General features: G+C 36.4%; 2 protein-coding genes and 2 long non-coding RNA genes across 4 annotated transcripts; 3 read left to right on the top strand and 1 right to left on the bottom strand.

Annotated features, from left to right (window-relative positions):
* Positions 1 to 18,091: 18,091 nt before the first annotated feature.
* On the top strand, positions 18,092 to 22,989 carry LOC127870385 (uncharacterized). Its single transcript, XR_008044786.1, has 3 exons — positions 18,092 to 18,189; positions 22,063 to 22,095; positions 22,829 to 22,989. It is a non-coding gene; the product is annotated as an uncharacterized LOC127870385 (long non-coding RNA).
* Positions 22,990 to 36,797: 13,808 nt separating this feature from the next.
* LOC127870383 (uncharacterized) lies at positions 36,798 to 49,195 on the bottom strand. Its single transcript, XM_052413001.1, has 9 exons — positions 49,134 to 49,195; positions 46,519 to 46,624; positions 45,460 to 45,501; positions 44,889 to 44,915; positions 43,987 to 44,138; positions 42,513 to 42,678; positions 40,194 to 40,343; positions 39,119 to 39,322; positions 36,798 to 37,912 (listed from the first exon to the last, which is right to left on the bottom strand). Exons 2-9 carry the CDS (start codon positions 46,562 to 46,564, stop codon positions 37,677 to 37,679), a joined length of 1,023 nt encoding a protein of 340 aa, XP_052268961.1. The 5' UTR covers positions 46,565 to 46,624; positions 49,134 to 49,195; the 3' UTR covers positions 36,798 to 37,676.
* Positions 49,196 to 50,413: 1,218 nt separating this feature from the next.
* LOC127868306 (uncharacterized) lies at positions 50,414 to 59,912 on the top strand. The gene is made up of 3 exons (XR_008044069.1): positions 50,414 to 50,863; positions 59,108 to 59,210; positions 59,854 to 59,912. It is a non-coding gene; the product is annotated as an uncharacterized LOC127868306 (long non-coding RNA).
* Positions 59,913 to 59,916: 4 nt separating this feature from the next.
* On the top strand, positions 59,917 to 66,612 carry LOC127869950 (uncharacterized protein PF3D7_1120600-like). The gene is made up of 6 exons (XM_052412608.1): positions 59,917 to 60,008; positions 60,245 to 60,440; positions 61,527 to 61,542; positions 62,798 to 64,164; positions 65,806 to 65,914; positions 66,392 to 66,612. Exons 2-6 carry the CDS (start codon positions 60,246 to 60,248, stop codon positions 66,610 to 66,612), a joined length of 1,908 nt encoding a protein of 635 aa, XP_052268568.1. The 5' UTR covers positions 59,917 to 60,008; position 60,245.
* Positions 66,613 to 69,901: the final 3,289 nt, after the last annotated feature.

Raw genomic sequence — 69,901 nt, 5'->3', positions numbered from 1 at the left:
GATACACATGCATGCCAAATATAAAGTTGCTATCTTTAATATTGCAAAAGTTATGGAAAATGTTTAAGTTTGTCGCAAACAAAGCAACAAAAAAACAGACAGGGCAGAAACAAAATGTCCCCCAGTATAGACCGTTCAAGAATCGATAAATTGACCGCCGCCATATTGTCAGTCACGTGACTGTCCGCCATTACACTACTGCCAACTTCTGCGAGTCAGCGATTCCAAAAGCCAAAGACGTAGCGAATACCCGCTTCGCCGATGTCGGATAAATAAATTACTTAATGAATTATTTTCAGACGATTATCACATTTTTTTTGTTAAATTGATTGTTTGAAGTTGAGATTGATTGTTACAAATAAAAAAAATAAAATGCTCTTGTGTGTTTGTTTTGTGTGTGTGTGTGCAAACAAGTGGTAATCATTGGCGAAAATTTGCCGGTTCAGTCGCTCATATTATTTTGATTAGACATTTTACTTATTACTTGTTACAAACAATTCACGCATGTATTTTTGTGTTGATTTTAATAGCCGCAACACCAAGCAGATTATACTTATTAAAGATTCTCGCGCAATTAATTAACGCTAATTGTTTGAAATGGGTAAAACTCGATACTCTAAAATCATAACATATTGTATTAAGTATGGTATTTTTAATACGCCTTCCATTATTTTGCTTGTTCTAACTGAAATCAGATATAAACAAATCGTTGTTTGGATTTAAATTTAATTTTGTGAGCTGGAATTATGTCTCGTACAAAAACCCGAACTTTTGGGAGAGTGATATTGATCTTGACGATCTTTTAGGAGATTATATGAAAGATGAAGAGAAAGTGAATATATCTAGTTGAGTAGATTTTCATCTTTGGAATAATTAAACAGCTATAAAGCTAAAAATCTTAAAAAATGTATTTTATAGGTTTTTGCAGTAACGCAAAACATATGGATAACGACGCTTGTTTAGTCAATTAATCAAAACGAAACTCTGGAAAAAAACACCTAAATAATATTTCAAAAATATATTATTTAGTGCCAAAATAATTTATTAATACATTTATTGGCATCTTAAAAAAACGCGTCATTAGCATCAAAGTAAAGATTATCTGAAGACTGAAAGGCTGACAATTTGACACAACAAAGAGCTCTATGCATAAGCCTTATTATTTTTTGCAGAAAAGCTTCAATAAATTACAATAGTAATATATCTAATTATAACAAGGGCTGTTTGTAAAACATGCATGCCCCCCATATGGGCTCTAAGTTGTAGTGACAGCCATTTTGTAAATATGTTTTTTGTCACTGTGACCTTGACCTATGACCTAGTGACCTGAAAATCAATAAGGGTCATCTGCGAGTCATGATCAATGTACCTATGAAGTTTCATGATTCTAGCCATAAGCTTTCCCGAGTTATCATCAGGAAACCATTTTACTATTTCGGGTCACTGTGACCTTGACCTATGACCTAGTGACCTGAAAATCAATAGGGATCATCTGCAAGTCATGATCAATGTACCTATCAAGTTTCATGATCCTAGGCATAAGCGTTCTTGAGTTATCATCCGGAAACCATTTTACTATTTCGGGTCACCGTGACTTTGACCTTTGACCTAGTGACCTGAAAATCAATAGGGGTCATCTGCTAGTCATGATCAATCTACCTATCAAGTTTCATGATCCTAGGCATAAGCGTTCTTGAATTATCATCCGGAAACCATTTTACTATTTCGGGTCACCGTGACCTTGACCTTCGACCTAGTGACCTGAAAATCAATAGGGGTCATCTGTGAGTCATGATCAATGTACCTATGAAGTTTCATGATCCTAGGCCTAAGCGTTCTTGAGTTATCGTCTGACAACCACCTGGTGGACGGACCGACCGACAGACCGACAGACCGACCGAAAGACCGACATGAGCAAAGCAATATACCCCCTCTTCTTCGAAGGGGGGCATAAAAATATAATTATGATTGGCATGAGTACGTTAGTGTGATAAACACGTGAGTGATAGAAAGTGTAAGGGGTGCATTGAAAATAAACGTACTACAAAGCCCTATTAAAAGCGAAGTGCATGACAGTATTTACATGTAATGTTAATTTGATGGGTTTTGTACAGAGAATGACACAACTTTACATGATGCAAATTGAACTGTGTATTCATGTATACTGAAAACTCGTTACTAGTGAGTATGAGTGGCAAATATCTAACATTTTAACACACATATATCAATATACATTTTTTTTAAACATTATTTACCCCCGTTGGTGTCAAATGTAATTTCTTGTTTTTTCTATGATGTCGTTCGTACATTGTCGTAACATTAAATCTTCATACGAAATGACGTAGTTTTAATTAACCGATACCCGCTAAATACGTAAAATGTTATGTTTTTAGGTAAATTTTATAATTATTAAATACTTTTTTTCATAAACTAAACCAGGAATTAAACGGGCTAGTATCTTAACGGTGTACAATTTCTGATATTCTTTATTGGACATAACTTTTAATTTGTATAATATTTAACATAATTATCTAATGTACGCAACTGCTAAGTATGTCGGAGGTAAAATATTAAACCGAATGACTGCTTAATACTACCAGAAAGAGAAGATATGGTGGCATCATCAATTGTGTTTAATGACCAGACTGTCATCGGCCACCCAGTGTAGTTTATGGAACAGAACAGAACAGAACAAATATTTTATTTCACTTAAGCATATAACTGCTCATCGTGATGATTCAGAATAATACATGCATGCGTGAGAATTGTTCGAAATCAATATATAAATAATCAAAGCACAAATAACTAATAACAGATTTGTATTATACAATACAAGTTTACCAAAATGTCAACTAATCATCCGATAGGTGAAAACAAGTATGTGTGAGAGTGTTTTGTGTTAATATAAACACTGCTATTATTTTGACATATAAACAACATGTGTACCGAAAACAGTGGTAACAGGCAACACAATATATGCATTCAGTTCATTATAAAATATACTCAAATGAGAAAATAGACGTTGAGTCAGGTAAAAATAAAATTATCTCTTTTTTTAAAGCATATTAAACAGTAAATAGCTAACTTCCTAAGCGTTCCTTTATTATTATTATTCAAAAGTGTCAATAATTTGTGCATACTTGGTCTAACTGAGAAGTATGATGATATATATTTGGTTCTTTCCTCTAAATAAAACGGACATTTAAGTATAAAGTGATATTCATCTTCTAAATCGTTTAGATTGCATAAAGCGCACTTTGTCTCGTTTCTGCTAATGCTATAATGTCTTCCTGTTTCAATTAACAAATTATGCGATGATAGGCGTATTTTAGCAATGATATTTCTATGTTTTTTATTGTCAATCACATCTAAATACAAAGACCTTTCAAATACAGGTTTAAGTTCTTTATACAGTATTAATGAAGTTGATGAATCAACATTAACTCTCCACTCAGATACATACTGGTCTCTGAGTCTAGTCTTTAACAAAGGAATACAGCTTTCAATAATAACTGACCCAGGAAACAACCATACATCTGTAAATCCTGTTTGGTTTAATATCTTGCGAACTTTAGAGGACCAATTAACAGTGTTATTTTGTGTTTCAATTTCTAATCTTTGCATATTGATGACAGTAGTAAGAATACAATTTCCTTGTTTCTTTTGATGCAGTTTTAAAAAATATTTAATAATTCTTAGGTATCTACCAATGTATAAAGGGAATCGACCAACTTCAGCATACAGTGACATCGAATTTGTTGACAGTTTTACATTTAACAGTCTTTTACAGAACTTTCTGTGAATACGTTCAATATTAGTTGCCGTAATAAATCCCCATACTTCGCAATTATAATTAAGGATTGACAAGACATATGCATCAAACAACTTGAACATAACATTAATTGGCACGTCCATATCTTTTGTAATGCAAAACAGGGAATTCATCGCCCTTGTAGCTTTGCCATATATTGTATTCGTGGCAGGTATAAATGAGCCCCCACTTGACATAACAATACCAAGGTAGTTAAAATTGCTAACTATTTCAATTTCCTTTTCTTTGTAGGTCCATTTGCATTTTTTGCTAAGCGCGCCCCCTTTTCGGAAAACCATTATTTTTGTTTTGTCAATATTAACAGTAAGATTCCATTTATCGCAATATGATTCTAAATTATTCAATGATTCTTGGAGTCCTTCTATAGTTTCTGAAAAAATGACAGCGTCATCCGCAAATAGAAGGAGGTAAATAGACAATTGATCTAACGTTATGCCGGCGTTTAGTCCGTTTTGTAAATTAAATTCTATATCATTAATAAATAATGAAAACATGATCGGCGATGTTATTTCTCCTTGTAATAAGCCGACTTTGCTACTGAAAAGGTCCGAAAGTGAGCCCATGTGTTTAACTTGAAGTTTGACCTCGCTATACATAGAGCGGATTAGTGATATAAGCTTGCCGTCGATTCCCGATAAAATCATTTTATGCCATAGCTGTCCGCGATTTATAAGGTCATATGCCTTCCGGTAATCGACGTAACAGCAGAAAAGTTTCTTTTTACTATGCAGTTGCTTTTCTATTAAATGATTAAGAATGAAAATCGCATCAACAGTACTGTAGTTGGGTTTGAACCCGAACTGAGCATCTGTAAGAATGTCATATGTTTCTGCCCACGATTTTAAGCGTTCGTTTATCACACCTGTAAACAGTTTCGCAAAACAGCTTATCAACGTGATGCCTCTAAAATTGTTTGGATCGGAACTATCGCCCCGTTTATATACTGGAATAATAACTCCCGTTGACCAGCTCTTTGGAAATTGTTTCGTACATGTATCTAAGATATAGTTAACTAGAAATGGCGCGGCAGAGGCCGACGCGTATCCCCACGCCGAATGTTTGACCTAGGTGTGCCCCAGGGTTGGTAATGGGGCCATGCATAGCTGAGATTGACCGTATTGTCATAAGAGAAGTTCATCATCAATTAGAAGTGAATTGGTGTAGAAATGAAAAAGTTATAGTAAAAGGCAATTTTGGGTGGGTGTGACATATGTGGGCAGGGCGCCCCAGGGTTGGTAATTGTGCCATGCATAGTTGAGATTGACCATATTGTCATAAGAGAAGTTCAGTATCAATTTGAAGTGAATCGGTGTAGAAAAGAAGAAATTATAGTAAAAGGCAATTTTGGGTGGGTGTGGTCTATGTGGGCGGGGCCCCAGGGTTGGTAATGGGGCCATGCATAGTTGAGATTGACCGTATTGTCATAAGAGAGGTTCAGTATCAATTTGAAGTGAATCGGTGTAGAAATGAAGAAATTATAGTAAAAGGCAATTTTGGGTGGGTGTGGTCTATGTGGGCGGGGCGCCCCAGGGTTGGTAATGGGGCCATGCATAGTTGAGATTGACTGTATAGTCATAAGAGAAGTTCAATATCAATTTGTAGTGAATCGGTGTAGAAATGAAGAAATTATAGTAAAGGCAATTTTGAGTGGGTGTGGTCTATGTGGGCGGGGCCCCAGGGTTGGTTATGGGGCCATGCATAGTTGAGATTGACCCTAATGTCATAAGAGAAGTTCAGTATCAATTTGAAGTGAATCCGTGTAGAAATGAAAAAAATATAGTAAATGGAATTTTTTGGTGGGTGTGGCCTATGTGGGCGGGCGCCCCATGGTTGGGATTGGGGCCATGCATAGTTGAGATTGACCCTAATGTCATAACAAAAGTTCAGTATCAATTTGAAGTGAATCCGTGTAGAAATGAAAAAATTATAGTAAATGGAAATTTTTGGTGGGTGTGGCCTATGTGGGCGGGGCGCCCCAGGGTTGGGAATGGGGCCATGCATGGTTGAGATTGACCGTATTGTTATAAGAGAGGTCCAGTATCAATTTGAAGTGAATCGGTGTAGAAATAAAGAAGTAAAATGTAAAATAACCTAAAAAAATGAGTGATAATTTCTGACGCGGCCCCACCCCAACCGCTATAACTTTTGACCCAGGGGTCAGATCAAAATTCCAAATAGTGCAGGGTCGCACATATGCTCATAGCTACCATGTGTGTAAGTTTCAAGGTTCTAGTGCTTTTGGTGTAGGAGGAGATAGTGGCCAGGACGGACGGACAGACAGACGGACGGACGGACGGACGGACGGACGGCGGAGATAACCACAATATGCCCACCTTTTTTTCAAAAAGCGTGGGGATAAAAAGTATTTCTAATGGTTTGACTATAATTTGCACTGTTTCTTTAAAGTATTCATAAATTATATTATCGTTTGAGCCTGTCTTATTATTATTTAAACGCCTTGTAGCTTTTATTATTTCTTCTGCGGAAATGGGTTTGTCTAGATCCGGGTAGGAGCTGACTGGATTTTCTATGTTATCAAACTGCCGTAAATAACTGTCACTTTCGTCGTTGTTTGCGTTGACGTCAGCCTCAGAAGCTAGAGTATTGAAATATTCGTAAAATTCTTGCAGCGATATATTATCTGCTTTCGGTGATACCGTTTTTTGTTTAAATAGTTTCCAGAATTCTCGAGGCTTTTTGCGACTCATATTATTTAATTTCATACCCTGTTCTCTGTTAAACTTAGATTTCATTTTCCGACATAAATATTTATATTCTTTTCTTGCTGCTAGCATTGTTGCTCGTGTATGTATATTCTTAATTAAATTATACTGGTAAACTGTTTGAATATATTCAGTCCGTTTTGCTTTGCATTCTTCGTTAAACCAGCGTTGTTTATTTGTGTCAGCAGAGGCGAATCTATTATGATCGTTAATACCATAATTGCTTTCTACATGTTTAAAATATTTTTCACCTCGTTTATTTAGAAAATCAGTAAACTCCGAGACTAATAAATCCGGATCGCATCGCGAGTGAACACCTGATTGTAAATTGTGTTCTAGTTCTTGAGCACCGTTTAATATGTCGTGCACGAAATTATCACTGTACTCTGGTTTCCATTTAACGTATACGCGCTGATTATTTTTACCGTTAGTAACCGGGTTGTTCGTGCTTAGAGCAAATGTCACTGGGGCATGATTTGAGAATTCCGTGAAATCGTGTACATTAAAATCGGTCAAATCGTGGAAGTTTTTGACTGATGTTAACAAATAATCTACTGTACTTTCCCCATTATGGGTAAAACAAGTTAATTTGCCAACTTCTTTATCGCGAAATGGCCTACCGTTTACAATTCTTATATTAGTAGATTTACATACGTCTAACAAATAATCCCCAAACCTATTTGTACCAGAGTCACGGGCTGCCCTCTGAAGTGGACTATCTATTTCAAATAAATCAAAATCACCTAAGCTTCTATCATTATCAATAAAATCAGCTTTATGGCCGGTTCTTGCATTTGTGTCCCCCGTGATAAATACTTTTCCTTTATTATCAAAAAAGTTAATATCAGATTCTAACAGTTCAAAAATGTTTACGTCATACATATCATGCATTGGTGAATTTTCAGGTGGAATATATATAACAGCTAAATAAATATCATCTTTAATATTGAAATGTGTTTTATCTATTTTAAGCCATAGTAAACAGTCTATGTTATTTCTTACTAGAGAAACTCCTTTGCGTATTCACGATTTTGACATTGTTAAATCACGCGTAACGAGACTGCCGAGATAACGCGAGATCAAGGGTTCGGGGGGGGGTTCTGACAGTATTCGCTCTACAGTAGACACCTTACTTATCCGATATTTTGACTTTTAAATAGAATAAAAGCGATAAATTGCCGATTTATTACTAATAAAAACAATCATTATTTTTATTATAACGTTCAACGACCATCTGCTCATTAATAGTTCAGTATCATTGTAATTAACGGCTCCGTAATTAACTACCGGTACCGGTACTGACAAAAATAACAAGATCATACCTTACTCATGTTACTGTACTGTGTGCTGAAATGTCAGAAATTAAAACAACCCCAGACTATTATAATTTTTGAGTGCAAGTTAATTTCAACCCACCCACTAATTAAAAATAAACATTTTTATTATATTAGCTCATTTTTCTAAATTTTCATAAATAAAAACCAATTGGTATTTGCACATTTCAGTAAACATAAGACTACTTTATTGTTAAATTTGTAAATTGTATAATAATCTATATATTTTTATTACTTCTGTTGCAAGCCCAACTTGTTGTGCTTTTAAAATACATAAAAATCTATTGTTGACAACTATAATATTATTTAAGATCATAATTAAGCAAAAGTAAGTCCCCAATTCCAAGCTTACCCCGGCAAGTTAAACCGGTAGAGTGCTGATCTCTGACTCACTCATGGGTTGGTAAGTTTAAGCCTCAACTCGGGTTCATCTCTTAGAAATAATTACACTTTAGGCTACCCTGTCTGTAACCAAAATTGCAGTTGAGGGTCACCGGCATACATGTATCAAATACATTGTAACTATGTGCTTATGTTAGCATTTCCTGAAGATTCAACCACTGAGCAGGATTACTAAGTTAAACCCATTTTATTAATGAAAAAAATAATAAATATACTATCAGATGTATTCAAAAAGACAAACCAACTGGTACCTACTAAGGAACATCATCCATTAACCATCTATACTTCCAGGTCTTTTGGCTCTGCTACACCAACAGGAATAAGCGTGTGGTTAATGTTTTCTGTGTTAATCATAGGGATTACTATTTATAATATTTCATCCCAACAACAAAATCTTTACAATGATTGTATTCATTTTACAGTCCGGTTTTACTTCTATTAGGTTAAAAACTAAATAGTGAATCAGTTTTTGAGATGAGCTTGTACCAAACACACACAAGCTCCTGCACATACACACACTTTAATGAGCAAATATTTTAACTGTCACAGTTATTACTTGTTGGAATGTCTCAGACTAACCAGCATATACAAGCAGTCTTCACTTTAGCATTTTTGAACAACTAACTGCAGCCTGAATCTTTATGCTTTAATAGAACAGATTAAAATACCCACAAGCCCGACTATATGAATCTGGAAACTTTAATAGCCCAAATTTAATACATATCACTAGCCGCGGGCTGTCGGGCTAGGGGTAAGCGTCAAGACTGTAAAAGCAATAACAATTCTTCAAACATTGATACTTGTCTTCTTTTGAACAAATCTGCCATGACTGGTAGTTAATTGGGATAGCCCAACACACAACCAATTAAGGATGACTGTGATGCAGGTGAAAGTTTCACCCATATAGATATTAAGCCAATGGACATTTGACCAGGGACACTTATTTTAATTCAAAGTAAATGTTTTCTTAGCAGTGTTAATAGTCATGTCAACACATCACATGTTATGTAAAATGATTACATGACAACATTGGATGTGTAGCAACTTAAACCACCATCCATTTTATTATATTTCTGAATGTGTAGGATATTTTTTAATGTAAGGGTATGAAGTAGACACACATCTGAAGTATCTTTATTTCATTTTTTCAAAGAACATAGTTATGTAACTGTGGTGATGTATAATATTTATTGCAAGAGTCAATAAAATTTCAGGTGAAGAAATCTTGAGCTTCATGCAGCATTAGATACTCAGTACAGTATCCCAGTTTCTGTTGACACTGAAGTGTGATATTCCTGAAAAAAAGTTTCTAGAAGTTATAACAATAAACCATTCAATAACATTTAAATACAGCAAAGTTATCTGTTTTAAAATAATTGTTCTTTTTAGAGAAAAGTATTTTACCAAATGCCATCAAACTTCTAATTTGCCCAAACTTAACAAATAAGTCTAAGATATTTTTCCATACCCCACCCGCTTTAGCATGTTTCGTTTTTACCTATAATTAAACACAATAAAATCGAAATAAAGCATAAACATGAACGACAATTATATCAAAGATACTAAGCTAATAAAAAATTACAAAAAAAATATACCAAATAAGTTATATCTGCAAATTATTGGGAAATTATAATTGCTTCAACATAGAACTGTATGCAGACGCACTGCAGTAGATTATCGAGTACCCCCCCGACCTCACTAAATCCACTCAGAGTTGTCTCCCTTAAAATAATGTCGAAAAGGTCAATACTGTCTCTAATATATACAATGATACCGCCGCTCGAACGTCTTGCTTTACGGTGTTGGAAGCGTCTATACGAGTGTATGGGATTGCTGTAACCTTTAAAATCAACTGTAGAATTCTTGTTAGTCCAGGTCTCGATTAAACAGATAATGTCATGTTCGACCAAAAATGACGAAAGTTTGCTGTCACCACGCTTTGTAGAAGATAGCCCTTCAATATTCCAAGAGACAACTTTTATGGTACTCTCACTGTTTTCCTATTCGACGTACAGCCGTTTGTTAATGAACAACCTGTCCACCGTAATATATGCCAGCTTGCCCTCTGCGCGTGCCGCCTTCATAATTGGCACCAGCTTTCTTCTTTTCTCCATTACTTCCGGGGGATACTGTTCAGCGATGCCAAATGGGGTTCCTTTTAACTGATTGGCTGCTTTCCGCACCTTTTCCTTATCTGGGAAAAACGCAAATTTGGCCACAATTGGTCTCACCTTGTCTTGTCTGAAAGCTCCCACTCTGTGTGCCCTGTGAATCTTTATGTCCTCTTTTGCATTTTGAATATGTAGTTTGGTGACAATAAAGTCCAAAATAGTGTTCTCGCAGATTTCATTTTGTTCTTCCGGGATTCTAAAAAACAGAAGGTTGTCCCGCATACTTCGGCATTTCAGATCAGTTACCTCCGCCTGAAGTTTCGATTCCTTGGCGACATGTGCATCTTCTGTTGTTGTCAGGTGTTTCATATTTTTCAGCAGAGTGTCCAACTGCTTTTGTTTATTTGATATATCCTCCGCGGCACTACCACTAAATTCACACGATTTTTCTACTTCAGTGATTCTGCTTTCTATGTCACTAATCCGCTTGTCAACTTTATCTATTCGTATGTTCATGGCCGAGACACTTGATTGAATTTTCTCGAGTTGTGACAATTTATTGTCCATGGAATTTAAACGGTCCAGTATTGTCGCTAAAATGTCGTGGTTAGGAGAAATTGGACTTGCTAATTGCGACATAAAACTCTGTCCTTGATATGACGGTGTGCTCATTATAAATTGCCCCATGGGCGCATTTGGCATTTGCGAATAATTGAACAATTGACTTGCCTGTGCTTGTAACTGTCCATTTTGACCACTTTGACCGTATCCTGGTGTACACGAAACATTTTGCGCCATTTTGTTTTCTTTGGTTTCTTTGTTTGCCTTCTTGGCGTTACTGTTTGTTGTTGTCTGACCGTTATCCGGCGATTGTTTTGACGGTTTACGTTTTCTAGTCATCCAGCGATATGATCACAATCAAAATAAAGATAAAAAATCCTTTTCTATCCACGTTTGAGCTTTTGAAAATTAAAATATCCCTGTATTTTTTGCTACACAAAAATTCCTGCCGCCATCTTCACGCATGCGCAGAGATTATGACACCCCGGGATGACACCATGTTGTTAGTTAAGTCTGGATAATATCTGACCAAAACGAGATAATCGGATTATGCAGAACTAACGGGCAATTCAACACTGGAATGCAAAGGATTACGCGATTTTAAGATTGATGCAAATGATAAATATTGCATTTAATTTAATTAAATGTGTTTTTAATGTGTCAACGTGTTCATTTTCCTAGACAAATACCTAAAAAAATGCACGTTTTTCAAATATTTTTCTGTTATAACACTAGCTTAACATCTCATCTAGCAGAAAAACTTAATTTCATACAATTTGCATGACAAACAACAAAGTTTTACAAGAAGAAAGAAATTCATCCGTTGAATAATCGGCGCTCTCTTATATATGTTACCGGTTGTTAGGCAGTAGTGTAATGGCGGATGCGGAGAGTATTCCGGGGAGATAATTGGGTAATTACTAAATTATGGAACGGTCTATAGACCGTTCCATAATCGATAAATTGACCGCCGCCATATTGTAAGTCACGTGACTGTCCGCCATTACACTGCTGCTAACTGGTGCGAGTCTGCGATTCCAAAAGCCAAAGACGTAGAGAATTCCCGCTTAACCGTTGTCGGATAAATAAATTACTTAATGAATTAATGTGAGGCGATTATCACATTTTTGTTGTTTAAATGATTGTTTGAAGTTGAGATTGATTGTTACAAATAAAATGTTTAAAATGCTTTCGTGTATTTGTTTTTTTTATATCTGTAATCAAGTGGTAATCATCGGCGAAAATTTGCCGGTTCAGTCGCTCATACTATGTCTTTGATTAGACTTGTTACTTTTAACGTTTCACAAACAATTCACGCATGTATTGTTGTGTTGATGTTAATAGCCACAACATAAAGCAATTTATATTTTAATTAATACTTATTAAAGATTCTCGCGCAATTAATTACCGCTAATTGTTTGTAATTGGTCTCATTTGGTACAAATCTACATTCAAAATTCATAACATATTATATTAAGTACGGTATGATATTTTTGATACGCCTTCCATTATTTTTCTTGTTCTGATATCAAAGATAAAAAATTGTGGTTTGGATTTATTTTTATTTTTTTAGATGGAATTTTGTCACGTTAAAAAACGAGCTTTTTATCATGAGAGAGTGATATTGATCTTGACGATATTTTATGTGATTATTCGGAAGATGAAAGGAATGCGATCTATGTGATATATCTATATTTTCATCTGTGAATCATTTAACAGCTATAAAGCTAAAAAATACTGAAAAAATGTATTTTATAGGTCTTTGAAGTAACGCAAAACATATGGATAACGACACCAAATGTTTAGTCAATTAATCCACACAAAAAAACTCCGAAAAAAACACCTAAATAATATTTCAAAAATATATTATTAAGCGCCAAACGAATTTATTAATACATTTATTTGCAACTTTAAAAACGCGGCATAAGCATCAAATTAAAGATTATCTGAAGACTGAAAGGCCAACAATTTGACACAACAAAGAGCTCTATGCATAAGCCGTAATATTTTTTGCAGAAAAGCTTCAATATATTACAATAGTAATACATCTAATTATAAAAATATAATTATGAATGGCATGAGTACGTTAGTGTGATACTTACGTGAGTAATAGAAAGTGTAAGGAGTGCATTGAAAATAAACGTACTACAAAGCCCTATTAAAAGCGAACTGCATGACAGTATTTACATGTAATTTTAAATTGATGGGTTTTGTACAGAGAATGACGCTATTGAGGAATATTAACATACAACTGAAAAACACAACTTTACATGATGCAATTTGAACTGTGTATCCATGTATATTGAAAACTCGTTACTAGTGAGTATGAGTGGCAAATATCTAACATTTTAACACACATATATCTATATTAATATTTTTTTAAACATTATTTACCCCCGTTCGTGTCAAATGTAATTTCTTGTTTTTATGATGTCGTTCGTGCATTGCCGTAACAATAAATCTCTATACGAAATGACGTAGTTTTAATTAACCGATACCCGCTAAATACGTTAAATGTTAGGTTTTTAGCTAAATTTTATAATTATCAAATACTTTTTTTCATAAATTAAACCAGGGATTAAACGGGCTAGTATCTTTACGGTGTACAATTTCTGATATTCTATATTGGACATAACTTTTAATTTGTACAATATGTAACATATCTAATGAACGCAACTGTTAAGTATGTCGGGGGTAAAATATTAAACCAAATGACTGCTTAATACTACCAGAAAGAGAAGACATGGTGGCATCATCAGAACAGAACAAATATTTTATTTCACTTAAGCATATAACAGCTCATCGTGATGATTCAGAATAATACATCAATTGTGTTTAATGACCAGACTGTCATCTGCCACCCAGTGTGGTTTATGACACCCCGGGATGACGCCATGTTGTTAGTTAAGTCTGGATAATATCTGATCAAAACGAGATAATCGGATTATGCAGAACAAACGGGCAATTCAACACTGGAATGCAAAGGATTACGAGATTTTAAGATTGATGCATATAATCAAATGATAAATATTGCATTTAGTTTAATTAAATGGGTTTTTTAATGTGTCAACGTGTTTATTTTCCTAGACAAATACCTAAAAAAATGCACGTTTTTCAAACATTTTTCTGTTATAACACTAGCTTAACATCTCCTCTAGCAGAAAAACTTTATTTCATACAATTTGCATGACAAACAAAAAAGTTTTACAAAAAGAAAGAAATTCACCCGTTGAATAATCGGTGCTCTCTTATATATGTTACCGGTTGTTTGGCAGTAGTGTAATGGCGGACGCGGAGAGTATTCAGGGGAGATAATTTGGTAATTACTAAATTATGGAACGGTCTATAGACATAAAAATATCGGTTCGTTAATGGATGACCATCTATTGAAATCAAAAAAGTTTACAGCGTGTGTATCTATTTTCATCGCATTAAAAAACCCAGAATGTTTAAGTAAAATAGCGTTATAAAAAGTATTAGAACAAAATTCTACGCGACACACTATCTTGCAACGCGACTAACGACAATTTACAACGAAACACGATATTTTCATTATGGGCTGTCGTGCGTGGGTCATTGTCGTCTGTCTTGTTGAATGTCGCGCGTTGCACTCATTCAAATTAACAAGACAGTCGAGCTTACGTCAATATCTGATGCGACGTCATATGATTTTAGTAGTTATTTACTTTTAATGTTTTCATGTTGACTGCAAACTCATTTTGAAATGGTCATTTATGTAAAAAAGCAGACATTTTCATTAAATGATGAAAATGAACCAACGCATAATCCCTCCAAATCTGGGGATATTTACCATCTGACGGCTGTGGTAACCGCGCATGAGGTAACCGCTGCCGAGATTTCAAAAGATTTGTTTAAATTGCCCAGATACCTTTGTGAAATAAACTTTTCAGGCAATTTTCATATCAAAATCTGTTTTACTATGTACAAATAAACTGTATTCGTTGTTCGTGTCAAATATTGCCGCTTCTTGGTTTGTATTGTCCCATATATGATCAGAAAAACTCGGCGTGCAAAGATCGAAATTGGATAGCATGTGAACCTGACACGAACGTTCTTCCCAATGCATAAGCTATTTTCTTTTATTGCAATAACAAAACCGAATCCGTGTTTATTATGCGTTCATAAGTTGAACAATTGTTCATTAGAAATGCGATATGCCAGTAATATGTGTTAAATACGACTTAAGCCTGCTCTATGGATTCCGTGCCACTTAAACTGGGATTTTAAAAGATAATTATTTGAGAAAAAAACGCAGTGAAAAAGGCTAAACATTCTACACAGGTAAAACTGTTTTGAATTAATGTGAATTCGTTATTGCGACTTTATTAAAGTTACGTGTGTATGGAAGCGTATACGGTACACCCTGATGCTGTGATGTTGTCAACATTCTATGACGGCATGATATGAAAAAGGTGTCATGGCGTAAAAAATAACTCATCGTGTTGACTAAAACTATGATGGCAAGTCGTTTTTTTGGCTTGACGCCAAAAATTATGTTGATTTGTCGACTTGGATCATTTTGACCAAATATTTTTTCGGGAAAAGCCGAAAACATTTACGTTGAGACTTTATCTTAATGTCGTTGTGGCGAGTAAAATTAAGAGGGAAAACCTACAAAACTATGACGACATACCATGTTATTTCACAGTAAGTCGATATAAACTAATCCTGCATGACCATATTATTGGGGTGTACCAGATACGCTTCCATACGTGTGCGAGTAATTAGACAACATAGTGTTCGTATAAAAGTATAAGATAATAATTTCAAAAGTGGGTGCGTTTGCCTTGTTACGTTGCATGATATTTTATGAAATTTCAAAAAAAAAATACAAAATCGATAGCTTAAATCCTTAATAAAAACACAAGAGCTTCATTTTGCTAAGAAGAGACTTCGTTGAAACAAAAAATATCATAAAAGCGGAAAGTGTCGTCCTTGATAAGCCTGTGCGGACTGCATAAACTAATATTGGACGACACTTTACGCACATGCATTAAACCCCCTTTTCACAGAGCGCGGCCCATATTTATTCAAAAAATTATTCACACTCTATGATAACAACTTTGTTAATAATAAGACACACCTTAATTTTTTGCGTTTGTTATTAAAAAAAATTAATTTTTAAGTTCAGGTTAATGTGGTTATTTCAAACTCACCTTTGCATTCACGTCCACTTCACTAAGGAAAAAACATGCAACTTACAGGTATTTTTAGATTACGCTCAGTTATAGATCAGGAACACTTGCAGGTCAATTTTTTAGGTCATCCTCAATATAACACATGTATTTAATTTTAAATAGGTGGGAAAAAAAACGGTGCTGAGCATCACGAAAATGGACAAAAACAAGCAACGAAGCACGGTGAGTGTTATTAACCTTCGTAAAGTCCCCACTCGTGCTGACACATCCGTAGCATATTTGAGCATCGTCATGGGAAAACCGGCTTAATGCATGTGCGTTAAGTGTCATACCAGATAAGCCAGTGCAGTCCTCATAGACTAATATCGGTCGACACTTTCCGCCTAGAATGGATTTTCGTTTAGAAGATATTTCCTTTAAAAAAAATCTTTAAAAGCGTAAAGTGTCGTCATTGATTAGCTTGTGCGTACTGCACAGGCTAATCTGGGACGACACTATACGCACATGCATTAAGTTCCGTTTTCCCAGTGTTCGGCTCATTTTCTGAACATATTTATTAGTAACTTTAAATGCTGTCTTCATCCTTTGACTGTGTCACCAAAACGAATGTGTCAAGGGTTGCATTCCTTTTCATTTGCAATCGTTGAATATTCGCAAAATCTATTTCGTGACCCTAGAACATTTTTTCAAGCATGTCATATATTTTTGCTTGTTTTATTTATTTAGTTCAATATTTTGTTGTTGTTTTGTGTTTAGAATATTTTGATAGCAGCCGCTTCAAAAGCTGATACTGCTTTTCTTGTTTGTGTTTAAAATGTTTTGATAGCATTAACTTCAAAACACGATAAAAGGGCTTTCAGAGAATTTTTAAGTTGATTATTCTTCGTTGCCCAGTGGCTAGGGCGTTCGCTTACGTAGCGGATGTCGAAGGCTCGCTCCAAATACTGGACAAGTTCTGACCAACAGCAGGTTAAGTCGAATGGTACCGATCGCCATCCTCACAAGCGCCCGGAAAATGAGATAGGAATCGCGAGTAAAGATGCTATCAGTAAAGATGTCGCATAAAGTAAAACCTTCTGCGCTTAGTTGAGAGGCGCGATATTATAATAAACACATACTTTAGTTTTATTGATGCAGCTTAAGCATTTTCAAATTGACGATTACTAAATTAACTTATAAATGACAAAAACCTTCGACCGGTAAATTGCATTTTGGTCATGTGGTCTAAAACAATCGTTTGTTTTTGCCTTTATGTAAACCAGCTAGGAAAATCATCGATCATTATAGGCATTGAACCAAGGTCCTCCCGATTCTAAGGCAGACTCTATACCGCGTCGCTTTCAAAGCTAGCTCATATAGCAAGACATAATTTGTGCTCGCTATACCTCAACCTACTTCATAAACCCTATCCATTATTGAAATTATTTCACGAATTTCCATCAACCATGATATCTGTGGTACGTCACACAGACAGATAACCATTTGTGGGCTAATGAAGTTGGGCGCCAATGTAATCCAGCTATAAAAATACCCCGGCCACTATGGGAATTGAACCAAGATCCTCCCGGTTTCAATTCAGACGCTCGACCGCGTCGCTATAAAACCTAGCCCACATACAAGTCAGAGCAATATACGCGCTCCATATACCTCATCCTACTGAATTAATATAAACCTCGTTCAGAGGAAACTTGGCTTAATACATATACGTTAAGTGTCGTCCCGGATAAGCATGTGTAATTCTTACAGGCTACATGTAATCAGCGATGACACTTTCCGTAAAGACCTTATTTTTTTGTTAAGGGACTTTATTTAAACGAAAAGTACCATACAAGCGGAAAGTGTTATCTCTGATTAGCAAATGCGGACCGCACAGGTTAATCTTGGACGACATTATTCGCACATGCATTAAGCCCAGTTTTCCCAGAACACAGCTCATATAAAATCCAGCTCAACGTTTGCAGCGTTGCACGAGGCCCGTGAAGATCGGCATCGGCGTGTTCGTGGCGGCGGTGGTAATCGCCGTGGTCGTCATAGTACTCGTGGGCGTGGCCAGAAATAAGGACACCGGTAAGATGTGTGACCAAAGTAAAGTGCTAAATCTAGCTCCCTGCACATTTCCATTTCTGTTTTAGATTCTACTTCAAATTCTGCACATTATTTTTTTTTCAGAAAACGTGATCAGAACTTCATGTTACTACGTAAATAAGAATTATTTAATCATCGCATAGCGAAATTGGGTCATATCCACATGTGTGTAATGATAATAAGATGGCATATCCAGCAAACTTTATACGCACATTGTGTAGAAGTCCAAGCTATACAATCATGTTATCCACATTAATTTAAAGACAAACCGAGTATTTATTTTTTTTTTTGCATATATATTTCTAATATTGTTTTCCTTTTTAATGCAAACAATATGTTTTAAAAGACATACCTCTGAGTTTGGAATCCACTGATCGCGCGTGATTGTGAAGTTAGACATGACATCCGATGGTTTCTTTTCACAATATAAACATATGTATATAACACCATACACATGTTATATTCTACTAACTTATTGGTCAAACAAAAAGTTACAGAAATGCTGTTGCATGCACAAAATTAAATGAGTGTTCATATACGGCTACACAAATGTCATTGTTTCTCGGCTGTCATATATTTCGCTTCTCTCTCGCAAAGATATAATTGGCTGCGAACATTACTATGAGATCCTTACCGAAAGTAGACACCACGTGAAGATTGATGATTCAAATACTATTTTTTATAGAGATAATACACATTTTCGAGGGCATGATCATCTGCGGGCGCTCGAAAAATCCGTTCCTGCTCGAGTGCGCAGCACGAGGACACGAGCGGATTTTGAGAGCGCCCGCAGATGATCTTGTCCGAGAAAATGTGAATTTTCGCTATTATTGCATAAACAAATCACACATACCAAAATAATTTTAAATAACATTGAAAACAATATGTTTTGTTCATTCGACATCGACAAATTAATTCGATTATTTCAATACAGTCCAAGGTTGTGTTTTACATATGCCTCACTCGGTCATCATCCGAAATGACGAGGCTTTACATTCGGATAGGCTGTTTTCGATTTAAAATGTGTTTAAACAGTGGATTAATGCAAAGTTAAAATGCAGCCGCGCAAAGTAAGCAATGAGGAATTATTTTGAAATTTACAGCAGGAACGTTGAAGGTACATAAACACTTACATTTACAGCATAGTCTTTTGAAAGTGTTGAGTATAAATAACCTTAACTTCATTGACGTTGCCAATAAAATAAAGCTGTCGTCAAGAGAGTGCAGATGGTATAACTTGAAAAGTGGATTGAAATAGTCATTATCCATGCATTCATGAGGAAACCGGTGCTTATTCAGTTCCCCATTTATGCTTGGAAAGTCGTCGAAGGCTGGAGACGGGAAGTAACTGCGCGTGGACCAGTTTATGGATATGAAAAACACACAACAGGGCTTGAACGGCACGTGAATCGCATTGCTAACACACGATTTCTCCCGTTCAAGCCCTCCTTTTGGAGTTTCTGCACCCCGCCAGAGGGCATTATAGATAGAGTTTATGCAATAATATGATTTTAAGTACGATTTTCCATTTTTGACTGTAAACTAATAAAAAATGTTCAATTATGTAGAAAATGACAATGATTTGTACAAAAAAGAAAAAAGTTCCAGACCTGGTAGAATTTTAAACGCAGTGTGTAACTTTAACCGGTACCCATTTTCATGTTTGAGATGATTTTAAATAGACACTATTATAATGATAGAATATGCACCATCAATGGTTGTAATCCGATTATGCAACTTGTGTTTCGAAAAAATAAAACAGCTTATTTCTCGGTACAAACTATGCAGGTCCGTTTTATTATCCATTCATACTAGTCTTGTTTATAAGACGCGCAAACAATTAAGAGATACTTTTTATATGGGCTAAATTCTTTGCAACTATTACCAATTTAAAAAGAAGCTTAATATTTGAGAGCGTCAACAATTTGGACTACCATTCATACTAATAGTTGCATTCAAATAAAAAGGAAGATATGCTATGTGGTTTTGAAAGGATAACAAATGTGTCATAGCTCTTTGTACACATAGATTTTTTCACAATATATTCAATCCCACTGAGAATTTATTCCATTATTTTACAATTCTTCATTGTCTACATACATATGTATATACATGTACCCTTATGTATTGTGTCATGAGCGTAAAAACAGAACTATTCTTATTTGGCCTAAAGAGTATTACAATGAAGTACGCTCGTTATTCTTCTCGACTTCAAGAACAATCCGAAAGTGCCACACAACACATTTGTTGCTTTGAGTTACCCCGTCACAAAATATGAAAATAATTATCTACAAAACTTGTTTCGCGCAAAACAAACGAATGTGTATAATTGACACACAAGCGTTTATAAATGTACGCTGTATTAGCAAGAGAAAGCTTTTTCATGTTTATAAATACATTTTAAATGTTCTTATAAATGTGCAATATCCTTCCTTTATATTTGCATATGAATAACAGCATTAATATCCGTAGAATAATACGGAATCCCGTTACGGCCAATGACTATGCATTTTTTGGATTTAAAGTCGATATTCGACAGCACGATTAGATTACGCTTCAGAACGATGACGATAACGCGTCAACATAAAAACAATATTACAATAATGCAACACGACGACAGTTCGATAAAGATAACGTGACAGTACGATGATGAAGATACGATAAGTAACTACAACAGCGAGGTGATGGATATGCTATATAATATCGTGTTATCAATAACGTACTGTCGCATTATCGTAATCGTTTTGTCGTATTTTCGCTTTCTCGTCATCGTTATGTCGTGTTGTCGCATTATCGCCATCTTTATGTCGTGTTGTCGCATTATCGTCATAGTTATGGCGTTCTGTCGCATTATCGTCATCGTTATGGCGTTCGGTCGCATTATCGTCATCGTAATGTTGTGTTATCGCGTTATCGTCATCGTTATGTCGTGTTGTCGCATTATCGTCATTGTTATGGCGTTCTGTTGCATTATCGTCATCGGTATGTCGTGTTGTCGCGTTATCGTCATCGTTATGTCGTGTTGTCGCATTATCGTCATCGTTATGGCGTTCTGTCGCATTATCGTCATCGTTATGTCGTGTTGTCGCGTTATCGTCATCGTTATGTCGTGTTGTCGCATTATCGTCATCGTTATGTCGTGTTGTCGCATTATCGTCATCATTATGGCGTTCTGTCGCATTATCGTCATCGTTATGTCGTGTTGTCGCGTTATCGTCATCGTTATGTCGTGTTGTCGCATTATCGTCATCGTTATGGCGTTCTGTCGCATTATCGTCTTCGTTATGTCGTGTTGTCGCGTTATCGTCATCGTAATGTCGTGTTGTCGCATTATCGTCATCGTTATGTCGTGTTGTCGCGTTATCGTCATCGTACTGTCGAGCATTGACGCTCAAATCAATCCATGCATATGTAGATTCTGTAACGCTAGTGCCACGTTTGTCAAGGTTTGTGTACATAGAGTAGTGCTCTATCGACTGCTTATTGGTTTGTTGTTGTACATTTTATTTCAGTTATTTCATCATTAAAGGTTAAAAATATCTTGCAATACATTCGCATCTAACGCATGCATATTTCTTCAATTACATTCCATTTCGTTTGAACAATCATATTACAGAATATATGTTGGTGTTACCATTGACTTAAATTCTATACTATGAACCTATCTTAAACAATTATTTCGACACATTGAGGCTACAACTTGATGTTTGGTTCGAAACAAAATGACAAAAAGACCTATGATTATAAATAAAATTGGCCCTAGGCAGAAGGTGGTCTTTTACTTTACGTATATTGGTCACAAACTTAAATAATACACAACCTGCTCTATGATAATCTTTGATTCGTCTTATTCAGGTGAAACACCAACGCCTGAGTTTGAGTTTGAAGGTAAGTTCGTTTATGATCTAGAAACTTTTTTACGAATTAACCTATTTATGACTAGCAAGGCCTTGGCAAACAGCGTAGACCCAGATGAGACGCCGCATTATGCAGCGTCTCATCAGGGTCTGCTCTGTTTGCTTAAGGAATTTCTGTAAAAAATATTCTAATATAGAAATAAAATATACTAGACATCCCTAATTTTGGAAATAAATTGATCCTATTTAGAAGGAAGGGAGAGTCCACTAGGCATAAATAGGTTTAAGGCGATAAGTAGGTAATGACATCATTTAAATGAGGCCTATACATGTTGTACTGTTCTATAATATCGAGGTGAAACCATGAAGTTACACTATCTTGGGTAAACTTTTAGGTTTTGGGTTTTATATACATGTAATTCGCAATTGTGTAGTCGGTATGGTGTTACAGTCCAAGGTTTGATACCAGTTTCAATCTTAAATTAAAGTAGTTATGTAGCAGATTCGAATCAAATACTCGACCAATACATTTTACATGTTCTTAAAATAAAGGATACATTTACACGAACGTGAAGGGATTATGTTCCCAAAATATGCTTTTCTTTGTAAAAAATATTTTGCGGACACTAGTCCGGTGTCGTTTACTTTCGTAGCTTAGCAAGTTGAGAAATTACAGCAGATGAACTAAACGGCGTAACATAAACAGAAAACAAAGAAAAACATGCAATAAGTTTGTTCCTCAGACGTTTGTATTGTCTGTTTAGAAATCTGCGTCGTGGAACCACCATCTCTCAGAAAACAAGTTCAGATCACATGCGATTTTCGTGACACCGCAAACGTGGATCCGGATATTCGGGATAAGCTGAAAGCAGCGACCATAGACGCCGCCGCCACCACCGTGAAGCTAAATGGAAGAGATGATCTTTTTAAGGTATGAATATCATTCAGTGTAAACCACGTGCAACAACAACAACAAAAAAGAAAACCGATTCGCGATTGAAACAAGAATGTGTGATCACCAGAACAACGTCTGCGTGTTGGCCGGTTTGAAGGAGCAACACATGGACAGAAGGCTTACATGAAAGTACGACACATCATAATAATAGTTTCGGCACATACATTTGTTATCATGGTGTGTTGTCGTTTTGTGGCCTTTAAAACGCTATGACACCGGAACCACAAAAGAGCGAAATAACGAGTGATTCATGTGTCATTTCGGCGGTAACTCGGTTTGAAAGTCATAATTTCAAGTGAATAACACGTCGTCATGTCAAAATGAAAAAAATATAATCACATATCATAAAAGTGATAACCATATATTTCGTATTAAAATTCGCTGGAAAGTCAGCCGCATTAAACATTTATGCAAGTAATAAAGGGTATACACGGCGAAACATACCTGTCTCGGCATGGATGCCGCCATATTCTGATTCATTCGTAGTTTCGGCAGGTATATTTGTCGCTCTGACGTGTTTTGTGTTGTCACCACTTTAAACCCGCCGAAACGTCAGAACGATATTGCTGAAAACAGCTCTCATACGACTGTAGAAATTGGAAAGGATGAATTTATATATTTAAGCTGTGATTACAGAGAAAGTATAGTTTATTTGATAATACAGTAGGCAATATGCCCATGAGTATACATGAAATGTCACATACAATATTCAAAAAAACAAAGTCACAGGTCATTCAAATCATAGACATCAAAAATATATCGGTACATTGTAAAGCAAAGTATTGGATATTTTAGAGAAGACAATATACAGCGAGAGGCTGTGCATAAATATATACAAAAGTACTAACCTCATCATAATATGTATAATAAGTATTTCCTATTTCCCATGCTTTAAAAAAACATAGCTAAATTTTTAACAATATTGCTATTTTTAGAGGTCAATAAATCTATAAACTTTAACATATTTGGTCTTAAGTAATAACATGGTTTTAAATAAGCTCTCGTTTCGGCAGGTATATTTGTCGCTCTGACGTGTTTTGTGTTGTCACCACTTTAAACTCACCGAAACGTCAGAACGATATTGCTGAAAACAGCTCTCATACGACTGTAAAAATTGGAAAGGATGAATTTATATATTTAATCTGTGATTACAGAGAAAGTATATCGAATAGTATCTTATTACACTACGTTAAAGTGTTCGTGCAAAACTAATTGAACACGTTTAAGCGTACATTTATAATTAAGTAGTGTGTTCTTTTTTGCATGTATGCTGACCTTTATAAAACATGGTGTTCACATACAATAAGGATTATGCTCATGTGTCCATGTGGAAACATTAATGTGGGCTTATAATATGAATTTGATTTTTAGGGGTCTACTGTATAATTGTATTCGATGCATTGCAATCTGTGTATGCACTTAAGTGTTCTCCCTTGTGTAGAATAAGATCGTGTGTTTTCACAAAACACGACGAACACTATTTTCATGAAAATGCTCTACATATATAGATACGACTATTGTATCTTGTATCCGTAAAACAAATATGCGACCTCTTGTTTCTTATGTCACACGGTAAATGTGATGCCCTTTTTTCACAGTTTACTTGCTCCGGGAAGACCAACATGATCACGTGCTTTGGACCCAAAGTCACGTGCTCGTTCAAGGGAATGCTCGATATTTCGATCATAGATTCGAAAGGTCACGACGTCTTCTCCAACAAAACATATATAGCAGTCGCAGGTAAATTTACTGGAAAGAAAAGAAACATATTTTCACGGCACGGGTTTCTAAGAAAACTAAATATACAGATATCTTCCCTCAACAGTCTAGACTATAGAACTACGTAGTCTAAATGAAAGTGGCTGTTGTCAGAAAAAATGTTCAAGATAGTCAGGTATTTAAAAAATCAATTGAAGAATCATTAAAGGCAGTCGTTACATTTCAACGAGCCGTTTTCATGTAAGTATTCATTTATCTATACACAGCATTGTCGGACCGTATTTGGTACAAAAACGAATATGGTACATTTGTACCATATTCGGCCGAATATGGTACAAATGTACCATACTCGGACCGAAGATGGTACAATTTTCGACCGAATATGGTACAAACATTGTACCATATTCGGTTGGAATAAGTTTTTCTATGCTCGCCAAAACGTATTTGGTACATACCAAAAAAACTCATAAAAATGAAAATGGCCTACGTATATGGTACATAAATTATGTATTTCTTAATAAATGAAATAGTCTGCCGATGTGTAAACTTTTTTTCAAACTCAAATATATTGTATTAACCTAATATTGGAAGTGACAAAAGTATCATCATCATCATCATCATCATCATCATCATCATCATCATCATCATCATCGTCGTCGTCGTCGTCGTCGTCGTCGTAACTAGCAGTAACAGAAACAGCTAACCTAACCACACTTTACATGGATTTTGCTGGTTGTGTAACTGTTTCGCCGGCTAGCTCAGTCGGTTGCGCGTCAGATTGGCACGATTCCCGGGCGGGCCAGATACTTTCGTGGAGATCATTAATAGCAATTTTCAAATTTTTAAAACTTTTTTTTTCGAAAGTGTATTTTCACCAAAATCCGATTTAAGAGATTTTGAGCTCTTTTAAATGAATATATCTCTCCAAAAATAAGGATGTTTGACTGGCTGCTTTAGACAGGTGTGACTGTATTCCTAAACATTACTTTGTAAAGTTGATTTGTCGTTCCGACGTCATATTGCTGAGAAGCCGACAAAGCTTTGAAGTTTCCGATTTTTTCTTTGATAACGTGCCGCTTTAAAAAGGCGGGAATTTTGCACACGAGTCTTACTCAGAAGTCAGTAACCATATTTGACTTGGCGGTCGGCAAGAAAAGTTGTGATTTTCGACTAGAAAGAATTGAAATCCAAACTTTCTTCAAACTTCAAAAGAATTCTTGACAGTAAGTACTGTACATAATTTTAATTTTCAGTTGTCTTAATATGCATTGATGTTTTAACATGCATTGATTTTTATGTTTTATGCCCCCCCCCCTCAGAGTGCATTTGCAGTTGTCCGTCCGTCTATCCAATTGTCCGTGGCATTCCTTCCGGGTGCGTAACTCCTAAACTGCTAAAATATTTAAGCTACAGTCATTTTTTCGAAAGTGTATTTTCCACCAAAATCAGATCGAGCTCCTGTAATCTGTAGATTTGAACATTTTAAATTTTATGGAGTTTATAGGTCTTTGACCTTCGAACCCTGCCTAGTCGTGACTTCTGGTGAGCGACCTAGGCCCCCAGGGCCCCTTCTTTATATCCCTTCCATCCACGTAGCATTGGTTTCTACAGACCGTTTGTCCGTTGACCGCCATAAGTTTGCCCGCTATTTTTCCCCTGAATTTGAATTCGGTTGGATTTCAATGAAACTTTACATGAAGTACTTGCTACTTTCATTGCGCATATTGCCCGGAAGTTCGGATTGTAAATTTTAGCGGAGCTATCAGACGAGTGATTTTAGCTCAGCTCATGTCGTGAGACATTCGTTTTCGACACGCGGTGTTCAATACAAGCTCTATTAACTAATGAAGTATAAATGTATAATAAGTTATTATATTATTTCAGATGAAGGAAGCAATTAGGAGAAAAAGGAAGCAATTAGGGTGCTTGCCCAGGTCGAAGTACGACATTATTGTCAGATGTTTAAACGGATCGTTCGATGTCCCTGTGAAGAAACGGACACTTGAAGAGAATAATTGTTTGGCCATGATTAGAAAACGTAAGGACTTCGAGCTTGGTGACCGGGGTTCTTTATTGTGTGGCGGAAAGCAAGTCCTTGTGAAAGAAGATCTTCCTAGATTTGTTGAGAAGATGTTCATGGAAAACAAAGGATGTGGAGCAAGGGTTATTTACAACAAACTGAAAGTAAATTACACGGGGTTCTCGGAACAAGCTATCCTTGAAATACTGTACAATAGCAAGTATTACCATGAGAAGTATCCGAGATTTACAAACAAGCCAAAGCCAAAGACAATTACAGAAGAGGAACCAGGCAAAAGATGGCAGATTGACATAATTAACATGAAAAATCAAAGTGTTAGCTACAAGGGGTCCACATACAGTTATATTCTACAAGTCGTGGACGTTTATTCTAGGTACGTTATGCCAAAACCCCTGAAAACGAAGAGTTCGCGTGAAGTTGCAAAGGCATTAGAGGACGTGTTGATGGTTAACCTTGCCCCTGACATCATCCAATGTGACAACGGACTGGAATTTAAAGGCCCTAGTATGAAACTTTTGTTGAACAAGTACAACATCAAAATGATCAATAGTAGGCCGTATCATCCTCAATCACAGGGCAAGTGTGAAAGGTCAAACAGTGTTATAAAGGCCAAGATTCTATTTGCAACAAAAAGTAAACGTGGATTTAACTGGGTCGAAGGGCTTCAAGATTTAGCCTATGCCATAAACACAAGTTTCAAACGAGTTCTTGGGGGTCTCACGCCCTTTGAAGCCTACTACGGAAGAAGTCATGTTTTTACCAAAGAACGTCATAGTTCTCGTGAAATAAAGAAAACCATACGGCGAGCAAATAAAAAGGCTTACAGGTCGCTGTTGAAAAACGCAACTTCCCCAAGCAAGTACAAAGTAGGAGAGACAGTATTAATTCGCTATCCCTTTCGAAAATCCAGGGTGCCAACCAAAAGATATGTTATCGAAGGCAAGGTAGAAAAAGTAAAACGAAATGGTGTTTATATTAGGGATGCAAGAGGTTACAAAAATCATTAACCGGTTAACCTTTTCCCGTAACCGGTTATTAACCGGTTAACCGAAACGCCTTAAGTAGTGAAAATGATTTAGAGTACGTAAAAAAATTCATACCGCTCGAACAGCTCTGTAGAAACAAAAGTTATTTCAAATTTGAAATCGCTTGCGTTGATAACATGCCAGTTTTGTAATAAAATGTATTGTACAATTTATTTTAATAATTTTGTAAATGTATGCTATATATTTTACTATAGTATATAGTTTTCCTGCGTACATGCACAGGGGTAAAAAAAAACACTACACAATGTTCATTTTCACGTGTTAATAACGTATTTTTGGTTGGGCCGCTTATTTTACGTTCGCGTCGTATCGCTCACAAAAATGGTGTGTTCATTCTGTTTTAATTTTTGAAACTCAAATTGGCTTAATATAGAAACGTTTTTTTTTACCTTTCTATTTGACGTAAAGTGGGTCATGTGTGTCCAACGAATTCGCATCTCTTTTTATTCGATACTTACATATTTTGTTGTTTGCATTTTAGCGTTTGAAGCCGAAGTAGTATCGTTTGATTTTCATTATACAATTAAAAAATGTGGGTAAAATAAAGGACACGAATGCAGATTAAATTAATTTTGCACGATATGTAAGTTGAATGTTTAATATAATCAATTCATTTATTTAATAGCGAAGTAACTAAGTACATGTATAATGATCTCAAATACTGATAGTTACGTATGTTTGTTAACGTACCATAGCGCGAAAATTTTAAGCAATTACACAAATACTAAATTCAACGGTTTTATTTTGTATCTATTTTTAATTTATGTTTAATTATTTAATAAGTTAATAATTTGCTTTCTTTAATAACACTTTCATCGGACGGTAATAGTGGAATCATTAGACGTCATATTATCATAATTATATTATTTTTTGATAAACAAAAGGACGTTAACTCGTCAAGATTTCAACTACGGATGCAATTCTTGATAAAAATGTTACTTATAGACACGGTAATTTTGCGACCAATCAGTGTTGGGTATTTGTAAACAAAACATCAAAATAAGCCGTCTAATGTCTCAACTGTTTTTTATCGCGAGTTCAATAAACGTGTCAATTACGTCTTCGCTAATAGTTCCCACTCACCGAAGTTAAAAAAAACAACAATAGTGTCAGTTACCAAAACGTTCCGCCTATTTGTTATCACAAAGGTATTGATTAATTGTTTTATTACTTTGATTGTTGACACGTTATTTATTACCGTCGATCGTGCTGCATGTTGTTCTAACTAGTCGCCAGCGCAAGTTGGCAGTATGTCCCGCGAAAAAGTAAAATCGTACGAATTATTCCATGAAAAAAAAATAATCAAATATTTTTTCCAGGTTAACCTTTTTCCGAAAATGTAACCGGTTAACTGGTCGTTTCGGTAGTTAACCGGTTAACCGGTTAACCTCTTGCATCCCTAGTTTATATCGTGTCATTTCAAGTACCGAACAAACCCGAACTTGGATTCGTAAGCAAATCGGTTGGGGTCGAAAACATGACTAGCCTAACTGTTGCGTTAGAGAAACAACGAAAAATTAAAAAACATTCATTAAAACAGAACCGCTCAGAGAAACAAAATCACAGAACTAAGTACTATCATGTTTTAACACACCATGAAAATCTGCAGTTGTTGGATGGGGTGAATATTGCCATGGACCCAAATCCGGATGGAAATTGTCAATTTGCTGCTATATCGCATCAACTTGGTAAAATTGGTATATACAAAGACGTAGATGCTTTACGTAAGGAAGCAGTCCATCACATTGTAGAAAACAGATATTTCTATGAAACTTTTGTCTATGATGAAACATTTGATGAATACGTTAAGAATATGTCTAAGAATGGGACATACGGCGACAACCTCACGCTCATTGCACTTATGAGAGAATATAATTTGCAGTGCCTGGTAGTTTCTACCCGAGGACTAGAACACTCATCAATTGTGTCAGCAGATGGAAAGTTCGATGGTGATGTTGGAACAATTGCATTGGGGTATTTCCCAGAAGGATTTGGCATGCATTACGTTAGTATCCGTATCAATCAACGCGTGTACAAGGACATAATATCACGCTTAGAACAGTCGTATGACAACGGTGACTCTGGCGACAGCGCTGCGTCTGGCGACAACGCTGCGTCAGGCGACAACGCTGCGTCTGGCGACAACGGTGACTCTGGCGACAACGGTGACTCCGGCGACACCGCTGCGTCTGGCGACAACACTGCATCTGGCGACAACGCTGCGTCTGGCGACAACGGTGACTCTTGCGACAACGGTGACTCCGGCGACAACGGTGACTCCAGCGACAACGGTGACTCTGGCGACAACGGTGACTCCGGCGACACCGCTGCGTCTGGCGACAACACTGCATCTGGCGACAACGATGCGTCTGGCGACAACGGTGACTCTTGCGACAACGGTGACTCTGGCGACAACGGTGACTCCAGCGACAACGGTGACTCCGGCGACAACGGTGACTCCGGCGACAACGCTGCGTCTGGCGACAACGGTGACTCCGGCGACAACGCTGCGTCTGGCGACAACACTGCATCTGGCGACAACGCTGCGTCTGGCGACAACGGTGACTCTTGCGACAACGGTGACTCCGGCGACAACGGTGACTCCAGCGACAACGGTGACTCCGGCGACAACGGTGACTCCGGCGACAACGCTGCGTCTGGCGACAACGGTGACTCCGGCGACAACGGTGACTCTGGCGACAACGGTGACGTCTCTGTGTGTTCAGCCCTGAAAGAGCTTCAAGATATGATAAACAATAGGAGGGCACAGAAGCGAACGACTTTTCCATTTCTGATGTTACCACTTCACATTCAAGTTGAAATTTTTAAGTTCTGCATACAATCAAACCCGTCAATCCAGTTTGTGTTGGCGAAGGTCGGCAAACCCTTTAGAGATTTAATAAGGTCAATGAGTTTGCAAACACCTAGAATTTACATTCGGCCGGATATTGGACTAGATACTAGTAACAGAAATCCTGTTAGCGTTCGTTTCCTATTAACAAGAGCGGGCAGAAACAGCGGTCTTATTTCGGCAATAAAAGAAATCATCAAGGGGCCAAAATGGGCAAACGCATGGCTGCGTTTGCGTGTTAGTGGAATCGGTTGGTATGATATCATAGATGTCATGTACAGACATTACAGGTGAAATATACATGTATATCGGTGTTTGGAAACCTGTTATGTTATTTTTGTGATTGATGATTATGTTCTTCTACCGGAAATTTGTTGTCATTTGCTCATTTACTGGTAACTTTTTACGAAGCACATTTGGGATATTTTGGCTGCTACTAAAATGAATGTATATATGTATATTATGTCTTGTCAAAATGCTACAGTTGGATTAAAATTTAAATGCTGTTCTATGTTCTTCAATATTACTTTGAAAAATCCTGTCAGTATACCAATAAATGAAAAAAGTACAAGTTTGTTGAATCTCTTGAATGAAACAAATTATAAAATACAAAATGTAAAATGAATATGTGATGATGATGATGACAAAACATTTGTGATGATGATGATGGTAAAAAAATTGTGATGATGATGGTGGTGGTGATGATGATGACAGTGGTTATGATGATTGGGGTTTGATGATTGTGGTGATGATGATGATGATGATGATAATGATGATGATGATGATGATAACAAACGTTTTGGGATGATGATGACAGCGATGTTTATCGGACGATGATGATGGTTATAATGATGATGATAAGTTTTTAGATGATGATGACGGCGATGTTTATCGGCCGACGATGATGATAATGATGATGATGATAACAAAATATTTGTGATGATGATGATGGCGATGTTTATTGGCCGATGATGATGATGATATTCTCATCGTCGTCATCATCATCACAACATCCTCATTATCGACCGAAAACATCGCTGTCATTATCATCACAAAAAAAACTTTTGTGATCACCATTACGATCATGATAATGGATATGATGATGTTGGTTTTGATGGTGATGATGATGGTGGTGTTGGTAAAGATAACAACGATGATGATCATTGGGGTGTTGATAATTGATGTGATGATGATGATGATGATGATGATGATGATGATGAGATAACGATGATGATGATGATGATGATGATGAGATAACGATGATGATGATGATTACGATGATGAGTGTGTATCATATTCGGAACGAATGTGGTACATTTTTCATCCGAATATGGTACAAGTTTGTACCATATTCGGTCAGGCATTTTACCCCAAAACTGCAGATACGTATATGGTACAATTAGACAGTTGTACCATATTCGGCCGAATATGGTACAAACTTGTACATATTCGTTTTTGTACCAAATACGGTCCGACACAGCATCAATAGATGACACTTTCCCAGCAAAATTGTACTGTGAAACGCGGATTTGTGTAGATGAGTTAGAACCATATTGGAATCATAGGGTCCACTATTTTAATTCCAATTACTAATTAGTTATAAATAATGTAATTATTTATCACATTTAAAAGGTCATATTGCTCATTAAGTTATATTCAATTGATACATGCTACACAAGTTATATTCAATTGATACATGCTACACAAGTTATATTAAATTGATACATATTACAATTATTTTTTTACAGTTTTCATCGATTATGTTGAAAGGTAAATAGCAGTAAGTAAAACATGTACTTCCAGAAAAGACGTTGGTTACCAACATTACCCAAACTTTCTCTGATGACGTCAACAACATAACGTCGAATTTCACGTTGATTTGCGGTGCGCGAGAAGTCTGTGAAGACGTGCACGTTGAGGTTTACCTCGAAAATACAAGTTTGATAAACAAGCACAGTAAGTCTTACCAAACCACCCGTATATAATCACCAGCACCACTGCGCAAAATACTAACCGTCAAAAGCATTAATATAATACATGATCATAACAAATATCATCTCCAAACAAGGTGGGTATGTCAGCCAAACGTTTTTTTTCTACGCAAGTTTAAAACAAATATGTATAAGTCATTACATACCTTAATTAGGATGTTCTATTACAGAAATCGTCAAAATATCTTTGCAACATAGCAATCATTATATCTAAGAGTTATTTTTTGAATATGATCTAATCTAGCATAACTTATCGAGAATTCAACATGGAATATAAACAATTTGAAAAACAAGTAAAGGATTGGTCGGGTGTGCGGAAACAAACACCGTTTTAGTTGGGGCCTTATCAACATTTATGCAACCAACATGTAAATCACCTTTACCAATATATCGCATCAACTTACGTCTTACGTAGATATTGCCTTTAAATGTTTTATGCAGTCCGATTTTAAGTTTAAATTTTAATTGAAACTCCAAAACATATATTTACTGTATGCATACGGGAATATTCAAACAAAAGCGGTTAGACGTCACTTTAATATTTTTACAGTTAAGGTTTCACATGCAATTCATGTTTTCAGACGTGCAAATGAAATGTTTGAATACTTCAAAGTCCGACACTCACGGATATGACATCACGTGCGAATATGTCGTCGGAAGCGAAATGATTAAGTCTCTATCTTCTCTGAACTTGACGTGTGTTTTATGGGGAAATAACTCAGTTGTCAGACAACAAGAGCTGTTCGAGTTACCAGTTTGTTGGGAGAAAAGTAATAGTAAGTGCTGATGCTATAAATACTTGTTAATACATTTGCAAATTACAACGTAACAACTTAATTGTAGAAAAGCGAAGGGTATTTAAGGAGTGATTAATAATTGAAGTTACACTTCCTTATTGTATATTCAATAATGTAAATATACGTACGGAAACGCAATAATAGATACATTCCTTCAGTTTCTTGTTGAAATTCATTAAGAATATCTTAATGAAATACGCACAAGCTCAGAAAATAAATGTATTTAACTATTGTTTATATCTTCAGCTTGTAACTGTTCCCAACCACGTGACACGTGTAAAGGAATGTGCGACATCATGACGTCATGTGGTACCAGACACGTGCAATTGAAAAATCCGGTGAACACAGAATGCTCGACCGAGTGCTTTCCAAAGTGGTGCAGAAGTCGAAACAACAGTCTCCTGACTGACACAAATAATATTCTACTCTCTGTATGTGAGCTTTGACGCGGTCACAAATATGTTACTCCGACCGATTACAATTGGAATTTATGTTAATTGTCAATTTATCATCAGTTACCTCCCCCCCCCCCCCCCCCAACCCACATCCCCAACATTTTCGGGGAAAGTTGAGTTTAGGATTCTTTCATGAGTATATGTGCCTTTCCTTCTGCCATTCTCATTTGCTTTTCCGGATTTTTTTCAATCCACTATCAACCAAATTCAACAAAACTTCATAGAAAAGATCAATGCCAAGAGTTTATGCGCAGTGAACCAAGAAGTTCTGTTTAAATGATTTGACGTAAAAGTATGGGTACGTATGCGAAATTTTATAAATTCTGCTTTTGTTCTCTATAAATACTTTTTAATGTTTTTCCAACGCACAATTGCATGCAACTGTCTTATATCTACAGCATTCTCTTCAGAGTGTAAACTCTAAATGTCTGTTGACTTGAAGATGTTTTTTCTTTGTAATTATTTGTTATGTAAACGCTAAAACCCCGTTCTCACATAGCTGCGACTTTACGACGATCATCCCGATAAAGCCACGATATGAAAAAAAAGGATCAAGGCCGATCGGAGTCTAAATCGAGCAAAATGGCAAATTACGGTCATCATTTCGACCTTTCTACGATGCCCCTACGTCAAACGCTTACTGCGTTTACTGCCGCGACATTCAAGATCATACAACGACGCTACGCAGAGCTTTTACTGCGCTTTTACTACGATCATGAAGATCTCTCCACGATGCTTCCATGCTGCCTGTACGATTACGGCGCTTCTACTACGCTCTTTTTACGACTTTACACCGATTCTTGTTGGCCACGATCCCGCTACGCTTGTTTTGAGCATGTTCAAAATAAGCGTGGCGAGAGCGTCGAGCTCTCCGATCAAGACGACTTTACCGCGATCATACTGCGCTTATGAAGACTCCACTACGTTTCTCCTGCGATTTGTCACGATCGGCCACGTTTTCGGCCTCGCTTTGATCGTAGTAGAAGCGGCGTCTATGTGTGAACGGGGGTTAACAAAGACATATTATGGTTTGTGATTTTGTTTATAAACAAAAGAAATATTTACACTCTTTAGAGAATAATGTATAAAAGAAATGGTATGCTTTTGTAGACTATTTCAAAGAATTAAAATAAACACTGTCTAAGACATTAAGCATTAGCTCTAAATTCTATATTATTATGTGTAATTCATTCTTTCTCGTATGGTAAATGTAGTGTTTTTTTCGACCTTCTACGCTTATTGCTTTGTCTTTCTGTGTATGTAACTGTCTACAATGATATAGATAACGAATGACGTTAAATGTGTAGCATATATATTTCTTTGTATGTAACTGCCTATAATTACAAGGTATATTGTGTTGCATATGTATTTATATTGCATCTGTTTCCAGTCTTGTAATAAAATGTAATGGAATAAAAAGGAAAAAAAAAACGAAATTCAAATTTCCATTTTGTGTATAACTCTGTTACGGAGAATTAATCAGTAGCCACTGGCCAGAATTAAATAAAACCACAGAGATAATATGAGTTTTCACTTAATCAGGAAGTTCTGCTTTAAGTATTTTTTTCAATATGAATGGGAAAAAATATTGAAAAAATATATATATTGAATATAATTCAAAAGTATTAAGACTGATATTAAGAGAAAATGTCTGTGATGATCCTATCATTAATGTTAGGATGGTACATGATGTGATCGTAATTAAAGTTACAGTGAGTGAATGACTGCAGACTTGATGTATACATTTTTTATCAGACCAATATGTCTAACAGAAGGACGTTCCACGTAAGTCTTTGTATAAATGTAATTCAATTAAAACTTTAAAATCTTTTCAAATTAGTATTCAATTAATTACAAAAACAAATTTCCCGTGATTTCTGTAAATTTCCAACTGATTCTTATGAGTTTTTGTAAAGAGTCTACCAGCTTTTGTTTGCACGAGAAATGGCAAACTTAGCCTTGCTATTTCCACCTACGAGTGTACTGTTGCAGACATTCCCCATGTGGGAATCTTGTAATGGGATCAACATTTCCTTGTAATCAATACCACCTCTATTACAAATAATTGTCCCTCATAATTATGAGTAATTTGAATTAAAATATTGTTTACAAATCCGCTTTTATAATATGTTATAAACATTATTTGAATTCATATACAAAAACATGCATGTTGTAAAGCAATGAGTGATTCCTGTTTTTATTCGGTCGCAGTTTGTTATTTTGATCTATTTTCTCAACATTAATGTAAAGTAGACACATGTCAAGTATTTCTTATTTCTATTACAAAGTTTGATGCCTCATATAAACTACTATTTTCGGATATGACATTTTCGTCCTTTTGCATTCCGCCTTCATGCAATGATAAATTTGCTTCGTTATCAGCTACCCAAAGTGTTAAGTAAGACAACCAGATTTGATACAATATAGGTATACTATTATTTTATATGTAACCTATGTAATGATATTATAAATAGCATATTGTGTAGGATTTTTGAAATATAATATTAGTTCGTATGTTTTTTTTAGGTATTGAAAGGTATTGTAAAGTATTATACGTTTTGATTTTATATAGCTTTCTAATGCGTATGTAAATAAAGTTTAAATTAAATTTCCATTTAATATAAATGGTATTTTGTGATATGTTTGTATTTGACGACATGCTGTCATATACGTTGTTCTCGGTTGAATAACATCACGCATCAACAACATCAAAAACGAAAAATAATTGGATGCATGTATTTATATGTCAGTGCAATGATTCTAAACGAGATATAAATATGTGGAATAAAATAAAAATAATGACTTTAAATAAAGTGTTACCTCAAAGAGCAATAATTGTTCAGACATAAATAAATGTGCGTGTAACTACAGATTAGCATTGTAATTATAAACGCCTTAAATAAACAGAGGTGGAAATATAACGCAATTAAAGAATCTCATTTAGTAACAAAATATTGGAGCAAGAACAATATAACGATGCATTCAATTTCATAAAATATCTCGAATACATATCTAGTACTGACTGGAATAAGTCCGATTGGATTGACATATACTACACATAAATGACATAAATTAAAATATCAAATAAACTAGCTATTGTAAGAGCGAATAAAATAATTAAAACAACATGTGAGATATAGTGCTAAATATCATCAATAAACCCCTTTTGAAACTTTAAGCTATGACATCTGAACAAAATTAGTTGATAAAAAGATCATCAAACGCGATAGCAAAACGCCTCGTTGTTGACATTTAAACATATACACATACCAAGTTTTTGTCGATTTCCAGCAAAAAACAACTTGTGTTTGTTCTGTGAACATAGCATCAGATGTCTACATTTTCCATTAACAGGTGTAAATAACTGAAGTCAGACACGATTATTCATGAGTGCGTCTCGTTGCTACTTAAGTTGCCGGACTTCAATTCTATGAAACCGGTGAAAACATATGCAGACACGTTGTTATACTTAAAAATATAAACGCATCGGAAAAAGTATAAATAAAACAAGGAAACAATTAATGTTTGTTCTGTCGAGATTAAGCATGTCATGTGTATAATCATACAAAGGTCTAGAGACTATATATCATGGAAACAATCGTCATGGTAACGCTATTCGTCGATATTAATTAAGAGAGGAATTTCACTTCCCACTTTATCACGAAACAATATGTTATTTAAGATTAAAACGAGGCTCACGTTGCATACATAGTTGTAGGTACTCTTTTCTTCGTATTTAACATAGTACTGTGTAATTTCACTGTGTACGACACGTCTTCATTGTTATTTCATTTTCGGGGTTCAAACCCCCATCACTCCGGCACCAGGGCAGATCCGTTGTGTGTTTGCACGCGCAGTCTCCGGGGTCGAAGAAGGTCCCGGGGGAACAGTATGAAGTGTAGACCTGTCGCTCATAGCAACGATGGAATATATCACAGCGGTTCGTGTCTACAGCGTAATAATCGCCGGCTTCTTTGCACTTGAAACCGCAATCTGCAAAGAACAAACACTGTAGCTCTTAATCTTATTGGCGATTGGACGCAACTTGGATGGTCACATTTTAAGCTACTTAGCAATCAAGAAATGTATTGTTTAGGGTATCTATATATAATGTTATCACATGATATACCCTATTTCCCATGTAATACAGCTATTACATATTTTTTGATATTACACATGTGTAATATACAACATTTTAAAGCGTTTTCATTGGCTTAGTTTTCGTTTATTGACCAATCGCATTTTGTTATTTTGCTGCAATGCGTCAAATGACGTCACGAAATGTAAACAACATTCGGGATTTATCATTATGTTTGCGTAAATATTTATTTAATTTGCTCATTCAAAATCATGTGATAAAAAAGATCTGACACTCGTTGTCATATCATACCATATTTGATTAAACTCGTCCAAGAAATTCGTTAGCAAGCTCGCCAAAGGCTCGCTTACGTACAAAATTCCTGAACTCGTTTAATAAAATATGGTATGATATGAAAACTCGTGCCAGATCCTATATACATTTGTATTCTGTCGGATATGCTCATTTTTGGCTACCGGTTCATGTCTTGACATGAAGTCCAAAGAAGATACGATTTTATTGATGAAATTAGTGAAGCAAGAAATGTATTGTCATGTGTATAGTCTTGTAAACTTACACCGCCTATGTGCATTTAATTTGTCGGAGTTTGACCTTAGTTTGCGTGATTACATCCAGAGACTTTCGCCATTTAACCAATCAGTCTGCATCGATCTATCATCTTCTATAGCCAATTGTATAAATATGGATAACTTTAGCCAATCCATATGATAACCTTATCGGATAAAGGAAACCGAAGTCAATTACATTGGCTGAATCTTACCAAAAACTTCACCAAAACATGCACCTGTTTGGATATTATTTTTATACAATCGCTAACTCAAGATATCAAAACAACAAGATAACATAAGATATCATAAAAGTGAAGATAACCAAAAGATAACACACTCGATAAAAGTTATCTAGATTTATACATGTGGCTACTGGTGAACTGTTCTATACATGACACGCCTTTAAACTGCTTAAATATTTTTTCTCAATCAACACGACGTTAGTGATAAATACATTGATGTGTATTATCATTAATCAGAAAAGACAAAATAAAGTCACATATCATAAGTATGCCAGCGGGCAAAATATAATAATTAAAATGATCTCCATACGTGTTGTTATATTACAATGCACCAGCGGAAAGTCATTTTCGAGCTTTCTTTTCTCTGTTTCATTAAGGTGGTCCAGAAGTTTTGACCTCGGCTTGCACGTAATTCGTTCAAACTGTGCTAACAGGAAGTCTGGTATGGTGCCATTGCATTCGACGCGGTAACCAGCGAAATCGTCGTACGTAATCTGGCACGAGAAATTCACTCCTATAAATGGAAAAATTGTAGCAAAATGATTTTCTTTTCGATTCGAACAAACCTGTTGTCAAACAATATTTGATTGGCTTATATTCTGATAACGGTAAATGTTGACTAGAACAATTTATGTGCGGCTGAATACAAGCTACAAAAAAGAGAAATCTGGCGATAATAAATTGGTAGAAACGGAAAATGTGGATTGTGAAACCAAGTAGCGGCTTCGTAAATTTTATAACTTTTTACTCGAAAACGTTGAAGTTAAATATGTTTTCATAGAAAACCATTCTATTACAATTTTCTTATCTTTTGTTATATGTTCATATTTTCAGATTTTGAACGCACGTCTTCTGCATTTTTTTACAAGTTTGTGTTATTTTAATGAAGAAAAAGAAAATATTGTTTGGTTTCTGAAGAATATCCATTGAAATCCATAAGTGACCAGAGAAATAAATATGTGTCACTCTTGCAAAAATTTATTTTGCATGAACACGAGTAGATTAAAATGGATTGCGTGTTAATGATTTCATAATAACGACGTCATACATATAGTAAATAGTGGAAATAATAGATATGTATTGTTCTAATTTGTTACGGTTACACCATTGATTTACCAGTTGCAAATTACATATATTTTTATATAAACCACCTGTAAGCAGTCAATATAGAAAACAAAAACAACGAAACCATTAATATATTTTTTACTGAAACAGAATTTTAAACAACCGCTTTGATGAGATTTTACATATTCCTTGTTAAAAAAAACAATAATTAACGTTTTTTTATACAATCCAGGAAACGGCATTTTATCAAGATTCGATGATTTCTTAGAAACAAATCAAAATTTCCTAATATTACAGAAACAACCTGCAATAGCAGTTACCTCGTAAGAATTGCTCCTCTTGGTTAATCTCCGCAAAGAAGTCAACAAACGACTGCTCGCAACCGGAAGTCGTGGAGCAGCCGATCTTGTAGTCCGTGGAATTGTGGGTCACGTCCTGACTTAGCGATATGTTCACCTTCTTAATTTCACCTGAAAAGAGAGCAATATGAGTCATTTTATTCGTCCAAGGAAGACAAATGCTGCCATATGAATAATGTTAACGTTCATACTCATTTATTCCGGATTTATTCGCGGAATGAACCGCATCAGCAGGGCCCGTAAACATCAAACAATTCTTCGACTTAAGGCTAAGAATAAAGAAAATTCTTTAAATTAGAATATTCAAGAAATTCATTAATATTGAGTCAAAATTGGCATGAACCACCTCTATTTACACTCTTATTCATGTATAACATTGTGTTAATGAGATAATCACCAGTGGTAGCTTGTATATATTCAAACCCTGGAAGTATTTTTCTAGGCCCTAAGTCTAGTCTTTACTCTTAAGTCTAAGAATGGGTTGGTGAATACGGGCCCAAGTCCGCAAGAATGACAGTCAGCTCAGGCGCGTGACCCCACGTGACCTTGCCAGTGATACCTTTATAACTCGGTAGTTCATTTAATAAATCAGACAAGTGTGTGACGTTGCCACTGGCATCGAAATTCGAAAACAGCGCTGGTGGACTCCAGCTTGCTCTGACACATCAATCCAAACTTGCACATATTCGCGAATAATGTGGTATTTCGATTTCAGAGCAATCAAAATATTCGTTACAGCTTGACACTCTGCGATCCATCTTTGAGTACCGATGCAAGTACTGGCTCGAAATTCAACCTACCTCTATATTTACGGTTTATGTTTGAATATAGATGTCAGAGCTAGCACGTTGTTTGCATCAGTCACGTATCGCACTTTAATGTCATTTTCAGTGTTGGTTCAAAATTCAACCTAGCTCAATATTCGCGGGTCCTGTTAACATTTCGATCTAAGAACTTGCTTAATATACGATTCAGTTCGATTTCAGTGCTTGCTCGAAATTAAAAATTCGATATTCGCGGTTTATGTGTGAATTTCGAGGTTAAAGCTAGCACGTTAATGGCGTCATTGCTATATTCACGTATCTCCTTTTAATATATATACCAGAGATGACTCGAAATGCAACCTAGCGCGATATTCACGGTTCATGTATGAATTTTGATGTCAGTGTTAGCACAATATTCTATTAAGCATGATATTCGTTGTTACCGTTGAATGCCCATATCAGTGCTTGCTCGAAATTCAAATCAGCTCGATATTCGTGATTAATGTATTTATGTCGATTTTAGAGCAAACTCTATATTTGTATCAGCAAGGTACTGGCAGTTTGCCTTTGAATTGCGATGTCAGTGCTGGCTCGAAATTCAATCGAGCTTGATATCCGCAGTTTAAGTTTGAATGTTGGTGTCAGAGCCAACACGATATTCGCATCAGCCCGTTCTTCAACTTTCGCCTTTTAACTATCGATGTTAGTGCTGGCACGATATTCGTGTTATCTCGATATTCGCGTATCGTATCAGTTAGATCATCGCGGTTTGCCTTTGAATGTCGATGTGAGTGTTAGCTCGAAATTCAACGTAGATCGATGCTCGCAAATCAGGGTGGATTCAGGGTAGAATTTAAAGAGTTAGCAATATTTTAGCACTAACTCGATATCCGAAATGTCGATCTTAGATTGTCGATATCAATGCAAACACTTGACACAGACACGAAAGTATAACAAATGCCTACACTTACTTTAATGATAGTCATTGGTAATGTATTTTGTGTTATGTTTTTATCCGCGAAAACCCCCGGGCATTTTCAGAAGTCCGACATATCCTTATTAGATTGTAATATCTGGCTTGAAGATGGCGCGTAAACGGCATTAAACCGTTATATGTGCCAGTAAACATTTTTTACACAATAAATTGTAATCACGTGATTGAATGTATTAATTTTTAATACAAGAGTGTCCTTAAAACAAAAAAATGTCATAAGACAAACACATACAAAACAAACAATAATATATGAGCCGCGGTCTGTGAAAAGGGGGTTTAATGCATGTGCGTAAAGTGTCGTCCCACATTAGCATGTACAGTCCGCACAGGCTAACCAGGCACGACACACCGAAACTTGATTTTTGCTAAGAAGAGACGTTCTTAAAACGAAAAATAACATAAAAGCGGAAAGTTTTGTTCCTGATTGATTAGCCTGTGCGCACTGCACAGGTTAATCTGGGACGAAACTTTACGCACATGCCCAATTTTCTGTACCTTATCCATCCTATCCCGATTACGTACTTATCACGTTGATGTCAATGGTGCGGTTGTACAAAGACATGTCCTCTGATGCCTGCACGTGCAGTCTATATTTGCCAGTAGAGCGACAGGACGCGGCGGGACCTCTTATAGTGAGCAGTCTGCTGGTAGCATCCATCACTGCTACCCACTCGTTAGACGTGTTCGCCTACAGTCAAGTGTTTCTTTATCGAGTTAAATAAGTGTTTCGGGCTAATATCAGGTTATGCTTCTACATGATAATAATATTAGCCGTACGCAAAATTCCTCCTGCCCTGTTGCCCCCCCCCCCCCCCCAAAAAAAAAATAACAAATAATTAAAGGCCAAATAAGTTAAAACTCAATACATTTTGGATACAGTTAAAATATAGATTTTCTTTCAAAATGTGTGTTTCTTCGGTATGGAATTGATATACTAAAATATTTTTCTGATATAAATATTATTTACTTATTAAATACACTGGCTGTAAGCCTAATTGGTCGGAATTGCTTTTAGCAACCACTGCCTGATCCTGATTTATGCTAATATCCATTTTAAAATTACGACCAATATAAGTGCAAAGCGATGAAAACATACACAATTATATGATAACATTTTTTTGCCATTTGAAGCTATCTTAATATACATATACAGTCAACGTCCTCTGACTGAACAAAGGACAAGCGATCGGGCTTTGTCGTTTGTAGCAGGAGTAATAAGGAAGTTCACCCTGAAGGTAAGACATTTTGGGCATACAATACTATTTATAAGTGTTTATTATGGTATGAGTTATTTACGCTCGTACACACGTTCGAGTTTAGCTGAATTATAATTCTCAATAACACATCAGTACATTACTGCAAACATATAACACTGACCCTCATTGCCTATATGAAATCACTCATTTAAAGACATTAGGTCGGCCTTCAAATGTATAAGCGCCAACCTTATGCTGATCCACAACCGACAAATAAATTATCGGTTCAGTCGAGGTACGAAGGAGGAATTATCAAATTATGGTCAAAACTGTATACACAATGACAGCGCACTATGGATACGCTCATGTGTCATTTAAAGCCAAGATGGTCGTCGTGGCGTTGTGGATATGGTGTCCGTCTAGGGACCAGGAGGTCACGGATACGATCACCAATTTCGGATTGTTTTAAGATAACCCCATAGACACCAGGTACTCCCTATCCAGGAAGCAGACCGAGCGCGTTTGAATAAGCCTAATGCTTTCGATGCAATCAAGCTAAAATATATAGGTTTAAACTAAAGGCAAGATGCAAGGGACGGATACGATCACATGTACGGATAATGGATCAAGCGCACACTGAAATCGGCCTAATAATCCACGATAAATAAGCTGCATATATTGATGTGTGCTTTATGCGTACCTCTGTACAATGACTTAGTTAAACGTGGCATCCTTCTTTGTGTATAAATCGTAATGTGTTATTTTTTGTAAACTATAGCAGACGAAAGGTGTCACGGTACCTGTTCTCCTATTGACACCCGAATCTCCTTGCCCTCGTTCATATACAGGGGTGGCTTCAACGCAATCTTGGTCACGTGATTCAACGAGTACAGATCCGGGCACTTGATGACAATCATGTCCTGCAACTTCACGTTCACGTCGGGACACGGGACTTAAACGAGATGTTCAGATGCTATGACTTAATAGTCTATTTTCGAATGTATATAAAAGGCGAAAACAGAAATATCGGTTTAAAAAATATTAAAATTCCGTTGAAATTGCACAAAAAAAACACATAATGCGAAGTTGCTTGTTTGCAAGTGTTTAAAGTTGCAAAGAATTTATGATTAAATTTCGACGATCTGATGTGCGACAATCGTAGGAGGCCTTCCGACCGACGAGCGTTTGATGCACGATGAGCATCATACCGACCCACTAATGTGGTTTTAAAAATCAACAATTGTGCGTAAACCGTGATCGGGCTTATTGCTAAATTGCGCGTCTGGTTTGCGGTCTGCGTCCTGCGTCTGACAGAGGCTCTCCATTACTATCCAGTTATAACAGCGTTTGCGCTGCAAAGCATTTTTCTACTGACGTAAGGGTTTGTGATTAATACATGTAACTTACAGACGCCCTTGAATTGAGAAAACGTGTTCGCATGCAGAATGAATTTTGTTATACGTTCGTGGCTTTTTAGTAGTTATATACACAAAATACCGCACTTCGGTTTAATAAAAAATGCAACGCACTTAAATGTTGAAAAATGGACTTAAGTGCTGAACACTGAAGTTGGGCTGCCACCAAATGCCGTTTATTTGAAATATGGACATCGAATTACTAGTAATGAACATGAACATATTTTAGATGACGAATATTCATCAATTGCATATTAATAAACGAACACAAACAAGTTTTCACATACTTGTATTATCGGCGTTCGTCGTAGTCTCTGAAAATAACGACATAAAACACATTATGAGTTATTTATATAATGGTTAATTTAATATCGGTTTTATAGCTTCTGTGTTTTCAGTCGTTTACTTTTCATTTTATGTGACGCTAGCTCGGCTTGGTATTGGGTTAGGTGCGCCTTCAAACCGGTTCAATCCCCGTTTGCACTGCATTTCCTATTCCAAGGCAGTGACCACAGCTGAGCTTAAACCATTTTTATGTTTTATGTCGTGTGTTATGTTTTGTTATTTATTGTATGTACACTGTATCACTTGCTTTTAATAAAAGACTAGCGGTTGTTCATACTATTTTTTCTCATTTATGTTTGGAATTTTCATATTTTTTATATAATCCTATACAACGACATAAAATTGCCCGATGTATTTGTATTATTTGTTTAAATTTGTGGACATTCGGATTGGATATATATATTTATTTATTTATATATATATATATATAAATCCGATTACGACTCGTTATTTAAAACAATTGCAAATAACTGAATGAGTCTACAATAATTATTTATTTACATTTGTACATACCTTCCGGTCGTATTGTAGTGATAATCACGCCACCAAGTTTTTCTGTGCGATTCCGAAAAACAAAGACATACATGCATAAATATAAACGTGGGTGTTTAGTACATTCTCATTTTTTATATAAAAAGTTGAATGCATTGCAAAATATGTGAAGCGTGAAACATGTGCATAAAGACGTATAAATTAAAGTGTAATACAACTGTTATAAATGACAATGAATACAGTTTGTGCTGCGCATTCACATTTACAACGCATTCGATTAAAATGTGTTGTAAAAATGGTACCAAGTAAGTCAGATATTATGATTTAACCTACTTTATTGAACGTCTTCAGATCATGCGAATTTCGTGATAAGATTATGTCATGTATTTTCTAGATGAAACGTTGTTTTTTGTTGTTGTTGTCGTTGCAAATGTGTCGATGATTACTTGCTGCGGAATAACTTATTTTATTGAGAATATAGTTGTTGTTGTTTTATGTTGTCGTTGATGTTTCAGTGTTGAATTATTGATTGCTGAATCGCAATTGATTTTGAGAATAATTGTTTTTATAAAAATCAGCTGTTTCTGCCTATTGTAATTGATCTTCTGTTCGTGGTTGATAATGGTTACAGCGGTGTTTGTTAAAATTATAGTTGGTTATAGTTATAATTATGTTTCATAGCAATCTGTGCCGCGGTTACTGCTGTAACTAGCAATCTGTGCCGCGGTTACTGCTGTAACTAGCAATCTGTGCCGCGGTTACTGCTGTAACTAGCAATCTGTGCCGCGGTTACTGCTGTAACTAGCAATCTGTACCGCGGTTACTGCTGTAACTAGTAAAGTGCTACAGTACCAAACGCTTCAAAAACAATTTATGCAAAATAGGATCTTATTATTTGTAAATGAAAGTCGTATTTTCATATGTTCCAAGTTTTTATCGCATTCGATTTGTTAAATGCAAGATGCATAAGGGGTATTTACGCAAACTCAGTTGTGCTAATATGAATGTGACCAAAATAAGGTAATGATATGCTATATAGAATAAATAAATTGTTAGAAAAATGGGCGACAACTCACATACCCGGTTCAGGCGCGTGTTTAGCCCGCATAACAACCAGCACAACCATAGCTGCAACGAACACGGTGATAACTGCTGACGCTACTAGGCATTTCAAACAAGATCTTTTCTGAAATTCAAAATATGCAATATGACTTAAACATTCCGTACGCTAATAAACGCTCATTTTGCATGAAATGAGAGTATCCGGATGTAAGTCATTACTGAGCGTGGCTTGGACATGATTTTGTGACGCCTGATACCAAGATTGTTTCTATATTGCATATCCGTTACAATCTTAGAAGCGGTTAGTATCCACATCAGTTAATTGATGTTGTGAATATCTCTACATATTTTTCGGCTTGGGAATGAGTATATGAAGAAACTGTCCAGGACATGATACAATAGAGATTAAGTCGTGCAAATCAGTTGTTTTGTGTCATTTCACACATTGTAATAGTTCATATATTGGAAATAGTTTTGACATGGAGAACATTGAATTCCAACATTTAAAGATAAATGATATATTATATCAAAGAAGGACAGTTTGTGCATGCGTAACTTATGGACAGTGGGCTTCGGACGAAGTATTGCGGACATCTCCGATGAGTTCAGAAAAGACCCGAAATCTTCACAGTAATCTCATCCTATTAGCTTCTTTAAAATTTACGGTATACATTTTCCAAAACTTATCTAATATAGTGTAAAGCCTTCACTTGTAGTAAAAAAGGAAATCAAGATTTCGCATGAAGGGAGGCGCATTACCGTACACCAAGACCATTCTAATACCTCAGTCACAAATAGACACCGATCACCGTCCGATCAGCGGCCGACGAATTTTTCCGCTCATCGGGCTGGCGACAGGCCGATGATCGCACGGAAACCGGGCCAATTTGTAGCATCGGGCGGCGTCCGGATTAATTTTAAGTCTCACTTACATTTTTTCCCGACGTCGGGCCCGGGAAGGAATCGAAGTGAGATCGAAACAAGATCGGACAATCAACGCACAGCTATCGCCCAGCGATCGCCCGACATCGGATTCATTGAACGTGTATTGGCAAAAGTAAAGGTATTTCCCAAAGGCATATACATCGGCCGGCGACCATCTGATTGCCGGAGGGCCTCCGCACGATGCCCGACGGACACCGGACGATGCTCGTTATGATACACGTAAAATGATCTCAACTCAATTCCTTCCCGGGCTCGATGTCGGGTAAAACAAACTGTGATGTAAAAAATTAACCCGGACGCCGCCCGATGCTACAAAATGACCCGATGTACGTGCGATCATCGGCCGGCGCCAGCCCGATGAACGGAAAAAAACGTCGGCCTCTGATCGGACGGTGATTGGTGTCTATTTGTGAATGAGGTTTTAAAATTGGTCACTCATCGGACGGCGGACGGCTCTGACGTGTCCAGTCTTCCCGAAGCCTTGTGATCGGACACATCGGCCGGCGACCGGATTATTTGTGACTTAGGCATAAGCTGGATGCATTTAAGAAATAAAAAAAGCTATGTCATATGCTATAACACTAAATGTTGGTGATTATTTTTTAAATATTTTTTCCGGCTGCTTTTCCCAGTGGTAGTCTCCAATCTTAAGGCATACACAATTATTTGCTAAAAAACAATGCTTACACAGTGAACATGTAAATAATATGCGCCTTTCACTGAAAACATGTGCTGTATTGAATTGAGATGATTTTTTAGAGAGTACATCACTGCACATTTCAATTTTTTCGATAACTGTAACCTATAGAAAACATTTTGATCGTGCTCAAAATAACTTAAACATATTTTTGCCGCGGACGCAACATTAAGACCGATCTGCAAACTAGAACTGCGTCAAAGACGTATTTAAGAATATCCTACGATAAGCCATGATTACGTGCGTTTGCTTCAGTGCGTAGATTTTAATGGGCACCGTAATCAAAGATGAACCAAACTTAAGTCGAATTGCTTAATCATGTAAACGTACTTCAATGAAATAGACATATACGCAGCCCAAATAGGATTAATTTTGTGTATACAAGATTTTGATGTGGTGTGCTTCGGTATGCAAACAGCGAGTATTTTGCATGATTTATACATAAAACGCTATTTTTGCAGATGATAACGTACCAAGCACTCACTTTTAAATACAGATTGAATTACGTAATTAGAACGATATAAACTAAACTAAGCAAGCTAGTTACAAGATGATTTCATGTAAAAGTTGTCCCTTTGTTATCGGTGCCTTTTTATTAGTCCGGAGGCACAAAACTTATTCAAATAGAATTACAAATCTAAATAATATAGTTTACTGTAACCTGCCAAGACGTTTGGAATGGACTAAAAGCATCAAAAGACGCTCCAAGCGAATCAAGGTGCGCTGTTTATAAGAGTGCTAGTAAATGTTATAAACCCATTTATGCTTTGCGTCTAGAAAAAAGGCCTTTGCAAACAGCGTAGACCCAGATGAGACGCCGCATGATGCAGCGTCTCATCAGGGTCTGCGCTGTTTGCATAAAGAAATTTAGTTACAAATATTCTAAATATAGAAATAAATAAACTAGACATCCCTAATTTTGGAAATAAATTGATCCACTTTCGAAGGATGGGAGAGTCCACTAGGCATAAATGGGTTAATTAATGCTTACCACGCATCGCTTCTTTTTTGCTGGATATCCTTCGGGGCTGACAGGCTCACTTATAGAGTTCGTTTCCTAGGTAATTAGAAGTAGATATTTTTAGACGCATATCAGCTTTTGTGATGTAACCATTATGTTTTATTATCTTTCATAAAGATGTAGTTTTCAAAGCACACCTTCAAATGATTACCATTTTCAAATTGCAATTATAGTTTATCCCTTAGTTGGGAGTATATTATCTTTAATGGAACATATTTTATTTAAACTCATTACTATTAGTATTGATTGAATTTTGTTTATATAAAATCAGAAGTCCGTAAACGAACAAAAAAACTTGCCTCTATCCGGTCATAATTGCTACTGGAGCCCTCGGTGACGAAAATGTCTCTCATAGTGCGACCCAGGTTGTTGCGATTCTGAAACAGAACCAGATCTTGTTTAGGTCTTCTAGAAATACATTATTCTCCATATATTGTAAAACACATTATTCTATATACATGTGAACATAAATTATTCTCGACATGTGTGAAAATACATTATTTTCACATATGTGAAAATACATTATTCTCCACTTATGTTAGAATACATTATTCTCCACATACATGAAGACATTAGACTCGTGATTATTCTCCACACATATAAAAATGTTTTTTGTCTACACATGTAAAAAATACATTATTTAAAATAAAAACAGGTGAAAATTCATTATTCCGCACACATTTAAAGAGTGAAACCCTCATCTTAATATGTTCGTGGTTGAGTCCATCTACATATTTTCATATGATATCTATCAAATATTGCTGCCTATTTTCATATGATATCTATCAAATATTGCTGCCTATTTTCATATGATATCTATCAAATAGTGCTGTCTTTTTTCATATGATATCTATCAAATATTGCTGCCTATTTTCATATGATATCTATCAAATATTGCTGCCTATTTTCATATGATATCTATCAAATATTGCTGCCTATTTTCATATGATATCTATCAAATATTGCTGCCTATTTTCATATGATATCTATCAAATATTGCTGCCTATTTTCATATGATATCTATCAAATATTGCTGCCATTGTTTTTGTTGATTGTTTGAATAAAAATGACACAATGGTAAATGATGAACAAACTTGATTATCAGGTTACTGTCGAATATATATATATATATATATATATATATATATATATATATATATATATATATATATATATATATATATATATATATATATATATATATTTATATATATATATATATATATATATATATATATATATATATATATCAATACATACCGTGATTTGCGGGGTGCCCGTCGTTTTCAGACCTTTCTTGTGGGGCCTATATTTAATATGGGATCTATATAAGAACCCGCAAAATATGTGCGCCTTAAATGTGTTAACTTTCATACTGGAAGCATCCTATAGCAATTACGCGCAAGTCGGTCTTAAATTGAAATTAAAATAGAGTTGTCTCCCCTACTCCAGGTCAGTAAAGAACCCATCTCTACATCATCTAGACGCTTGCACATTGTGTCACACCGGTCTTACTGACGTCACCATTTATGTATAGAATGGACGCTTGCATAGAACCCGCAATTTTATGTATGCCCCGCAGTTAAAGCGCGTGAAGTGATATAGAACACGAAGATCAGAAAATGGCGGCAGTTAACGGGTGTTACATGTGATATTGAAAATTAATAGATCTACAGTACTCAGTAATGATGTATTTCAAGGTAAATTGAACACACAATTGTTTGTTTTATGAAACCTTGCGTAGCACAGTTAAAATATGCTGTAGTTCCAAATCACCAACGATTGTCTCACAATCACACATGAAGTCTTATTGATATTGCAAACGGTTTTTAAGTTGTTTTTAGCTATCTTACTTAGACTGTAAACTCGCTTTTAAACTAGTTTTCAACTAATTTATTGTTGTAAATAATACGTGTATTCAGCTGTTCAGTTATTATGCAGAGGGAAAATTAAATAATCTCTTTCGATTAGTGGCTATTATTTGCCAGAGTGGCAGAGAGGCAGGTAGTCCGGATTTCTGGTCTCGAAGGCTATTGCTATATTGACTGACGCCTTCGAGTCCAGAGTCCATCGTGATTTTTACGTTAGATTTCTCCGCACAGATTTTCTGCGCACGTTTGACGGCCTATAACTTCATTAATATTGAATGGTATATGAATTCAAACATACCGATTTGGAGTTTAACCATTTATCTGTCAATCTGTGAAGTTTATATGTCGCTATTGTATTAATATCCAAACTTTTGATTTTAATCAGACATATAAAAAGTGCAAAAAAATGTTGAGGTAGAAGTCCGAAACATTCGAAATGACCAAGTACGTGTTCACTAAGCTGGTCCCCCGCTGTCTACTGGCTCCATTATGTTCCACCACATTCGATAGACGAAAGACCGGTTTCCAGTCTACTACGTCACACGGGGTTCCCCAGGAATTTCTCAGATCTATGACGTATTTTGTGGGAACAACAAAACAGTTTTAACCCAAATTGCTGTAATAATTGATAAATAACTCGCTTATAAGAGGTGTTTCGGATACTTGTGTGGGCTGAGACCATTCAAAAATCATCCATGTATGTATTTCAGGTTTCCGCTTTTTTGTCAGTCCCTTAGAACATGAAATATCGCAAGGTAAAAGCACTTAGTCGGTCGTTCGGAATTTTTGTAACATAAAAATCACGATGGACTTGAGACGTAGCGAAGCACGATACATGTCCAAATGATGAAAAAGCTTCGTTCACGGTTCATTATTGAGACTAAGAGGCAGGGTGATTAACATTTTACATTACATTTACATACAGTTTGAAGCATCATAGATCCAATAAAGGTATCCCGTGGGAATGTTGAACAATTATTATAAACTGTTTGAAACTTAGGGCTTTCAGAAGTAGCCGGCAGAAATCCGCCGTCTAAAACCTCATGAGGTGCCGCTAGTCCAGATTTCTGGTCTCGAAGGCTATTGCTATATTGACTGATTCCCGGAAAAAAGCCCCTCGGAAAAAAGCCCCTTCCACCAATTTTTGCCAGTGCGGAAAAAAGCCCCTTCATCAATTTGCCAGTGCGGAAAAAAGCCCCTTCGTCGTTTTGCCAGAGCGGAAAAAAGCCCCTTCGTCGTTTTGCCAGTGCGGAAAAAAGCCCCTTCCACCAATTTTACCCGTGCGGAAAAAAGCCCCTTCTAAATGATTATTATACTTGGAGCGGTATGTCTATTATATAAATTTCCACACTATTGACAAACAAATCATATTCATTAAAAACATGCCTTTTCCAATCAACAAACATTGCGAAAAATGTTAAAGACCTTCATTTAAAGGCGGCCGGCCTAAAAAAGGCCGTATTAAGTTCAGGAGGACTGGGCCACGTTTCCCATCCGCCACATGGAACGTGCTCGACAGTACCCTGAGCGGCAAAGAACGTACAAACAACGTCTGTGAGGAGTGGAACAGTGGGTTCGCGAAGCTGGTGGGTCATGCTAATCCTTCCCTCTGGACAGCTGTTGTGTGTGTTCAACGGGACGCTACAATGGTAGAGGCCGATGTGCTCCGCTTTAGACAAGGAAAGACTGTGACAAAACATAAGAGAAGAAGACAACTCCACACGAAGACGCTGCAGACCCTTTGCCAGCAGTACAGCTCCGGAAGGAAGACAATGGGTGAGTTCCTAGATACTGTTGGACACAACATCCGTCTTCGGTGAAGAGACTACGAGTGACATTTTACAGTGATATTTTTTGATGTAATGTAGATATGTAAGATATTTTGAAATATGTTTCATCATTTGTAGTTTTGCTTGTCATAATAAATATAATACAATATGATAATTTTCGTTCACATGTTACTTTTTTGTGTCCCAGTCTGTTTGAAAAAAGTAAATTTACTCTATGGTTTCTAAGGGGATTTTTACCGCTCTAAACATAATCATTTGGAAGGGGCTTTTTTCCGCACTGGCAAATTGTCGAAGGGGCTTTTTTCCGCACTGGCAAAACGACGAAGGGGCTTTTTTCCGCACTGGCAAAACGACGAAGGGGCTTTTTTCCGCACTGGCAAATCGATGAAGGGGCTTTTTTCCGCACTGGCAAAATTGGTGGAAGGGGCTTTTTTCCGAGGGGCTTTTTTCCGGGCACCATATTGACTGACGCCTTCGAGTCCAGAGTCCATCGTGATTTTTACGTTAGATTTTTCCGCACAGATTTTCTGCGCACGTTTGACGGCCTATAACTTCATTAATATGCAATGGAATGTGAAATCAAACATACCGATTTGGAGCTCAACCATTTATCTTCCGATGTGTGATGTTTCAAGAATGTCACAATTGTATTAATATCCAAAACTTTGATTTAAATCACACACATAAAAAGTGCAAAAAAATGTGGAGGTAGAAGTCCGAAACATCCGAATAGCAACGAGCTACGTCACACGGTCCGAGAAGTAGGCCGACACTCAAATTCCACATATCACTGTAAATAATAGTGTACGCGTATAACCGTCTTAAAATATTTGTGAGCATTTGATAATATACTATGACTAAAATAATTTGATCCGTATTGTCTTTATTTGATTCTATATTTTTGTTCTTACTTTTTTGAAACGATGGATTTATTTGTGGAATTCGACTGTTGTTAAACATTTTGTCATAAAAACGGGAAGATATATTTGAGGAAAAGCCGTCTTTTTTTCTCTATAGTGAAACATGTATGGAAAGCTGAATTGGGCTTCTTTCAGACTTAGTGGACCACATTGGCTGATACTGGCGCAACTCTTAGGAATGATATGACCGTTTTTATATCTAAAACAATGAAGTACATATGAATCATTTGAAAAAAGAAATCATTACGGACTGTGCTTAAAAGGCTGGTTTACGAAAACACCTTTTCCTAATCTGTATGTGAAGAGAGATCAATCATTAATTATATAAAAGATAAATTTAGTACTTGTAACTCAATTTTGGATAAGACGCGTACATTTTCCCCATACTGTACTACGTAATACGATGACGTATGTTCTCGCGAGAATCTCGCCGCGGTCGTAAACAAAATCGAAGTCGAAAGCTAATTTTGAGCTTCATCGATGTTAATTGACAGATAACTCGCTTATAAGAGGTGAATCGGATACTCGTGTGGGCTGAGACGATTCAATTTTTTTTCATGTATGTATTTCTGCTTTCCATTTATTTGTCAGTCCTTTTGAATATGAAATATCGCAAGTTAAAAGAACACAGTCGGTCGATCGGAACTTTTGTAACATAAAAATCACGATAGACTTGAGACGTAGCGAAGCACGATAAATGTCCAAATGATGAAAAAAGCTTCGTTCACGGTTCATTATTGAGACTAGAGGTGCCGCCTACTAGGAACTGTTTCCAAAAAAAATCACGGAAGCAATAAAAATGGTACCATAGACTAACAAAGATTCATTGATATTGTCGTAATATGACAATAGGTGCTACTTAAATCGGGGAAAGCCTCACCTACTTTACATTTAGTTTTAATTGTTTTTTAAACGACATGGTAAACCAACCTTACGACCCCGGGCCCCGGTTTCACGAACATTCTTAAGTCCATTATTGTTCTTAACTCCATAACAGTCTTACTTACAAGTTACAGGCTTAAATTAACTGCCTTTATTTGTGTTGCGTTTCACGAAAAATAACAGGCATAATAACAGTCTTAGTAAAATTCTTAAATCTCTTTTTAAGACATCTATACCCAGGGATCAGGAAATCTCCGAATCCCAATCGGTCCGAGAGACGGCCGAAACCCTCTGATACCTCTTCGCCCCGCACCCCCCACCCCCTCCAAAAAAGACTATATTCTCTAAATCTTTCATGCATGGAACAATACATTATGTTTGATGTGATGTGAAAATAGGCCTTTTATTTGAAATCACATTAAAAACATCTTATTTTGTTTTAGAATTGTTGGTCTTATTAATTATTTTAGAAAGAAATGTCCAATCGGTTTAGAAGGTAGATAGAATGAGCTCTATTTGTTTTTGAACTCTATAAGACTCCCATTTGATGATTTGATTAATGACCAATTAAGTTGTTCAATGTCAATAAAACATGTAGTATTTGCAAAGAAAGCAAGAAATATTATCATATTCAACAAAATAATACTCCTTTAATATTCACAATCTACCATGCATCATTTAATACTGGACCGAATGTGGTAAATAATAATCGGTTTTCGTGGAACAAGTGTGTCACTTGTACTTCTCAATCAAGCGTGCCCAATTGTTTACATTGTTAATTCCCCTAATTTATGATCGCCTCGGGCATTTTTTGACATGGGGATATCAATTAGCGGATTAATCTCGGGACTGCGGAGATAAATGTACTGGTAAGTGTGTAGAATGTCACACCTGTCTGTGAAATCCGGACCGATTTTTATGATAAATCTCAATTTGCAATCGGTCCAGTACGACCAAAATCGGTCAAAAACCGATAAAACCGGCATTTTCCTGATCCCTGGCTATACCCCTGTCTTAACTATGATTAGCAGTCTTAAATATGGCCGATTAAGATATAAGAATTTAGTGTCTGTGATATTTTGTGCCCAAAGTATGACAAATATATTTTAAACACTATTTTTGTGTATTCACGACATAACAGAAATTTATAGGTTTAATGTCCAGTCAGAATAGAAGAATGCTAATAGATGTAGGTAAATATCTCTCAAAATCCGAAATTCAATTTAATTCTTCCAGGCAAATAACACTTATCACTGTATCTTAATGTATTGTTGTTTACATGTTGGCTTTACGTATTGTAAATGCATTATGCTAATAAAGAATATGTTATGTTAAGTTATGTATTGCAGTCAGTTGCAGACTCTCTAGAAACAAAGACGAATCGGCATATTCCCCTCCCACCTCTTCTGTCATCAAGAGAGAGAGAGAGGGAGAGAGAGAGAGTTTGGTCATACTTGATTACCAGTTTAAGTCAATGTGAAAATTATATTACTTACGAGAGTGAGTAAGAGAGAGAGAGAGACCCAGAGATAGAGAGACCCAGAGAGAGAGAGAGAGAGAGAGAGAGAGAGAGAGAGAGAGAGAGAGAGAGAGAGAGAGAGAGAGAGAGAGAGAGAGAGAGAGAGAGAGAGAGAGAGAGAGAGAGAGAGAGAGAGAGAGAGAGAGAGAGAGAGAGAGAGAGAGAGAGAGAGAGAGAGTGTTCCCCAGACACTTTAACAAAGTTAATGTACATACAAAACGATCCATTACATAATGTAACTTGAAACCTGGATCACTTAGTAAGCGCAAAATACATACAATCATTGCGAGCTGTACTGTATTTACATGCATGCAAAAATCTCGGGCAATTTTAACAGTTGTAAACAGTCGTGGAAATGGTGCAATTTTAACGGTTAGTTCAGTTACTTAAGCCTTTTAACATGTACACAAATTTTCACTTGTGTGCCAAATTTATTGAGGTGTATATTTTTTATGACTTTCTATAATTTTCTACTTTAGGCAACTGGAGCTACTGTGTATTTTAACATGTTTAATTTATGATACAACTACATACCGTGATCTGCGGGGTGCCCGTCGTTTTCAGACCTTTCTTGTGAGGCCTATATTTAATATGGGGTCTATATAAGAACATAAAATTAAATATATATAATGCTGCTTTGTTGGGTCTTTGTAATTATGGGGTCTTTGTAAGCAAACAGGAAGTGGTTTTACAGCCATTGTGAATTCAGCATGGATTCTGCAATATTTCAGAATGTGCATCTTATTATCTTAAGTTTTGTGTTGTTGACACTTATTGCTATTGGTTTATTAATATTATGTGTATACATGAGATGGAATGCTTTATTTTTGAGATGGAATAATGATCTTCAGTAAAGTGTAGTTTCTTTAGTGTGTATGTGGTAAGGAGTATGTTCTCATTAGAGAGGTCCAGTTATTTGCTAGGTTAGATTAGGTGTGCACACAATTTTTATCCTTCATCTGTGGTCATCAAGTGATGCAAACATCTTCTTAACCTATATAAACCTCACAAGTTCAAGCAGTTGTATATAAGTTTTATTGGGTATATAAAATACATTCTGTATTTTCATGTTTTATGGGGTATATATCATTACATATTTCACAGAGTGATTGTTAAAAAGGATCATATTGGCAGTGTATATAAATGAACATTACATATGTTACTAAATACGGCACACTGTAGCTGTTTATTAACCTCTAAATAATTACGGGTTTCAGGAAGTTCCGCCATTTTGAAAATGGATGATTGCAATGTAGGCATGTGCTTAAGAAGAAGTTTTTGAAAGAAATAATGAAATCACGAAATTGTGAAATCACGAAATCGTAAAGTTTTGGAGTGAAATCACGAAATCGTGAAATAGTGAAGTTTTGTTGACAAAATTCTCTCCAAAACTTTACAACTTCATGATTTCACAATTTCACTTCAAAATTTCTTAATTTCTCGATTTCATTCATTCGTGATTTAGCTATTTCTTTTCAGAATTTCATGATTTCACAATTTCACGATTCTTCCTTGTTTTCGAATCGTGAAATCATGTAGTTGAAATGTCACGATCAGTCTTTCATATGTTCATGGATAAAAGATTTCCGTATTATGACGGAATTCCGTATTTCCGATCTTCGTCAGGGCCGTTTTTCCAAATCGCATAAATTCGAGGAGAAAATTGAGGGGGGGTGGTAATTCTGCGTTAAATTTCACCATGACATTCCTGACGTCCAAGGACCGGCAGGTCAAATTGTTGTTGTTATCTTCACTAAACAGAGTAAATAAATAACGTCATCCCATTGGTTAAGAAAACAATGATAATTGCCGAATCAATCGAATTAATTTTGACAACCAATGGGATTACGTTATTTATTTACTCCCATTAGAAAAAGTAATGGCCGACTCCAAACGTCAAACAGTGAATATTTATTGTTAATATCGCAAATGTGAATTGTGTGTCCGATGCTCGATGTTGTAACCGCATCATATCGAAAGAGAATGGACATATCTTTCGAAGGTATGTGGCTTTTGGATATTTTCGGGAAGGAATTAGTGAAAATTTGCTAAAAACTACCGGTTTCGTGCATCCGTCCGTGGACGTCAGGAATGTCATGGTGAAATTTTACGCAGAATTTTGTGAAACTCTTTGCTGTTTCTGATTGCATTGACGGATTTTGATAAAACAAAAAGTGTTTTTGAAAAGAAAAATCATTCCTAGACACGATTCAGTAGATATTTTTGAGATCCTGTCAATTTTAAGGGACTTTTGGGTGATTAGTAACTTTCTCATCTTACAGTTACTGATTGTGAAAATAAATTGACATTGTGTAGATCAACTTTCTGCTTTTCTAACTTTTGAACCTTTGATTTGTAGTGTTGTCATCTATTTCACCTTCAAAATGTAGAGAATATTATCAGTGTTTAAGTATATTTAAAGGCCTCAGATTGCACTCCGATATGCTAAAATCCAGGAACTTCCGGGGGCCTCCGGCCCCCTGAACCCCCAGCCAGGGCGTTGCCCTGTACCCACCGGGGGCCCTGCGGCCCCCAGCTTGAAATTTCAGTATTTTCACTTTTCTGAACTTTTACCCATGTATGTTACCCCTGTCCATCCATAACACGGTTTATTAATGAAATTTATTTTCAGTCAATTTAAACAACTGCAAAATCTTTGGATTATAAACCGTCATACCATATTAAAGCTTGTAGTAGGTCCGATAGTGTATAGAAATGGCATTCATTTTAGCGGGGTACTCTATATATCCCGTACCTTTATAGAACCTCGCAGCAAGGGTTAATATTGAAATTGAGGACCCATAACTTACCACATATCTTAGTATACATAGACAACCCAGATCATGGTTTGATACAGATACCCCGTTTCTGACGATATTTCTGTTTATATATATATTATATATGTATATAGTTGGTTAGTCAGAAGACTGCTTGTGGAAAAAACATTATTTAATATATTCAGGAAATGAGACCAAGAAGAAAGAAACAGGAGAATGTGGCAGCAGACTGCATTGATTCAGGGGAGGACCTCAAAGATTTTGTTATTGAACATATACCACCAAAAGGTATTAAATTTTGATTTATGTTATCAATAAACTGGAACATATTTTAGACAAAACAAACTGTGTACATGTATATACATTGGCCACCATACATCTCTAGACAGGCCAAAAATCTTAACTATAATACATAGAAGACATGTCGTCTTCAAACTCATACATTTTCTATTTTGGCTGTTCAGACACTTGAAAATTGTTATCCAGAGAGTGTAGACAGAGAAATTAAAGTAAATTAAACTAAAGGGCTCTCACTACACTTGCAAATCAGGGAGAAGTTTTGTCAGATCATATAAGCAATGTTGAAACAAAATTGTAAAATATTTTAGCGACCAATCATGTGTTAATACAAAATGGCGGCCAGTGTAAACATCTGAGTATTTCCGTTCTCGCAGTCTCGTTCTGCCTTGTGAAGTTTTACGATATTTGTTCTATTTCTATATAGAAGTTGCGTATCCTTATAGTTTATAGGTCTTTGGTCAAAGTAAGTACCAAACTGAGTGTCAAAAAGTAAGTCAAGTTGTAGTAAAACCATGTGTAATATTTGCCTTTGAATTTGATTAAACTAGAGCAGTGTTCTTGGGTAAGTGATGTAGGGCTTTCATGGTCCTCTTGTTTATATAATTGTTTTTGTTTTTGTTTTGCTTGATAGGTCTTGGTGTTAGAACAACAATAAATAGAACAAAAGGAGATTTCTTAATGATTTATTCCCGGCGAACTGATAACAGAAAGAGAAGGGGAAGAACGTGAAGAACGTGAACCATCCGTGTTTAGATACTTCTTCCAATATAAAAGGAAAGGGTGGTGGTAAGTATGTTAGAAGTTGTAATAAAAATAACTTTTAAAGTTGAATAACGCAATATTCAGAACAAAAAAAGAAATTTAAAAAAAATATTCTACCAGTTAATATCTGCTAGAAAGTGATTGAAGTCAATTTTTTCCACAACATTTTGACCACTAGGATAATAATCTCCCAAATGTGCCAATTTGAGCACAGGTGATTGGAAGAATTCTTATTTTTAAAACAATTTTCATTTATATAGTATGGATGCTACTAGTGAATTAGATGTTGGGCCTCGGCTAGGTCGTCTGGTGAACCACGGTGGTAAAGGTAGAAATTGTGTTATGAAAACCCTGGAGTTCAACAAAAGGCCATATCTTTGCTTGTTTGCTGCTAAAGATATTCCACAAGGTGAAGAGTTACTGTATGATTACGGCATTAAGGATTTGCCTTGGGAGGTATGTACACTCAGAGCTTGTTACTCTTTTTTTCTCTTCTGAAGATGGAAGGATATATAGAAATGACCCACGATCTGAGATTCAGGCTCATACAACAGACTCACATTGAGAAAGTAGGCTCAGTTTGTTTCATTGTTTCATTTCTGTCGTTTCTAAGAAGCAAATTGAACACTTCTTTTTGTTTTATGCCATTTGTTTTCATAAACATTTATGATTTGAAATCTATTTACTTGACAGAAATTACTATTTATTTACAAAGTAAACATATCATTGTGCCCCACATAGTTCTATTACACAATAGAACACAAAATGTCATTTTTTTAGCTCAATTATTCGAAGAATAAGGAGAGCTATACTAGTCACCCGAGTGTAGGTGTCCACGTCGGCATAACCACTTATGTTAAAGTTTGCATGCCAAGTACCACCTCAGATGTTTTCAAAGTCCATTGACATATGGCTTTAAAGGGAGATGTGCAGGATTGATAAATGGAACAGATTTGTGAAAAGGGTCAGTTGAATATCATTATTTGAAGCTCAAATATTGATTTACACCCGAAATATTTCAAACCAATATTTTATCAAAAAAAGATATATAAATGGTGTTTTCTATCCTATGCGACGCGCATAGGTTAGCTATTTTTGTATTTCCCACGTAAAGCTGTGGTGGTTTTTGGATTGTCATGTGATCACTTCACCCAAAATACGCATTCGGTGTACCTTGCTGACTATCGACGTCGCCATTTGTTTCAAAATGCCTGGGCCACCATGAATAGTAAGCTCAGCGATGAGCTAAATATAGAATGATCACTAAATGTAGAATGTATTTTTGTATAGGGATTTCTTCAGCGGATTGTTTTCAGGTCCGGTAAAATTAATTGAAAACTTCCTCCTGGAGGGTTTGAAGTGTAGAGTTTAGTGAAAAGTACACATAAGTGTTACAAAAATCGATCTGTTCATGATTTTACAGAGAAAACCTGCTTGACCCGGCACATCTCCCTTTAAGCACAACTACATGAAATATGATTGTTGGAAACTACCTAGCATCCGCCTTTAGAACTGGCTAATAAAATTTTTATAAATTTACAGAGAAAAGCTGACACAGGTAAACACAGTTCATGCTGTTGAATGCATTGTTGCATGGTTTAAATCTTAGACAAAAAATGAAATATCCCATAATGTTGTAGGTATTGAGGTATGATAATTTCCTGCTGTATATTTACGCTGCTTAAAAGTAGGCACAAAATCAATATACCATTAAATAAAATCTCAAGATTAAGTTAAAGGTGATATTTTGCATATTTTGAATTATAGCTACATCATTGTTCTATATTCTAATTATCCTTTTCGGTTTTATTGAAAAAAAAATCATTGAATTTTGTTATGTTTCAAAAACGAGATAAGATGAAACCATTCAATAGTGTCTGTGAGTTTATTTTCAGTTCATGTTGAAAAAGTTTATTTATCCCCCCGCCAAAGGCAAGGGGTATATTAGAAATGCCCTTCGTCCGCCCGTCCAAACAATTTTATCCGGAGCATAACTCCAACAAAGTGCTCAGGGTGAGCTATTGTGACCGGCCTTTGTCCGTCGTCCGTTGTGCATCAAATTTTTTACTTAAACATCTCCTCTGAAACTGCTCATTGGATTTTGACCAAACTTCACAGGAATGGTCCGTAGGTGGTACCCTACCAAAGTTGTTCAGATAGTTCTGATTGGTTGCATAAATAGGTCACAGGGTCAAAAAATAGGTTTTCAAAATGCAATTTTCAAAAATCTGCTTGTCTAAAACTACAAGGCCCAGAGCTTTGATATTTGGTTTATAGCATCATCTAGAGGTTCTCTACCAAGATTGTTCAAAATATGCCCCTGGGGATAAAATTGACCCCGCCCTGGGGGTCACAATTTTACATTGAATTATATAAGGAAAACTTCAAACGAAAGTCTTCTTCTCTTGACCGCTAATAGGAATTTGTCCAAACTCAAAAGAATGATCCCTGGGTGGTCCCCTAGCAGAATTGTTCAAATGGTTCTGACTGGTTGCATAAGTAGGTCACGGGGTCAAAGATTAGGTTTTCAAAATTCAATTTTAAAAAATCTTCTTGTCTGAAACTACAAGTCCCAGAGCTTTCATATTAATTCGATGTATAACATCATCTAGAGGTCCTCTACCAATATTTGGTGGACAACATTAGTGGTCCTCTGTAAATGGCTCCACTGTGACCTTTGACCTTTTCCTAAGGTGAGCGACCCAGGGCCCTTTGGGCCCTATTGTTAATATTTATGTGGATACATTGCAGTGCTCATGCTGTCTGTTGACATTGTCACCATTTGCGATAATTTTATAAAAAAAATATTTAAGAATTGGTGGCCGCTACTGACAATCTGGAGAACATGCTGGAGGCCCAGACTACAGACAATCTGAAGAACATGAAGGAGGCCCAGACTACAGACAATCTGGACAACACGCTGGAGGCCCAGACTACAGATAATCTGGAGAACATGCTGGAGGCCCAGACTACAGACAATCTGGAGAACATGCAGGAGGCCCAGACTACAGATAATCTGGACGAAATGCTGGAGGCCCAGACTACAGATAATCTGGAGAACATGCAGGAGGCCCAGACTACAGACAATCTGGAGAACACACTGGAGGCCCAGACTACAGACAATCTGGAGAACATGCTGGAGGCAGAGGCTACAGACAATCTGGAGAACATGCAGGAGGCCCAGACTACAGATAATCTGGACGAAATGCTGGAGGCCCAGACTACAGATAATCTGGAGAACATGCAGGAGGCCCAGACTACAGACAATCTGGACAACACACTGGAGGCCCAGACTACAGACAATCTGGAGAACATGCTGGAGGCAGAGGCTACAGACAATCTGGAGAACATGCAGGAGGCCCAGACTACAGATAATCTGGACGAAATGCTGGAAGCCCAGACTACAGATAATCTGGAGAACATGAAGGAGGCCCAGACTACAGATAATCTGGAGAACATGCTGGAGGGCCAGACTACAGATATTCTGGAGAACATGCTGGAGACCCAGACTACAGATAATCTGGAGAACATGCTGGAGGCCCAGACTACAGACAATCTGGAGAACATACAGGAGGCCCAGACTACAGATAATCTGGAGAACCCGCTGGAGACCCAGACTACATATAATCTGGAGAACATGCTGGAGGCCCAGACTACAGACAATCTGGAGAACATGCTGGAGGCCCAGACTACAGACAATCTGGAGTTAATTCTGGAGGCCCAGACTACAGACAATCTGGAAAACGTGCGGGATGCCCAGACTATAGACAATCTGGAGAACATGCTGGAGACCCAGACTACAGACAATCTGGAGAACATGCTGGAGATCCAGACTACAGACAATCTGGACGAAATGCTGGAGATCCAGACTACAGACAATCTGGACGAAATGCTGGAGGTCCAGACTAAAGACAATCTGGAGAACACGCTGGAGGCTCAGACTACAGACAATCTGGAGAACATACTGGAGGCCCAGACTACAGACAATCTGGACGAAATGCTGGAGGCCCAGACTACAGATAATCTGGAGAACATGCTGGAGGCCCAGACTACAGATAATCTGGGCAACATGCTGGAGGCCCAGACTACAGATAATCTGGGCAACATGCTGAAGACACAGATTATGACTGAGGAGCAGGTACACCCCAGCAAGATACAGGACCAGATCTCCGGTAATAATGTAAGTGTGCAGTTAAGTTAGCCGTGTACTGCAAAAAATACCTTTTTATATATATAAACAGCATTGTCATAGGTCTACATACATATATAGGCTCAGGGATCATTTTGAGGCGCGATTTCCGCGATATCTTGCACAAAAATGACAGATCTCGCACACAAATTGACTTAATGAGAGAAAATCTCGCACTCAAATCTGCAGCAGTAAAAATTGTAGATTCGCGTCCGAAAAGCAATCGTACCAAGTCATAGACTGATTCAGCAAAACAAGCAACGCTCCTGAAATGTTTCCATTTAACGAACGACTATCGTGTATCGCTTATTCTGGTTTTGGTTGTAGCTTTCCGGAAATGACAAAGAAATGCGTGCGCACATCACCCACCTTTGCAGATCATTGACTTGAAGCGTGCTTGTAACAACGTCGTTCATTGATCAAGAGAGGCTATTTATGTCAACTTCCGGTTGAGGAATACCCTGTCACGTGACTGTGTATTGCGCAACCAAACATCAGGGAATTCCCTTATTTTTAATTATGATGTACACAATCACTTGACGGTGATACCGAAAATAAAGTCGATAAATACACGCAGACGATGGGTTCAACCAAAATATTAGATAGCATGATACAGAACGGTAACATTCGTTTGATTGACTATTTAAGTGATAGGAATACCTATATTGATGATGGTTAGGTTGAATCATGCACACATTTATTTGAAACAAGGTCAAGTCTTTATTTGATTATGTTTCTTATTGATAGTGAGTTTTCTTATCATATTCATAGTGCCTGCGAAGCTATATGAAGTCTAATTTTGTAAATATGTGTGTGTAGTACTGTAATTTGTAACAGTTTATGTACAACATCGTGATTATTTTCACACATTTTAATTCATTAATCAAATTGTGTGTTCATTATCTGTCTTCTGATATATGGTAAAGATGAGTAAAATGTTTCCCCGAAAAAAACTTTACCACTCACTTTTTTTCTCCAATACAACAAGCCCAACGTCTTCCCCAAAATCAGCTTATTAACAAACTGTTCTTTTATTTTTATAGAATATATTCAAATAATGAAATTGTATGGTTTTCATAAAATCTCTCATCAACATTTAAAATCTCTCACCAAAATTTGACAAATGAGAGAAATACTCTCACTGAAAACTTGGGCCAAAATGGTCCCTGTAGGCTACTTAAATTATTCATTAGCCTGGCCCTGATGAGCTTGTATACAACATGTATTTCATTATTATGCATGCTGATCAGGACGAACATATCAGAAAGCATTTGCATTTGGTGCTGTTGTCAAGATTAAAGCAAGTTCATGTAATACAAATTGTTATTAATGTACATATATAGGAGGTGAACTCCTATTAAATGAATAAAAAGAGCTTATTAGTCACTTTTTAAACACAGTTTTATTGCCAAATATTCAACTTAATGCATGTGCGCGTGTGTGTTCGAACTTTTGTGGCCATCATAAAAAAAAACTGTTATTTACGTTGTAATTTCCATTATATTATTTATTCTTAAATTTTTGTCGAAAGCTTGTTGACAGCCTGCATTTGTACAAAATTAAATCTGACAGAGTAAGTGTAAGATCTAAATGAACAAATCCCAGATAAATACGCAGTTTTGCCCATTTTAGGCCCTGATGAAGGAGATGGCTGTGCGACTTACCAGCCTTAAGTCTATACAGACAGCTGCAGAGGAGCTGATCAAACAAGCCACTGATTTGCAGGATGGTGATGCGAAAGGTTGGTGCCAGGTTTTTAACTTGTGATACAGTGTTGCAAATGTAGCTAGACATGAGGATAGAGACAGGGAGTTTCTACATGTGTACTTGTATAACCTGCAATCTATAACTAATCAATCAGAAATATCTGCAAATTGATATGGTCTATGTCACGCATCAAAACTAACATTGTGGACGATGAGATCAAGGTGGATCATGATCAGTTTGTGCATCTACATTGTTGGGTCAGAGTCCACATTTGTCACTATTAGGTCATTGATGCCTATCAGATGTCTAATGAAGCATTTCAGAGACTTCCAGAGAATGGTGTGGGCCCTTATAAGTAACCAGACTGTATGGATGCACAGGCTGATCTTGGTCAACACTAGTCGCTGAAGCAATGTTGGTTTTATCAAAACTTGCCTTATATAAATATGAATCCAACAGGTTGCCCTTATCACATTGCACATCACAATTATTGGGCTAATGCTTATTGCAGATATTCCTCATGGCACCAACAAGTTCTGGGATGAACTGCAACAGTTGACACATACGCTGAAGCACATGTCTGACAGGCTTGGCAATCAGGAGCCCACGGTGGAGCCCACGGTGGAGCCCAGCCTCATCCGGGAACAGCAGGAAACACTAGAGGTGAGTGTCCAGTGCTGGCACTGTAGACTCATATATTTTTGTGTTGGTTTAATTTACATGCTCCGATAATTGCACACATTTAAAACCAGAGCTAACATTTAACCTGCGCTTTGTATTTTTATGTGGTAAAGGTAAGTGTCTGTGTATGCATGCGTCCTGTAAAAGTTTGTCCAGAGCATATCTGCAAAAATATTAACATGATTCAAGTCAAACTTGGAGTATAAGTAGTTGGTAATTAGAAGGTGAGCACCTGGCCTTTCATGTTTCAGTAAAATGATCCTTTGGCAGGGGAAATGGGTGTTTGTGACCTTTTTATGCCCCCGGTAGGGTGGCATATAGTGATCGCACTGTCCGTCTGTCTGTCCTTCCGTCACACTTTGCGTTTAGGTTTCGAAAAATGCTCATAACTTCTATGTCCCTTGAGATATAACCTTCATATTTGGTATGCATGTGTATATGGACAAGGCCTTTCCATGCGCACAAAAATTTGACCCCTGTGACCTTGACCTTGAAGTAAGGGTCTGCGTTTAGGTTTCAAAATCTGCGTTTAGGTTTCGAAAATGCTCATAACTTCTATGTCCCTTGAGATATAACCTTCATATTTGGTATGCATGTGTATATGGACAAGGCCTTTCCATACGCACAAAAATTTTGACCCCTGTGACCTTGACCTTGAAGTAAGGGTCTGCGTTTAGGTTTCAAAATCTGCGTTAGGTTTCGAAAAATGCTCATAACTTCTATGTCCCTTGAGATATAACCTTCATATTTTGTATGCATGTGTATATGGACAAGGCTTTTCTATGTGCACAAAAATTTTGACCCCTGTGACCTTGACCTTGATGTAAGGGTCTGCGTTTAGGTTTCAAACCTGCGATTAGGTTTCGAAAAATGCTCATTACTTCTATGTCCCTTGAGTTATAACCTTCATATTTGGTATGCATGTGTATATGGACAAGGCCTTTCCATACGGACACAAATTTTGACCCTGTGACCTTGACCTTGAAGTAAGGGTCTGCGTTTAGGTTTCAAAATCTGCGTTTAGGTTTCGAAAAATGCTCATACTTCTATGTCCCTTGAGATATAACCTTCATATTTGGTATGCATGTGTATATGGACAAGGCCTTTCCATGCGCAAATTTTTTTTGACCTCTGTGACCTTGACCTTGAAGTAAGGGTCTGCGTTTAGGTTTCAAAATCTGCGTTTAGGTTTCGAAAAATGCTCATAACTTCTATGTCCCTTGAGATATACCTTCATATTTGGTATGCATGTGTACATGGACAAGGCCTTTCCATACACACAAAAATTTGACCCCTGTGACCTTGACCTTGAAGTAAGGGTCTGCGTTTAGGTTTCAAAATCTGCATTTAGGTTCGAAAAAATGCTCAAAGACATAACTTCTATGTCCCTTGAGATATAACCTTCATATTTGGAATGCATGTGTATATGGACAAGGCCTTTCCATACGCACACAAATTTGACCGTCTGTCTGTCTGTGTGTCTGTCCAAAAACTTTAACATTGGTCATAACTTTTGCAATATTGAAGATAGCAACTTGATATTTGGCATGCATGTGTATCTCATGAAGCTGCACATTTTGAGTGGTGAAAGTTCAAGGTAATCCTTCAAGGTCAAATGTAAAAAAAAAAATAAAAAAAATCCATGTGCATCTCATGGAGCTGCACACATTTTGAGTGGTGAAAGGTCAAGGTCATCCTTCAAGGTCAAAGGTCTTTTTTTTTTTTTTTTCCAAGTGGCGCAGTAGGGGGGCATTGTGTTTCTGACAAACACATCTCTTGTGATACCTGATATGCTGTAAACATTGATAGCTTACAGCCAACATGCATGTAATGACTGTGCATGTATACTGGAGTTTATATCATAATAATCGTTTTTTTTATGCTAACCAAGATATATTGAAAATTTGTATGGTAAAGACATTCTTGAAATATGAAGTCTTACTAACCCTAAATAAGTTTCAGATATTATTATTCAAGAAGTAACTAAATAAAATAAAAACAAAATATTCTTGCCCCAGAATTTAGTGTTATATGGTGCATTATTATTTGAGCTCACACCTTCATTGTATTAATTAATATTTCCCATGGCGATGCATCTTAATGATTATATACCTCTTTTTGTATTGACTATCCTAATCAGATCTCCAGTGTGAAGAAGTGATCAATGTTGATAACAATGATGAAGATGATGATGAGGTGATAGTGAGGAAATCGCAGCTCAAGAAAAAAGGAAAGAAGAAACCTAAACTGTTTGATTTAGGTACGCTGCAGTTTATAATTAAAATGTTATAGTAGATACTAGATGTTTTACATATAAATTATGCCCCCTTCAAAGAAGCGAGGATATATGTCTTTGCTGCTAGCATTTGTCTGTCGGTCAGACCAAGACCTCTGGTTTGTGCACAATATCTAGAGAATGCTTCGAACTGCAACCATGCAAACTGGTATGATGGTTACTTGGGAGAAAAGGAAGACGTCTATCAATTTTGAGGTCACCAGGTCAAGGTCACAGGGGTTTGTCACTGTTAATCTGTTTCCGCTAGATATCTTGAGAATTCTTTGACCTAAGAACATGAAAATTGGTACTATTTATTTTGAGGTGAATGTGAAGGTCAAGCGGTCTTATTACAGGTAATTTGTTATAGTGCTAGTTTATTATCTTTGATCTGGGATCATGCAAATTGGTAAAGTGGTTACATGGAAGGAAAAGAAGACGCATTTTGTTTTTGAGGTCAAAGGTAAAGGTAAAATGAGCTTGTATCTAGATTTCTAGATGACATCTAGCGAATGCTTTGACCTACAATTATCTTAATTGGTATGCTGGTTTACATGGGTGAAAAAGTGATATTTTGACATCAACATGTCAAAGGTCAACATCAAAAGGGCTGTTAACAGGAAATTTGTTTCCACACAATAACTTCAGAAATGATTTGACCTATGATTATGCAAATTAATGTCATGGTTACTTTGGTGGAAAGTATGATACCTATTAAATTGAGGTCATCAGGTCAAAGGTCAAAGTTATAGATGCTTTAATCATGAAATTGGTTTCCGCACAATACAAACATCTCTTGTTAATGATTGAATATCACTACTCAAGTAGCTATGAGCAGTTAAGAAATCTTCATCTATTTATAAAAAAAATGAGTTACCAGTGTTTTGTGACATGATTTAAAGTATTTCTGTTTCAAATGAAATTCAATACATGCAGAGCATCATGGTAGGAACCAAGTAATAGAAATAAGATCTATGTATTTATAGAATGGTATTTCTCCTTTTAGATGAGGATGAAGATCCAATTCCAAAGAAAGAAGAGAAGGAAATCCAGAAAGATTGTCCA

The sequence above is a fragment of the Dreissena polymorpha genome, chromosome 2, assembly GCF_020536995.1.
Source record: "Dreissena polymorpha isolate Duluth1 chromosome 2, UMN_Dpol_1.0, whole genome shotgun sequence".
Taxonomy (NCBI): Eukaryota; Metazoa; Mollusca; class Bivalvia; order Myida; family Dreissenidae; genus Dreissena; species Dreissena polymorpha.
The sequence above is the reverse complement of the archived record's forward strand: the minus strand, read 5'-3'. Positions and strand labels throughout refer to the sequence as shown.

Excerpts from the sequence above, each read along its gene's own strand:
- LOC127870383 (XM_052413001.1), bottom strand. The coding sequence starts at position 46,564 with ATGGTTGTGCTGGTTGTTATGCGGGCTAAACACGCGCCTGAACCGG. Across the intron at positions 44,139-44,888 it reads GACGAACGCCGATAATACAA|TCCCGTGTCCCGACGTGAAC; the intron begins GTATGTGAAAAC and ends ATCTCGTTTAAG. Across the intron at positions 37,913-39,118 it reads GCATTGTAATATAACAACAC|ATTGCGGTTTCAAGTGCAAA; the intron begins GTATGGAGATCA and ends TGTTCTTTGCAG.
- LOC127869950 (XM_052412608.1), top strand. The coding sequence starts at position 60,246 with ATGGATGCTACTAGTGAATTAGATGTTGGGCCTCGGCTAGGTCGTCTG. Across the intron at positions 64,165-65,805 it reads ACCAGATCTCCGGTAATAAT|GCCCTGATGAAGGAGATGGC; the intron begins GTAAGTGTGCAG and ends TGCCCATTTTAG. Across the intron at positions 65,915-66,391 it reads GCAGGATGGTGATGCGAAAG|ATATTCCTCATGGCACCAAC; the intron begins GTTGGTGCCAGG and ends TGCTTATTGCAG.